At 38.8% G+C, this 72,089-nt stretch overlaps 3 protein-coding genes across 7 annotated transcripts; 2 read left to right on the forward strand and 1 right to left on the reverse strand.

The window, feature by feature from the left end:
* Positions 1–1,300: 1,300 nt before the first annotated feature.
* psmg4.S (proteasome (prosome, macropain) assembly chaperone 4 S homeolog) lies at positions 1,301–7,049 on the reverse strand. The gene is made up of 3 exons (XM_018269450.2): positions 6,795–7,049; positions 4,374–4,449; positions 1,301–1,715 (listed from the first exon to the last, which is right to left on the reverse strand). The coding sequence occupies exons 1-3, from the start codon at positions 6,954–6,956 to the stop codon at positions 1,594–1,596; spliced, it is 360 nt and encodes a 119-aa protein (XP_018124939.1). The 5' UTR covers positions 6,957–7,049; the 3' UTR covers positions 1,301–1,593.
* Positions 7,050–7,109: 60 nt separating this feature from the next.
* On the forward strand, positions 7,110–29,615 carry XB5835883.S (uncharacterized XB5835883 S homeolog). 5 transcript variants are annotated; one of them, XM_018269446.2, is made up of 14 exons: positions 7,110–7,266; positions 9,319–9,440; positions 10,367–10,491; positions 11,096–11,186; positions 11,359–11,438; positions 13,429–13,473; positions 17,537–17,592; positions 18,609–18,763; positions 19,311–19,407; positions 22,367–22,435; positions 24,435–24,560; positions 25,591–26,609; positions 27,527–27,606; positions 29,296–29,615. In XM_018269446.2, exons 2-14 carry the CDS (start codon positions 9,336–9,338, stop codon positions 29,360–29,362), a joined length of 2,115 nt encoding a protein of 704 aa, XP_018124935.1. In that variant the 5' UTR covers positions 7,110–7,266; positions 9,319–9,335; the 3' UTR covers positions 29,363–29,615. The 5 variants fall into 5 exon arrangements, with proteins under 5 accessions (XP_018124935.1, XP_018124937.1, XP_018124938.1 ...); XM_018269448.2 differs by having other exon boundaries at positions 7,114–7,346; XM_018269449.2 differs by having other exon boundaries at positions 7,114–7,342.
* Positions 29,616–54,955: 25,340 nt separating this feature from the next.
* Positions 54,956–60,668, forward strand: tubb2b.S (tubulin beta 2B class IIb S homeolog). The gene is given in 4 exon segments (NM_001086064.2): positions 54,956–55,124; positions 56,476–56,584; positions 57,223–57,333; positions 59,328–60,668. Coding segments are annotated over 4 exon segments (1,332 nt in total). The 5' UTR covers positions 54,956–55,067; the 3' UTR covers positions 60,383–60,668.
* Positions 60,669–72,089: the final 11,421 nt, after the last annotated feature.

Below are 72,089 nucleotides of genomic sequence, written 5' to 3' on the forward strand. Positions count from 1 at the left end.
ATAGGAGAGGCCTGAATAGAAGGATCAGTAATAAAAAGTAACAATACATTTGTAGCCTTACAGAGCATTTGTTTTTTAGAAGGGAGTCTGCGATGCCCATTTGAAAGCTGCAAAGAGTCAGAAGAAAAAGGCAAATAACTATAAAAAATAATGAAAACTAATTGAAAAGTTGCTTAGAATTGGTCGTTCTATAAGATAATAAAAGTTACCTTAAAGGTGAACCACCCTTTAATTGTTGTGTTATAGATTGAAATATTCAAATGACCTTTTCAATTGGTATTTTGTATGGTTTTCAATTATTGGCTTTCCTATGATTATTAGACTGCTAATGATCTTTTTGTTGGAGGTCACTTACCCCATCAACCAAATACATCAACTGTGAAGGTTCAATTTTATTGCTTGTCTTATTTTTAGATTTTTTTTTTTTCCATTTTAGCCCTCTCCTACTGATCCTTCTTTCTGATATCCAGACTGCAAACTGGTTGCTAGGGTAAAAAATCAAAGCCTTATAGTTGCAGAACAAAATGTGTAAAATATTAATTAATATTAAATTGTACAGTTGCCTACCTTGATAGAACTGGACTGCATAGCATGAACATGCTAGCCATTCAGACCACATCTAGGATACCGCTGCACTTGCCATGCAGTTACTATCTAGCCTGACATTCCCTGGTGATGTGAAAAACCTTCCCCAAATCGGTGCATGACCATCAGGTATCAGCACCTAGAGGTCACCACAATGAATAGGTGCTTTTTTAGGACAGGACATACCAAACTAAGTAGCATATGGTAAATGGCAAGTTTATAAATATATCTTTGGCATGCCATAAGCATGTGATCCAACTGCAACAGTCTGTTGCATGCAACATTTGTTCTGTGTAGTTTAACAGGACAGAAATCAGTCAAAGCAACAAATATTAAAGGGGAACTAACATGAAAATTTTGTATAGTATTTATCTCATGGAAATAAGAAACTTTCTAAAAAAAAGTACTGTTTCTGAAATAATCAAGTTACTCTTCATTATTCCAGTCTCCACAATCTGTCTCTCTACATGCAGCTTTGTATCAGTTGGTTATTTTAAGATAGCTCTTAAGAGAGCACATAGGGAATCAAAATCCAACTCCAACCCTTTAATAACTACAGACTACTGAGAGGGAGACACTACAGAGTATCCTCTTAACTTTTCTAGAAAGAGTATATCATTTTTAATTGATTTATACAAGGTTCCTTTTTCCATGAGATAACGCTTATATGAAATGTATTTTCACAATTGCTACCCTTTAAATATAGAAAGAAATAAACTGTCAGTTTTTTTTTAATAAAATAATTTTCTACAAACAATATTGAAAATGCAATTATTTTTCTGTTTAACCTTCTTGCCTATTAAATGGATCTGCTTAGCTGAACAGTCATGTACATCTTTGGAGGGAGTACCTTCCTCTGTACTGCTTTTAAGCTTACAGTATATATAGGACTGATAATCAGGTCTCCCATAATGGGCTTCACTTGGAACAGTCCACATATTTCTGTGTGTATTATTAAGTTCTTCCTAAAGAAAAGGAACAAACTTGGTTCCCCCCCAATTCACACCATCAGAACTTCTCAGGAAAGGTGTCCATCTCCTGCCTGATGCGTTTCTCAATCAGTAGCATTAGCTGGCTTTCATTAGTTGGGATGTTCACACTGGCAAACACTTGCTTTTTAGTCTTCTTTGCTGCAAGTTAAATACAAACATTTCCACTTTGACATTGTTTGATAAAAGCACCTCAAAAGGATCATACTGGCTTAAAGTATATGTAAAGTGCTTAAATAGTTTCTAATGTTTTAGCTCATGTGCTAACATGAGCTGGAAAGATTTATTAAAGGGGTTGTTGACCTTCCAAATACTTTTGCAGTTTTCAGATTGTTCAGAATAAACAAACTGTTTGCAATTGCGTTCCATCAATTTTACAATTTTCCCCAAATTTAAGTTTAATGTTCCTGTCTCTAGTGTTTCAGTCTGGCAGCTCAGTGATCCAGGAGCATCTGAACAATTTGCTACATTTAGTTGATACATTTCTCAGCAGTATCTGTGAGATATTAGCAATTATTGTATCAATTATAACGACTGCCTTCAATGAAACTCAGTGATTCTGCTCACTAGGGACAAATGTATCAACTAAATGTATCATTTAGAACAGTTTACAGGGTCGGCGACCCCCCCTCCCAGAGCTGCTTTAGAAGGTGAAAAATGAAACTTTACACTTCAATATTAGAAAAAGGGTCATAATTAGAAAATAGAAAGTAATTGGAAAAAGTCTTTATTTCTGGTGAACAATCGGAGACCAACTGAACTGGAAATTTTTTTGATTAATGTACTGATCAGTTAAATTAATGTACTGCCACTATGTAAATCAGCTTTACGAATATCAATACCATTTGGTGGCACATCATGTAAGCAGTAATACTGCAAAATGAGATGTTATCTTTAAGCTATGCCCTCATATGCATATTCCTTTACATATCAGACTTTTTTCTTCATACTTCATAATGCTTCTAGTGTCAATATATAGAAAACACCCCTACAACATGGACTTAAAGGAACAGTGACATTAAAATATGAAATTGTTTTAAGGTAATAACAATAATGTTGCTCTGCACTGTTGCAGCTGGTGTGTTTTCTTCAGAAACTTTACTATAGTTTATATAATTAAACTGCTGTGTAGTCATGGGACAACTGGAAAAGGAGAAAAAGCACATGATACACAGCAGATAATGGATAGGTTCTGTAGTATACAATAGGATTATTAAGTACTTATCTGTTATCTACTGTGTATCCTGTGCTTGAATGGCTGCCCCATGGTTGTTTATATAAAAGGTAAAAGTAAAGTTCATGCTGGAGAACCACATTCGATTCAGTGTATTTTATTTAAACACAAGATGTTTCGGACAGACATGTCCTTCATCAGGTGCTAGTGATGTTTCGGACAGACATGTCCTTCATCAGGTGCTAGTGATGTCACTAACACCTGATGAAGGACATGTCTGTCTGAAACATGTTGTGTTTAAATAAAATACACTGAATCTAATGTGGTTCTCCAGAGTGAACTTTACTTTTACCTTGGATATATTGTGGCTTGGACGGTGCCACTGACTCTGTTGTATAGAACCCTGATACATTTGGAGTGAGGGACCACCCGACAACCAAGAGAATTACCTGTTGTTTATATAAACTATCGTAGTCTAACTGAAGCAAAAACACAAATTTTACCAGTGTAGGGCAACAGTGCATTATATTTTCATTTCTTTAAAACACTTTCATTTTTATATGTTATTGTTCCTTTAAAGAACCAGTGACATCAAAATAATAAAGTTTGTGTATTTAAATCCACATCCTACAAATCTGTGTCTTATTTTATATGAGACAGTTTTTCAGTTTATAGTACTGTAGAAAGCCATAAATTACCTATGACCCATTTATCTTCCTGGTAAGAATTAAAACTATTGTATTCTATAGGCGTTATGTATTAACTGATGATGTTAATATTAGCCATTTCCCCCAATTCAGGTAAAATAACCGCCCCCATGGGTACATATAAATGGTACTAGTGTTACTAATTCCTGCTGCTACAGTACATGCTGCTCTCTGCTTCTCCCTCCTGGCTGCTTCTCTGCGTAACTTCTTTCAGCCCAGAAAAAAATTCTACATAATGTCTCTAGCTCTGACTGTATGAAAATATATACAGGCCAGCTATTAATTATAGTCAATCACCCGACTTGAATCCAATTAAAAATCTATGGAAAGATCAGAGTTCACAGAAGAGGCCCCCAGAACCTTCAAGATTTGAAGACAGTCTGTGTGGAAGAATGGGCCAAAATCACACTTGAGCAATCCATGCGACTAGTTACTCCATACAGGAGGCGTATTGAAGCTGTCATTACCAACAAAGGCTTTTCTATGAAGTATTACATTTCAGTAAGCATGTTCAATACTTATCCCTTGTGTCATTCCACTTTATTAGAACTCAAAACAAAGTCCATTAAGTTATGTCTATGTGAATTAGTTGGGCTGTTACTGACATCTGGTGTAAATTTCATGTCAATAGCCCTATTAGAAATATATTTTCTCAGAAAAACTAATACAGATGGAAAGGAGAGCAGTCAACCTGCTTGTTGGAGTGCTCTCCTTTCCACTTGTATTAGACGTACATTCAAGGTCGGGCAGTACGTCTTTAAAAAGGATTGATGCATTCAGTGTATGGACTGCTTTGGTAGTGCGCTGGGATATACAATACTTCTTCACTGAGAAAAACATTGATGTGTTCAATACTTATTTTCCCTGCTGTATATAGTATTTTATGCACACATTATTTACAGTACAGTTAATACATACCTAATCTTTGTGCAAAAGAAGTTGACATGATATCTGAGGTATCCCCAAAAACCAATGTAGACAAAGGGACAGAATCCTAAAAATAAATTACAAAAAAATAAATAAAATAAAAATCAGATTTGCACAGTATGCATATACATAAGCCTAAATAACAAACAAAACAAAAACACAGCCAGTACAATATGTCCACAGTCGTATAAACACATGATTAAGACTTTTAATCATTAAGATGGACCTGGTATTCTGCTAGCTCAGACCTGCTCTGACCCATCATGCAACTTCCTAAAGGAAGGCTTGTTTTAAGAGAAAGAGCCACACTCTTTAGTGGGACTGAACTGCACCTACATTTATCTACATTACCTGAATGTTCTGTGTACGCAACTAACTACAGGACTCTAATTGTAAGCATTGAAATAGCTAGGTTGTCCTGGGCTTGGGACAAAAGGTGCATCCAAGATGGCAATTGTAACTTTTAAATGCAGCAACTAAAAAAAACAAAATGTTATTAATTGAAACTTACATTTTTTTGGTTTTACATATTTTAAAAAGTACAGCCTAAGCATGTAACAAACTTTCTGTAGACAATTAATTTTGCAATATACAATAGTGTGCTGTGGGGTAGGTCAATAAAATTAAAAATAATTCAACAAGTTCACTTTCCCTCTCATTTGTTTGCTTGTATGGCAGCTCCACCAAACATCCAATAGCAATGCTGTAAGGCTGCAAGAGTTGCCAAGGTGCTGTGTGAACAGGTGATGTGGAAAGGGCTTGGTCAGATTTGGGGGGTAGCACCTAGGAAAGATGAGGGCATGTCTTGGGCGGATCATAAGCGTTCCTTTTGAGCAGTGGCAATGTTCTTTCATTGGGACACCATCGCTTTGCGTGGCAGTGCTCTTTAGGAAGAGCTCACTCCAGTAACCACAGGACTAACACATAGGCCCCCACATTGCCTTGTTTATAAGCAACAGGTTAATTTTGCCTAGTTCTGGTTTGCTAGTATGGCAGCTCCAGCAAAGAAAAACGAATTTCTATATTTCTAAAATTTAGAAAACAAAAACAAATGAGAGTTGCGTTATGGAAAAAGACTTCCCAAGATGTTAGTATTAAGATAAAGTGTGCGTTTAGAGAATCTAATACCTTTTTACCACCAAACTTTGGTTATGATGGTCCAGTTTTGTGCCAGCCTGCTAATTATGAAGATGTGTTTAGTCACAGTTACATGACAGAAGCAGAATGCTGTGAAAATGGCCGGTCAGACATTTGGAATAAGTGACAAGTGTCTCCCTCATTTAACCATAATACAGAGCTGTGAACCTTTCAAGCTCAAATTTAGGGGGAGGGCACTTCTGCTGATCCAAAAGCGACGTCAGTGGAAATGACATCGCACAAACGCACACAACATCCTCTGAAGCCACTGATTCTGAGCTGGCCATCCACATAATGTCTTCTGAAGCCACTGATTCTGTGATGGCCGTGCACATAACATCTTCTGAAGCCACTGATTCTGTCATGGCCGTGCACATAACATCTTCTGAAGCCACTGATTCTGTGCTGCTCTCCACTGAAATATTCTATGCAGGCGCAAATCTGATTTTTGCCGCAAATCATCAGAAATCGTGGAAAATCGTCAGAAATCAGGTGAATGCTTAGGAGTGCCATGAGACCGGGGGATGGATATCCTTATAAATGGCTCGTGATGATGTCATCAGTTATAAATGGAGTGAGGTAATTTTTGTCTCACGACTCATGAAAACTTGTGTATTATAATAATTCAAGTACCCCTTGTTGAAAAATATGAGGATATTAGAAGAAACCTCGGAGTTCCATGACCTGTATAAAAGCACTCGGCCTTTGACGTCGTTTTTTTATATGGTCATAGAACGCCTCAGTGACTTATAATACCCTTATATATTACAATAGGAGGTACTTTATTCACTATATAATGTAGTATTGCCCTCCACTGGTAAAAGCAGTGTTTGCTATAGAAACACAACTATAGTTTATATAAACAAGCTGCTGTGTAGCCAAGGAGGGCAGCCATTGAAGCAGAGGATAAACAGTAGATAACAGATAAGTTCTGAAGAATCCCATTGTATACTAGACAGGACGTATCTGTTATCGGCTGTGTATCGTGGCTGTCCCCATGCCTACACAGCAGCTTCTTTATATAAACTATAGTAGTTTCTGAAGCAAACACATCAGTTGTGCCAGGCCAGGGCAACAGTACATTAAATGTTAATTATTTTAAAACACATTTGTTTCTTTTAATGTTACTATTCCTTTAATGATGTACCAGTGGCTTGCTCAGTTTTGATGCGAAATGGTTCCCTGGCTGCTACAGGGATATCGTTAGGAATGCTAAATAATGCTAAACCAAATTAAGATCAATATATGCATAAGAAGACGTCATCTTTAACTCACAAATCTGCTGCACATAGCCATGGACAAATTAGCTAAGACAGGCGAGAGGCCGACCCACAGGAAGAAGCAATCCTCCATGCCCATAACGTGGAAATGCACGAGCTGTTCGCAGATCTTCTCCGAGAAGTTATACAGGGTAATGGCACGGGGCGACGATTCCATCCTTATACAGTACAGCGAATATCCGACAGTCTCGGTTTCAGCGCTACAACCTGTATTGTCGCGCTGAGACTAACGTCATAGTAAAACATATACGTCAATCTCGCTAAGGGGCCATTTTTAGTGTGGTCTAGTTCCCCTGTTTATTGGCATGGTTTTAGCGATACAGTATACACCCAAATCAAAGATGGCTGCCTACTGTGTGTGCACCTAGGAGTCAGAAGATCGGGAGGGCTGCATTTTGTGGACGTTAGTGATGGCTAGTGACATTGGAAACATATAGAAGTTGGCCTGTTACTGGAGGGGTTCAGAAGTGAGACATATTATTGTCTTTTCCTAGTTAATTCGTTCGTGTCGATATCTCCCGAGAACCTGGTGTTGCTCTTCTTGTAGGTTTGTGACAATAGCTGAGAGCTACACGAGGAGGCAGCTTTAGCTCCAGTCAGGCACATTGTCGTTTAGGCTCTATTGTGTATTATTGATATAGGTCTGTTTGAGTACACAGAGTGGAACGCTTGTGCAATGTAGATAAGGTTGCCACTTGTTTCGTTTTGACCTGAACAGTTCTGTTTTTGTAAGGCCTGTTTGGGTCTTTCTGTGCGGTTTTCAGCCTAATGAAACTCCAACAATAATCTGGCCGATACATGAAAAACATTTAAATACTCACCTCAACATGGCTTAGTTACTATCAAGTGCAGATCATTTCTTATTGTTACAGATACAAAAAAAAAAGCAAATCAATCAAAAATAAGATTTTTTTTTATTTCTAAATTAGCATTGCTGTATTTCAGAGCTTTCTGGATAACTAGGGTTGCCACCCGGCCGGTATTGTAATACCGGCCAATGTAGATGCCGGTAAATTTGTAATACTCCTAACAAAAGCCCTCAGCCAACCCAACCCGCTCAAAAGTTACCTTTTTTTGCTCTCTCCAGGCCCATTGCGTGTTTAGGCACCGCCCCTTTACATCATGACATGCCACTTTTACGTCAAGGCCCGCCCATTTGCTCCCGCCCCCACCACCAGCCGGTAATTACTGTATTAAAAGGTGGCAACCCTATGGATAACTGATTTCTATATAATAGATATCATAACAGCAATTAAAGGATTGGGCTTACTCATCAAGCAGAATATAGCTAGGATTGCCACCCGGCCGGTATTTTAGCAGCCTAGCCAGTATTAATTTTTAGCACCATGTATAAACAACACCATATATTACTTATAATTGCCTACAAAATAAGGTTTTTTTTCATTTATCCTATATGTCTCCTTTAATTGAACTGTAGAAGACATAAAAAACCATAATGCACAAATGTAATTTTATAATGAACTACAGTCTATGAATAATAAAATAGTGCCTTGTACTTGATAGTAACAGAGCTGCATACATCCATATTGGTGCAAAAATAAACCTTTTGAATTTATTTAACATTTAACTCATTTTTTAGTAGAGCTAACATATGGTGATCTAAGTTATAGAAAACCCCAGGTCCCAAACATTCTATACAATAGAAACTATACAATCCCTGTTAAAAACTATACTATACTATCCCTGTAAAAAATTAAATTCCGCTTATAATTTCCTATGATACTTTCCTATTTTTTAAAAAAATAAAATTGGTATCAATTCAGCCTTCATCCTGTACCTTCTACACTATAGAACTGGCCACTGCTCCTCTGGCCTGGTCCAAGACTGAATAATGCTAGGTTGGCATGGGCAGCTAAGGCTCTGACAGGCTAGACTACAAATGTACTGAGTGCCTTTCTTTTAGGAAGTCCACATTTCCAACTGGTTTAGTATGTAGGCTAGCACAGTCTTGGGAGGGGCAGTGGGTTACTTTAAAGGAATTGTTCAGTGTAAAAATAAAAACTGGGTAAATAGATAGACTGTGCAAAATAGAAAATGTTTCTAATATAGTTAGTTAGCTAAAAATGTAATGTATAAAGGCTGGAGTGACTGGATGTCTAACATAATAGCCAGAACACTACTGCCTGCTTTTCAGATATGTCCCATGTGGCCCCCCTTCAAGTCGCTGACTAGCTCAGAGTTATAGAGCTGAAAAGCAGGAAGTAGTGTTCTGGCTATTATGTTACACATCCAGTCACTCCAGCCTTTTTACATTACATTTTTGCCTAACTAACTATATTAGAAACATTTTTTATTTTGCACAGCCTATCTACACAGTTTTTATTTTCACACTGAACTGTTCCTTTAAGGTAAACATAGGCTGGATTTCACAAAAGCAATAAATGCAGTAGGCACCTTTTGTTTTGTTTTTTTAAACCACACTGAAGCGATTATTAGAATATACAGAAAACTGAATGTTAGATTGTCTTTATCTATATATGTCTCTTTTGTGGTTCTAGGATACTAAAGAACAGACATGCCTGCCCATAAGTGTTCCATTGGCCATCCTTGGATAATAGATCTTCTTGCCAAATATAAGGAAAATGCTAAATACAAGCCTGTTACTGCCCAGGTGGTTGAGGTAATTATCAAGATTTTTGGGTAATTTGCAAGAAATATATGCTAGTACAGGTATAGGATCCGTTATCCAGAAAGCTCTGAAATACAGAAAGGCTGTCTCCCATAGACTCCTTTTTATCCAAATAATCCATATTTTTAAAACTGATTTCCTTTTTCTCTGTAATAATAAAACATTAGCTTGTACTTGATCCAAACTAAGATGCAATTAATCCTTATTGGGAGCAAAACCCGCCTATTGGCTTTATTTAATGTTTACATGATTTTCTAGTAGACAATGTATGAAGATCCAAATTACAGAAAGATCCCTTATCCAGAAAACCCTAGGTCCCGAGCTTTCTGGATAACGGGTCCCATACCTGTATTGTCTTTTCCAGTAATTATTTTGTGGCACGTTATGAAACTGTCATGGAAACCACCACTGGTCATAGATGCTCGTTCCAGCTTTCAACTGGGGTCACTGACCCCGGTAGTATTGCTCAATGTTATGGTTATTGTTATTTTTTTGTTACTTATCTTTCTATTTTGGATATCTTCTATTTATAGTCCAGTTTTTGGTTGGTAGGGTAATTTGGACCCTAGACACCAGATAGCTACTGAAATTCCAAGCTGAAGAGCAGCAGAACAAACAGCTAATAATTGCTAAATAATAATAAAATCTTAAAAAACTAGAAATCATAAAAAATGAAGACCAATTGAAAATTGTCTCAGAATATCACTCTCATACTAAAATTTAATTTGAAGGAGATGAATACCTTTAAATGTATTGCTGTCCTCAAAGCCTGCAAAATATATGTGAAGTGCCAGATCTGTTTATTTCATATACATCATGAAGTTTTCTGGACTGGACAGTCAAACGGAATTATTTTTATACATTTTATCTGTCATTTTGCACATACGCACTCACACAATTGTTTGTATCCTTCTCAGTTTGTAAAGATGTCGGCTGTGTCCTCAGATGACTCCCAAGGGGTAGCAGCAGTTGTACATATATCTGATAGAAAGTACTATATACGAGGCATCATCACAAGGGAAGCTCAAGTAACATTGGAAAGGTATGTGCACTTACATCCTAAAACTATACCCCACCAGTTCTGTGTAACACCAGGGAAATTTGCAAAAAGAGGCAGTGTGCGTGATTTACCTGTCTTTTATATGATTAAGTTGTTTCTTTTTTTCAGCAGGCTGGGGGGATAGTTTCTTTTCCAGTTTATATAAGCTAAGTTAAGCAATTTCAGTGAGACAGATCACTTCAGTATCCACCATTTTAGTACTGGGTAGATTCTGCTGCTTTAGCTGTGTTTCTGTCTGGATTACAATCCCAGAGATTATTGACTCTATCTCACTTCCTCATTTTTCTGAATTACATAGACGAGGATTATTGAAATTATAACTTGCATCACTGTATTCCATCAGTATAAAATAATGTGCCTGTTCCAGATTAGGTAGTTTTGCCTGTATGTAATATATACTAGAAAAAGCCTCAATGTAATCTTAGCAGTCTTGCAGTTCATACATTCCCTTTAAATAAGCAACATTCTGCTAATCTCTGTTCTACTTGTGGTGCAGGATAATATCAGGTGTAGTCCCTGACCCATAACATCATTCCTCATTACAATTTTTTTGAGCTCAGACCAAACCTGTTTCTTCTATCTTTAGAGAAGATGAGCACTTCACATTGGGCGACATCAAGAACAAAATTATCATCCTAAAGAATTATAATGTTGTGTTTACAGCAGTGGAAGACCTAGTAAGTGCCTTTATTATAACTGTTAACATAATTATTTAACACAGATTTTTGTATACATTTCTTTCTATACATCTACATAAGTTTTTCTATGCTATTAACAGCAGAATTTAGTTGTTACACCTACAGCATATCCATGAATATAACGTATTAAAAAACCTTTTTTTTGTTTCAGAATAGTTGTGAATTCTCCATAACTGTTCACCATTTCAGTATATTGCCGATGGAAACAAACAGCGTGGACCTGTTGAACTGGTAAGTTTTGTTTGTTTATTGTAAATTGTCTTATTTTCTTTATACTGTATAAGAAATAAATGTATTTAAACATGTTTTTGATAATTAATCGAGTTAAAGATTCTACACTCAACTGTAACCAAGTCTGCTGTGCATTTACTCTGTATTCGACATGGAACATAAGAAGCAACATGAACATTTCATTTTTTATTTAACATGATTTATTTCTATATGCAAGTAGGACAAAAGTTCATAAATATACTTAAAACTTTAAATTGCATGCAAGGGGCAAAGTACAAGTCTTACAGGTGCAAGGGACCCTAAGGGGGAAAGTCACTAAAGGGCGAAGTGACTAACGTTAGCGAAAATTCGCCAGCGTGAGGCATTTCGCTAGCAAAGGAGATAGACTGTAGTGCTACTTCGCACTCTAACTCCAGGCGAATTTTCACTCTGGCGAATGGACATAAGTCCCAAAAAACGCTGGTGACTTTTCCGTTTTTCAGGGTGATATGCTGCAAAAGATCGGTAGGGTACCCAGCTTCCTCCCTACATTTCCTAACATATGGCACATAAACTATACAGTGGGCACATGTGTAGGTCATTAATTAAGGTTTCCCGGGCTTGTGTAGTGTAATGTATTTGCTGTAACATATAGGTCCATTGAACTTTAACTTCCTGCCATATGCAAATTAGCCAACGATAGCGTAACTTCGCTTTGCTTGCCAAATTAACGCTAGCAAAACTTCACCATTGTTTGGTGCCCTGGACGCAACTTTGCATTTTAGTGAATTAGCGTTGTCCTGGAGAATATACGCCTGGCAATGTGAGTGAAGCTGTCGCTGACGAATTTCTGCAGGTTAGTGAATTTGCCCCAAAGTGTGTTGTGCTTACACTGCAACTGACTATTACTTAGTCAACAGAATAATATCAACACATTGGATGATATGCCAGTTGCTCACACATTGGCTAATAAAAATAATTTGTAACTTGTTTCTGATTTATTAACAAACATAAGCAATTTGATGGTAAGGGGTTTACTGTATTTATTGTGCTTGTAAAGTTGTTTGCTATATGTAATTTATTGCATTTTGTAGAATTTCCTCCCTTGGCCTTCAGCTATCATCAAGGCTCCACAGACTCCTATGCACAAAAAAATAGATCTTGTTTGCTATATCTAATAACTGGGAACAGAACTGACAGAAAATATACAGAGATCATGTGCCTGTGATAGTAGTCGTTTTTTGATAAATACAATATGACATTTTTAGTATTATCGTTATGGTGCAGGCATCCAATTAAAGCATTCTAAAGCTGATAATCTAAAAACAAACATATTTCTTCTTTATTGCACACAACATGTTTCGGGCCCAGAGCCCTTTATCAAGTTGATAAAGGGCTCTGGGCCCGAAACATGTTGTGTGCAATAAAGAGCACTTAGCAGCAAGTTCTGCCGCTTCGTTTGCTTCTCTCAGCTCTCGTGTTAATTGCCTTCATTTCCTACACCTGGAGCGGGGGTGCCCTGCTGAGATTGCAAGCACAGCTGCCAGTCCCCCAGTCACTCTGATACATTGTCTAGAAACATATTTCTTCCATTTGCAAACACCAAATTTTTTTGCTTTTTAATAAGATACTCAGGTATAGACATTAAGGGGGTTATTTATTAAAGTCCGAATGCCAAAAACCCCAAAAAATCATGTTTTTTTTACTATAAAATCCGAATTTTTTATTTAATTATACCCCGAGGATGGAAAACATCTGAAAATCCGGCATCTCAGAACTGCGAGGTTGCATATAAGTCAGTTGGAGAAGTCCTGAAAATATCTGAAGATTTTGTGGTTTTCGGCAAAAATCTGAAAAAGTCAGAGTTTCTTTGTATTCTTTGTGGCCATTGATTGATGTCAGTGACAGAATCACAAGACAATAATATTGTTGTTATGAGGAATCACAAGTTTATAATCTCCATTTAAAAATTGTGTAAAATAAGGAAGCATTTTGTATCTTCCCATTTCAGCAATATGAACCCTGCAGTGAGAAGAAAGATCAAGGAGCTATGGCAGTAAGTTGAAACCTTGTTTCTATGTACAGTGTTGTATAGAGACTTCTCTTTCCATTATAAATATGTCAGACGACATTCGGTATGTTTCCATTAGTTCAGCTTCCAGCTTTAATCTTGCATTAGTTGCTGTTGACATTCAGATAAGCTAGCTAGAAGCATTATCACCTCATAGACTTCCTAACATGAAATAATTACCTGACATGCAGCCAGAGGGGCATTTAGTCTGACATCATTGGGGCATCTCAAAGTGAAAGGAAACATTGATGACACTAGCCAGTACAGCTATGCCATAGAATTATGCCATCATATAGAATACTTTCTATCCTTTAACATTTCACATTTGGATATTTTCCCTCCTTTGGTGGATTCGCAGCAAATCAGAATTTCAAAAAGTTTTTCTCTTCCACACATACATGTATACATAGGTCCACCAGCAGAAATAATGGGGCTCAATATGACAAAAATTTTCAGGACCTCTAGGCCATGCCCAACACCACAGGCCCCGTCCTAGACCCCCCCACACACACACCACAGTAAAAAAGCCACACAAACATGGGCGCTGATCATATTGGTTAATGACTCATTGGTCGTCAGGGACCAGGCCCACCTTACAGGTTAAAAATACAATTGGTGGTTAGGGGCCCAATAGAAAATTTAAAAAAAACGTTGGTGGCCAGAAATCCCCACACATACAAGTTAAAAAAACATTGCTGGTCAGTGCGCCCATAGAATATTTTTTTTTAAAAATTAGTTACCAGGGCCTATAGAGGATTAAAATAATACATTGGTGGCCAGGGGCTTAATACATAGTAACATAGTAAGTAAGGTTGAAAAAAGACACATGTCCATCGAGTTCAACCTATCTGCCAGTTGATCCAGAGGAAGGCAAAAAACCCAGCTGAAGCCTCTCCAATTTGCCTTAGAGGGGGAAAAATTCCTTCCTGACTCCAAAATGGCAATCGGACTAGTCCCTGGATCAACTTGGACTATGAGCTATTTCCCATAACCCTGTATTCCCTTACTTGCTAAAAAGCTATCCAACCCCTTCTTAAAGCTATCTAATGTATCAGCCTGTACAACTGATTCAGGGAGAGAATTCCACATTTTCACAGCTCTCACTGTAAAAAACCCCTTCCGAATATTTAGGCGGAACCTCTTTTCTTCTAATCGGAATGGGTGACCTCGTGTCAGCTGGAAAGACCTACTGGTAAATAAAGCATTAGAGAGATTATTATATGATCCCCTTATATATTTATACATAGTCATCTTATCACCCCTTAAGCGCCTCTTCTCCAGCGTGAACATCCCCAATTTGGCCAGTCTTTCCTCATAGCTAAGATTTTCAATACCTTTTACCAGCTTAGTTACCCTTCTCTGTATCCTCTCTAATACAATAATGTCCTGTTTGAGTGATGGAGACCAAAACTGTACAGCATATTCTAGATGGGGCCTTACCAGTGCTCTATACAGTGGAAGAATGACCCCCTCCTCCCTTGACTCTATGCCCCTTTTAATACAGCTCAAGACCTTATTTGCCCTTGATGCTGCCGACTGGCATTGCTTGCTACAGCCAAGTTTATCATCTACAAGGACTCCAAGGTCCTTTTCCATAATGGATTTGCCTAGTGCAGTCCCATTAAGGGTATAAGTGGCTTGGATATTTTTACATCCCAGGTGCATGACTTTACATTTATCAACATTGAATCTCATTTGCCACTTAGCTGCCCAGATTGCCAGTTTGTCAAGATCATGTTGCAAGGATGCCACATCCTGGATGGAATTAATTGGGATAGTTTTGTGTCATCTGCAAACACTGATACATTACTTACAATACCCTCCCCTAAGTCATTAATGAACAAGTTAAATAAAAGTGGACCCAATACTGAGCCCTGAGGGACCCCACTAAGAACCTTACTCCAAGTAGAGAATGTACCATTAACAACCACCCTCTGTACCCGATCCTGTAGCCAGTTTCCTATCCACGTGCAAACGCCTTCATTAAGCCCAACAGACCTTAGTTTAGAAAGCAGTCGTTTGTGGGGCACAGTATCAAACGCTTTGGCAAAATCCAAATAGATCACATCTACTGCCCCCCCACTGTCCAGAATCTTACTTACCACATCATAAAATGTGGTAAGTAAGATTCTGGACAGTGGGGGGGCAGTAGATGTGATCTATTTGGATTTTGCCAAAGCGTTTGATAATAAAAAAAAACAAAAAAAAACACATTGGTGTTCAGTCGATCTTACCTTAGGTGGTTCTTCCTTGGCAATAGCAGTTTCTTTGGTTTTCTTAGCTTCTTTTGTGATTGACTTCGGGTCTTTTTGCGGCTTCAGGGCTTTAGCCTGGCTCCTTCTGTGGCTTCAGAACTTTTTGCGGCTTTGAGTTTTCGACATTTCAGGTCTTCGGTAGCTCGGGCCTTTGGCATTCAGTGCTTTGGGTTCAGCTTGCATTCTGGTAAGGGGGGCCTAAAGGGGCGAAGTGACTAACGCTAGCGAAAATTTGCCAGCATGACGTCATTCAGGCGTCTTTCCGGGCGCAGGTGTAACTTCGCTAGCGAAAGAGACAGACGCCAGTGATCATTTACACTCTATCGCCAGACGAATTTTCGCTCTGGCAAATGGACGTAACTCCGCAAATTCACTAAGATGCGGATTTTACTGAACGTTAACTCTTTCACCAGACTTTCCTTCACCAGCTCAGACCAGGCGAAGTTCAATGGAGTGCATAGGACTTTTTACATTTTTAGTGCAACATTTGTCCCAAAAAACACTGGTGTATTTTCCTTTTTTTCAGAGTTATAGCCTGCAAAGGTCCGTAAAAAATTTTTTGGGCAACCGGGTTCCCCCTCCATTTTCTAACATATGGCACTTAAACTATACAATGGGCTCATGTGTAGGGCATTATAACTCTATTTTATTTATTAAGGTTCCCTGGCCTTGTGTAATGTAATGTATTTGCTGCAACATATACGTCCATGTAACTTTATCATTTTCCGCCGAATGCAAATTAGGCAACGATAGAGCATCTTCGCTTTGATTGCCGAATTAACGCTATCGAAGTAACGCCCTGGACGTAACTTTGCACTTTAGTGAATTGGCGTTCTCCTAACGAATTTCCACCGGTTAGGGAATTTGCACCAGAGAGTGCATCACAGCCTTTAGGCCCTGCCCTCTACTCCCTGTACCCCCCTGATGGCGTCCCTGCTTTAGCACTGTAGAGTGGCAGCCAATCACAAGCTAGGCGACCTGACAGGGAACCTCATCTTATCTTTCAGTGTGGGAAAACAGGGATTATTTTAAAAATGGAATATGACCTCTAACTACAGGACTGTGTAGAGCTAAGCTCTTTGGTACCCTTCATGTGTTATTTTCTCAAAGGAGGGCTTCACCATGGACCAAAAGCATTTATCAAAGCAGTATTATTGCTGGGTATTACAAACTTCTGATTGTAGTTGGTGCATTTTAGCTATTTGAAAATAATCTGGAGGAACCTAGAAAGAAAAATTTAGCAATTGAATCCACTGGGGGCGGGGGGGGGGGTTGCCTAACACATTAGCACCCCCCCCCCCCAGTGAATAAAAGTTTCATTGTCTTACGAAATTAACTTTTTGAACTGGTTTATGAAAGAGATACTTATTTGGTTCTGGAGATTTTTTTAAAGATATGTGTAAATGGCATTGCCATCTAATACAGTATCTGTCTGATCTTAGATGTACAGGTATCGGATCTGTTATCCAGAATTCTCGGGACCTGGGGCTTTCCGTAATTTGGATCTTTATACCTTTATCTACTAGAAAATCATGTACATATTAAATATACCCAATAGGCTGGTTGTGCTTCCAATAAGGATTAATTATATCTTCGTTTGGATCAAGTACAATATACTGTTTTATTATTAAAGAGAAAAAGGAAATCCTTTTTAAAAAATTTGATTATTTTATTATAATGGAGTCTATGGAAGATGTTCATTCCGTAATTCGTAACTTTCTGAATAACGGGTTTCCGGATAATGGATCCCATACCTGTTCTACAATTATTATATAAGACAACTTACATTTCAGGAATTACATGGAAGAACAGGCTATGAATGCATCATCAGCTGAGATGAGTTTATCAGGTATGGTGCTTGCTCACAGGCATGCATTTTTTTCTCTCGCTACTTTTGTTGTGTTTTTTTACCAAAAAAAACACCTAAGGGCTGTAGGCTGCACTGCTTTCATTCTGCATATTTTTGCAGGCTGAGAAAAACTAATCTAATCCATGCCCCTGTTCCATTGATTTGATTTAGATAAGTCCACAAGCATTCACATGCAGCAGAGTGGTCAGCCCAAATACGCAAAAGGAGGCATCATCAGGCCAACCTATGCTCTTTCACAAAGCATACTGCTGCATATCTATCTTTTAATTGAGATTTTGGACCTATTGTTTTCAGTTTACAAAACTGAGGAACCAGTTAGTTAAGTTTTCATTTTAAATAGACCCAATTCTAATAATATAACTATTGATGGCTGGTGAGGAGGAAGTTCAAAAGAGGCTACAACATACAAAAGTAAACAGCGGTCCAGAACCATTCACTCTAGGGTATAAATGAACTTAGCTCTGTGACTACTAAACATCTTTAGTGAATTTTCTAGCATTCCTTCATGTCTGACAGTGCTGGGATATTGACAATTGACATCATTGGTTGTTGGAAAGCTTTTGGAAGGGGTAATAAGAGATAAGACACTGGTTTAAAATTGAATTGCCATAATTATTGGTATAGTTGTTTCAGCTTTGTTTTCAAAGCGATTGTACTAATTCATGTAAAAATCTTTGCAGAAAATCTTCACTTTATTTTCTCAAATATGAGTCTTGTTATACATAATTGCATTTATAAGGCTTCATGTTTAATATAGAGATCCATTAAAATTACAATGTAAGGGACAGGCAACACGGTAGCTCCCGCTAATTCCAGATAATGAAAAATAGGGATGTCGTGTTTAATAAGTATGCCCTAATACTGCCAGTTTAAATGAAGGGGAACTAAAATAACTAATCGTGTAATTACTATGGTATACGGGTAGTTTACTACAAGCATTTCCTTAACCATTATTATTTTCTACTTATTTCTTTTCTCTGTGTTTACCTAAATAGACATATCTCTTACTCAGTTACTGAATATTGCATGTGAAGAAAAGCTCACTGCTTTAAAGTCACTTGCAGAACAGTGTCTTGATATTGAGCAACCTTCTAACCAGGATACCCCACAAGCCATGACAAAGTGGGGAAAGGAAAGAAATAAAAACAAGGTAAGGGCCCATTTTATTGGGCATAAATCAAATAATAAATAGATGGGAAATTATATAACTTGTTGCTAATGCTGAAGAAATCCTTCTCCAAATTGATTGCATGGTGGTGTACACCTCTCTGTTAGCTGACCCTGCCATTGGCATTTGATACACTCACATTAACTCCATATGTACTGGGTTTATGCATATATCTTACATTCTGAGAGTTAAGGCAGTGTATTGAACTCCATTACACCACTGTGGAGTAGGTTCTCATCAGTGCTTGACTTCTATTCTCCATTATTAGTCAGCTCTATGATTAACATATTATGGTTTATCTTTGAGGCCAGGAGACTAAAGTGTTACGTACACTGGTTTTAATTCATTTGTGTTTTCCTCACATTCATGTCCTATGTGAAACCATCCGGCATTGTAATTTCTATTGATGTATAAACTTAAGCTGGAGCAATTGTATCTATAGTTGTACTAAATTTGCATTTATGGTTATTTAAATAATGAATATAAAAACAGATACAGTGTATTAATAGATGATGCCATTTTTGTACAGGATGCTGATCAGTATAATATCCCTTTGGATTTGCTCCTTATTCCACCAGAGGAGGAAGCAGCTTTGCAGCAGATTACAACGGCAACAGTACAAGATTGTGAGTGTGTAAATTTGCTAACAATTTGTGTTGTTTGAAATTCTTACATGGATTTAACAGTATTGTGTATTTTCAGATTCAGTCTACACATAGATCACTTTTTTGCTAAAATACATAGCGATTAATTTGTTCAGGAGGACACAATAAAATAAAGGTCGACATACACAGGTCGGGTTTCCTTCCAGCTTGAGTCAGCAGTTTATAGGCCCAGGCCCAGCAGTTTGATCACATGAGCTTCATATGGCCCTGTCTGTGGATGGCCAATTCAGGGCCAGATCCACTCATTTGGCTATTTTGCTATAATGAGCAGTTTTGGCAGTATATGGCCAGCTTAGTCCCTGGTTCCAATTAAGATGCAAGCCTAGGCCTACCCTGGCTCTCTAGGAATGGGGCATGATAAAGTTTAAGGGGCAAATTCACTAAGCGACGAAAATGCGCTAGCAACGCCTTCGCCGCACTTCGCCAGGTGCCGCTAATTCGCCAAAATCCGAAGTTGCGCTCAGGGAGGTGAAAGGTAGCGAAGTTGCGCTAGCGTTACTTCGTCAAGCAAAGCGAAGTTACGCTAGCGATGCCTAATTTGCATACAGCGCCAAGTTAAAGTATAATGGACGTATATGTAGCAGCAAATACATTACACTACACAAGGCTGGGAAAGCTTCATAAAATAAGAGTTGTTATTTTGCCCTATACATGTGCCCACTGTATAGTTTAGGTGCCATATTTTAGGAAAAGTAGGGGGGAAGGAGGGTACCCCCAAAAAAATTAAAGATCTTTTTCAGCCCATCACCCTTAAAAAGGTAAAAGACACCACTGTTTTTTGTGACTTTGAAAAAATGTCAACTGTTTTTTGAACCAAGTCTTAGCTACTCTATTGCACTTTGCCTGGTCTAAGGTGGTGAAGGCAAGTCTGGCGCAAGAGGTAACGTTCAGTAAAATCCGCAAGTTAGTGAATTAGCGTAGTTACATCCCTACGCCATATCACAACTTCGTCTGGCGTAAGGGTGCGAAGTAGTGCTATAGTAGGTCCACTTTTCTAGTGAATTTATGCCAGCACCCGTTAGTAAATTGGGGAAGTAACGAAATGACGTCACGCTGGCGAATTTCCGCTAGCGTTAGCCACTTTGCCCTTTAGTAAATTTGCCCCTAAGTTTCTTGATTCCAAAATATGGATACACACTGTGTAAATGAATAATAATTATTAATAGTAATTTATTTACTTTGGAAATCACCACCCCCCTTGAATTTTTAATTATATTTATACCTTCTGTCACTGCAAATATACTTACCTCAAAACTGCTCTTTTTATATTGAACATAATTCTGGTATAAGTTGGGCAAATGTATCCATCAACAACTGATCTTTTTTAATTGTCTCCCTTTGCTCACCTATTCGAATCATTAAATGTCAGATGGTCTTCACAATATATTTCAGCTGACAACATTTGGTTAAATAGACTATGTCTGCTGTAACATGTTATCTACAAAACCTTTTTCCACATTGACCTGTCTAATTCTCCTTGCATATTACTCTGCGTGTAAGGAGGGCCATTGCTTCCATGCTACAAATATCAAACTTTTAGGTCTATAATTTCAACGCTGAGACAGTATAGCCTTTATGAAGACTGTTATTGTGTAGGTTTTCTTCCATCCATCAGCATCATACCCCACAATGATTTCCCTGAGGAAATTAGCTAAAAGTTTTCTAAGCTCTAGTCTATAGAGACCTTTGGGTGTATTACTCCAGACCTTTTTAGCATTTTAACATATATTTTGCATTAAACCTTCAGCCGTTGACTATTTGTGCCCTCTGTACAAGGATTGATCGTTCCTCTTTTAGCAGGATAGCAACCTATGAAAAAATAAAGTTCATGCAGAAATGTGTTTGCAGAGGTGGTAGAGGAAGAACTTAACTGGTCTATACAGAGCCCTGAAGTCAACTGAATTGATTGACTGTGGGATGAATTAGAACAGGCCAACATCAATAGGTAAGAGGCCAGCATATCTAGGGGCAAATTTACTTAAGGTCGAATATCGAGGGTTAATTAACCCTCGATATTCGACTGTCAAAGTTAAATCCTTCTACTTCGAATATCAAAGTCGAAGGATTTAGCGCTATTCGTTCGATTGGAAGGATTTTAATCCATCGATTGAACGATTTTTATTCGACCAAAAAATACTTAGGAAGCCTATGGGGACCTTCCCATAGGCTAACATTGACTTCGGTAGCTTTTAGGTGGCGAACTAGGGGGTCGAAGTTTTTTCTTAAAGAGACAGTACTTCGACTATCGAATAGTCGAATGATTTTTAGTTAGAATCGTTCGATTCAAAGTCGTAGTCGATGGTGGAAGTAGCCAAAAAGAACATTCGAAATTCGAAGTTTTTTTTTCTTCTATTCCTTCACTCAAACTAAGTAAATGGGCCCCCTAGTGTTAAGCCTGCCCAAGAGAAAAGGGCCAACTTAATGCTAATACTCTTGATTTTGGAATGAGATGTTGAAAAGGAAGGAGTCCATGTGCCTTTGGCAATATAGCAGAATTAGTACAGTTGTCCCCTGAAAGCAAAGAATTTGTGTTTATACTAGATCTTCTCAACCTTTAGGTCTGTAATCAGTTCTGTCTGTTTATTTTGTCCCTTTGTGTTCTTTTTTTTCTCCTAGCACTACTAATATATTTATGTATACTTTTCTTATTCATGTGAACAGGCTTTGCAAACAGATTATTATTTAACAGCACATGTACCATTCATAGTTAAGTATTCATTTTCAACTGAAAAGATAAAAAAATTGCTTCAATGATGTAACAATTCACCACTTTAAAAAAAGAATCCCTGTGCTTCATTAAAATAGTGGATTAAAGCTAATATTAAAAAAAACAAAACAAGCAGAATTATTTATATTTGTATAATGTTGTAAGTGTAAATACTGGGCAAGCATGATGACAAATATGTGATTTATTTTTCAGCATGCAGTAATGATGTGCCCAGTGACATGGATACCATTGCTGACCATCATAGTGAAAAAGAACCTTCCTGTAAGTATTGGTATGGTATGTAAGAGAGCATTCTCATCTTTTTGTCATTTATTACATTTATTACATTTAGAGTGTAAAAATGATTATTTTGGTAAGTGCTCTCAAAAAGATGGTGCTTCAGAGACTTTTATTTTTTTATAGTGACCAGCCCAGAGCTATATACATGTTTTTTGTGTAACCTTTATATGGGGCTCAGTCCATAGAGCCAACTGGTTTGATGTATGAATATCTAGAAATGTGTTATTCCATTCCCAATAGCGTGGCTGTTTCTTCATTGTTTATTAATTTTCTTTTTTAAATATTAAGAAATACCTCTTGATATTGGCTAAATCCATGTTGATGGTAAAACAATTCTAGGGTTGAGATCTTCTGTCTGCTCCGCCCACGACCTTACACTGTCGACTTCTGGCTTTATTGGCGCATGCCTCCCTGCCCCTTTTGTGGTGTCACCAGTGGGGCAAGTCTATAAAAGGAAGGCGGAAGTTTCGGTCAGGCAGGCACGGATCCATTTCCATTCTATATTACAAATTCCTAACATGATACAGATATGGGATCCGTTATACAAAAAATCTGTTACCCAGAAAGGTCCGAATTACGCAAAGGTTATAGACTCCATTATAATCAAATAATCAAACTTTTTAAAAATTATTTATTTTTTCTCTGTAATAATGAAACCGTACCTTGTACTTGATTCATACTAAGATATAATAAATCCTTATTGGAAGCAAAACCAGCCTATTGGGTTTATTTAATGTTTATATGATTTTGTAGTAGACTCAAGGTCCTGGTCCGGAAAACCCCAGGTCTCAAGCATTTTGGATAACAGTTCCCATAGCTGTATAAAAAAAACGAAGAAAATCAGTGTGTAGAAGATAGTGTTTATTTATTTCTCTATTATTTATGACCTCTGCTGACTGTGCTTTGTTTGGTATCACATTATAGAAAAACAGAACAGCTCAGGGGATATCATTTTCCCTTGTGGGTAATACATTTGTATTCTAATTATTATTATATGTACATAGCTACATGGAGCCTAAAAATACACTCTCACTGACTGAATTGTTATTAAGCTTTAATTTTTTTTAAAATTTCCTGTTGACAGAAATTTATCATAGGTTACATAAGGTGATAGCATCTCCTTTGGCTGTTTCCAATGAGGAGCTAGTGAAAGTGATACTTCTGGAGTATGAGACAGGTCAGGGTTTCAGTGATCAGTGACAAGCTTTTTGAAAGAGGCAGGTAGAGTTACCTTTCCCCATAGAGGTCACATTTTGAGTGATTTGAGGGATTAATTGTATTAAAGTGATTTGCAAACAATATTCATTATTAGTAATTATTTATGTGTAATGATGCTTGGAATTCTAATTCAGAAAAGCAAGTTCAACTTTCAGATAGGTTTTCAATTCAGTTGTTAAGCAACTTGTTAACCCTAGGGCATGTTTTTCTTTTTTTTTTTCTTTCTGATGCCTATGATTAAGGGATTAATTCCCAAAATGCATCAGGCATACTACACCCGCAGGACAGTGCAATAAACCTGCTTTTTACCAGAGTTCCGTCCATTCCCTTGATTTATGATTTTCTTTCTGGCTCCATTACAAATTGCTCATTTCTTGCTAAGGCAAGTTTTCCATATCATGTGAAAGACTATGAATGAATTCATCCCAATAACTTGCATTGAAAAATGCCTGGTAACCTAGTAACGTAAGGATGTTCTGAACTGTAATTCAGCAGAACATTAGGGGTAGTTCAACACTTTTCAGTTTTCAGAAAGATTTCACTTAATAAGTCCCCCTCACCCAGTCACCTGGAGTAACAGACCTGTCACCCACTGTCAGTAATTAGCAACCAAATGCATTGCACTGCATAGAAACATGACCCAAAGTCTTTTGATAACTGTCTGAAGCAGTGGAGCAGGGTGTAATTGGGATAGGCATGGCTAAGATGCATCTCTAGATTTATGTTTTCTATCATATTGTTTGATGAAACATTTTTGTTCCAGCCCCCTCTTATAGCACTGCATTGTCTAATCAAAGTGAGGACTACTTCGATGATGTTCCTGCAACTCAGTCTGTGAATCCTTGGAACAAATTGCAGCCACTTAGCCTCACTTTGACATCGAGCTCTGGCGAGTAAAATCATAGTTTACATCATTGTATGCAAAATGGGATATTAAAGTTAAGGCTTAGTAAGGTTCATTTATTATGACTAGTTTTTGCCAAGTGGGTTGTGCTGCAAGGTGCAGGTATTTGTAAAAATCCTAGAATAGTGTAAGGAGCCATAAATGTAATTGGATCCCTGTTTCTTACCGGTTAAATACAAGTAATCTAGGCTATCCTTGGGATCACCTCCTTTTCTGGTTCTGAACAAACTGCCATCATCATGCCATAAAGCATTTGCATTAAGCTATAGTTCAGAAGTATCATATCTATATTATTTATTCAAATATGACGTGGAAATATGTAGATACTGGAGATAGACATCACAGGCAAACTATATTATACAAACATGATGGAACAGACATTGTGAGTGGACATTTAAAAGGTGACTTTGGTTTGTCAAATGCATTTCTCAGACACTTTTAAAGGAGAATTCAACCCGTAGTTTAAAAAAACCCTCCCCCCTACCCTGGGTAGGCCCCCCTCCCCCCGGGCAAATGCCCCTAATTTTTTACTCAACCCTCCGTGCAGATTCTGGCCTCTGAGTTCACGGCAGTCATCTTCTTCTCCGGTAATCTTCGTGTATTGACTGCATTTTCGGCGCATGCGCATGTTGGAGTAAATTTCCGGTCCCGAACAACTGCATATGTGCCGAAAGTCATGAAAATTTCCACATTTTTTTTCGTTACTTTCTGTGCATTTGCAGTGGTTCGGGACTGGAAATTTACTCCAACTACGCATGCGCCGAAACTTCAGAAGAAAGGAGATGGCAGCCGTGTACTCAGAGGCCAGAATCTACATGGAGGGGTGAGTAAAAAATTAGGGGCATTTGCCTGGTAGGCTGGGGGGAGGAGGGAAGGGGTCTACCCAGGGTAGGGGGGAGGTTTGTTTGTTTTTATTGCAGGTTGAATTCTCCTTTAAGTGGTAGGTCATTCATGTTTTAGAATTTATGAACATTCATTTTGTCCTTTGAGACCATAGCTTTCTTTATAACCTTAGCTTCCCAGGCAAAAGCCTCCTTCTCCGAAGCCCAACAAAATACAGATGAAGATACACTTGAGGATGCAGAGAGTGAAGAGTCTCCATCATTTGCACAACATTTAGTAGGGCCTTCAGTTCAAGGATCATCTGAAAGCCAGCAGGAGAGCTCTCCTCTCATTTTTTCAGAAAGGATGTGCAGTCGAGAAGCAATCGAAGAATCCAGTGATGGACTTGAAATGGTCACAACTCAAAGGCAGAATGTTAGTAGCAACTCTGGCTTGACCAGTGGCCAAAGAAAAACACATTCAGATAGGACCACAAGCCCACCTCTATTGTTACCTCTTAACAGAACTTCCCTAAGAAGTATCACCATTAGTCCAATAAATCGACAGACTTCCCCTAAGAGTAGGTCTTGTCTGAGTAGCCATGGCAGGTTATGTCCAGTTGTGTTATCTGATTCTGAAAGGGAGTCAAGCCCCAGTAACATCAAACATCTGGCCTATCCTTCTGATGAAAGAGCAAAAAAACATGAAGACAAAAGTCAATGTTACCGTCTGAGAGTAAGGAAAGCCAAGAGGAAGACGTTATTTGCAGATTCTGACACATCACTTTCTGATGCAGAATCTCCAGATTTGGAATATTTGCAAAAAATGGAGCAGAAAAAGTTTCATAGCATTGCGTCTTTAGAATTTGAGGACTTGAATGTTCCAAAGTTAGTAGGAGAGGACTTGAATGAATCAGAAAAGGCTAGCAGTCAGATGTTAGGGGGGAGAGACAGAGATAATTTGTTTATTGAGAAAAATGAGCGCAAAGAAGAAAGGGCCATCAATTGTGTCTTAAATCCTAAATTATGCACAAAGAGCCTCATCAAAATGAAGCACAGGCTGCAAAGTATAGAGAGCACCAGATCAAAAGGGGAAACTGCAAAAAGAGAAAGTGCTAAAGCAAGCACTTCTAAGCACTTAAATGGATCTACAAACAATCAAGCAAGGAGGAAAAACATTCAACTTACCCTTGACTTCAGCAACACCCAACTGGTAAGAAGTTCTCTACACTCTCCATGTTCAGAATACTGGATTTATATGCTTTGTTTTTGTGAATGCATAAAAATGTGCTATGAATTAAATCTTTGTATGAATTATTCATACAAATGCATTATCATTATATCACATGGGCCTGGGAAGTTAGTAATATGTTTATTCTTAGAATTAGTTCAGCACAGCACCACGTGGTTAAAAATATGCCTTTATTCAAATTCTCATGGCAGACCCGTTTAGCAACGTTTCAGGCCTATATGTGGCCTTTTGTCAAACTTTTGGAGCTTGATAAAAGGCCACATATAGGCCTGAAACGTTGCTAAACGGGTCTGCCATGAGAATTTGAATAAAGGCATATTTTTAACCACATGGTGCTGTGCTGAACTAATTCTACTAATTGGAGTGGAGGATGGACCACTGATGGTACATGAACCTTTTTGCTTGTGAAGCTGGGGCATTTGAGCTGACTCGAAATTCCTGCAATATGTATATTCTTTACTAGCCGTATATTAACTGCAGGTAACTACAGTGTGTTGCCTCATAAAGATGCACATACCTAACTGTATTGTTACATCTACTGGATATTTAGTATTGTTTACAATGTTTACATTAAGGAGCAGATTTATTAAAGGTCGAATAGTACATTTTAATTTTAAATTTTTTTCTGGTGTCAAAATTCACACATTCGAATTTTAATCCTCCAATTCCAATGTAAATTAGAATGTGAGATTTATCACAGTTCGACCACGGAATCAGTTCTAATTCGAAGAGGTCCGTTGACCCATTTCAAGATATTAATAGGCTTCCTGACATGTCAAAATATGTAGGGGTAAGAATCAAATCAGTGAAACAATTGCTGTACTATAATTCTATAGTTGTTACTGATGTATAAGCTGACCTTTTTTATGTTTTTCCAGGAGCATTATGATGGAACCCCTTTCCAATATAAATATACCACTCCTTCAGCAGAACTCGGTGCCCATGTAGAAACCATAAGGTCTGTTTTAAGGATATTTTTCTTTGCTGAGATGCGCGTTTGGTGTGACATTTTATATCAGAGTATATTCAGGCACAAGTCTCTTGGAACACATTATGCAGCAATAGACAAAAAGCAAATAAATGAAAGTGTGTATAGACACTACAGAGAATTAAGTATACAGTGCTGTCAGTTAATATTGCACAATATAACCACCAAAAACCTGTGAAAATTATATTTTAAAGATGTTTCGAGACAGGAAGGAGAAAAATAAACAACAAGCAAAGCAGTAGGGGTAGGTATGTCACTACCCGTCAATTAACCCCTAGTTTACACTGGGTTGGATGCTGCAAAATATTCTCTGGCATACTTGGGGGTTTGTATATTTTGCAAAAAAAAAAGAGAGTTTATTCATTGGTTCGGTACTAAACCTTCGTCAGGAACAGCAAACAAAAAAAACAAATATATATCCATGTGTACATCATTATTAATAATGACAGTAATACAGTAGGACACTGCTTTTATGTACCCAGATTGAATGTATTTCTGGAAATGATGCGGAGGCCACATTCTTTCCTTACCACATTCTTTCCTTACCTGGGTTTTATGTAGATATTTTTAGGTCCCGGAAACTTTTAAAAGTGGGATCCCTACTGTAATAATATATATTATATTAATAAAGCACCAACATATTCCATAGTGCAGTACAATAAAAGGGTGTAAATATAAAACAATTACATACAAATACCAACTGATACAAGAAGTATAGATCGCCCTGCTCAGTAATTTTTTTTTAAAAAGAGGGGGGTACACATTGTACAGAGTGGAATGTCATTCTGAGTATATATATATATATATATATATATATATATATATATATATATATATATATACACATACATATATATATATATATATATACACATACATATATATATATATATATATAATATTGCTGCCAATTATTCACTGGGGTCCTCTATGCTCTTTCATAAAATGACATAGAGCATGGGGATACTTGATGTGGTTGGCTAGCATTTATTCCTATCATTAATATTATGGAACCACGACCCGATTACTTGTTTATTATGAATTATTTTCCATTATTCACTCATGAAGATATAGGGGCACATTTACTATTGGTCCAATATCGAGGGTTAATTAAGCCTCGATATTCGACCCTCAAAGTAAAAACGATTCGAAGGATTTTAATCCATCGATCGAAGGATTTCTCTTTGATCAAAAAAAACTTAGAAAGTTTATGGGGAAGGTCCCCATAGGCTAACATTGGTGCTCGGTAGGTTTTAGGTGGCGTAGTAGGTAGTCAAATTTTTTTTTAAAGAGACAGTACTTTCGACTATGAAATGGTCGAATAGTCGAACGATTTTTATTTCTAATCGTTCGATTCGAAGGTTGAAGTAGCCAATTCGATGGTCGAAGTAGCCAAAAATCTTCGAAATTCAAAGTATTTTTCATTCTAATCTTTCCCTCGAGCTTAGTAAATGTGCCCCTTAATGTTGTAATTCATTGTGCTGCATCTAATACAGTATAAAAGAAACACTCTGTTGTTATACTTGAATTGATATATCCTGTTACATTATAAGCTTATTTTGCATTAAAATGCTTGTTTTGTGACCAATGTAGAGTGTTGAATAAGATAATGTGTTTGTGATATACTGATAGTAGTTTTTTGGATTTTCTGACTTTCAGGCTGCCAGCAGACCTTTGTGAATGGGCACGAAAGATTCTTTTGGAACCTGAGAACCAGGTCTCGTGAACAGAATTTTTTTCTGCAGTTAAACAGCATACTCAGAGCAGATACTCAGAGAAGCTATTCAATCTGACAATCTGATTGATCTTTACTTAGACTACATTAGACTATGTAGAAGCGCCAGTGTAATGCTAATGACATGCCAGACCACAAACCACTGTAAACATTTTTTTCTAATGCTGGTTGAATGTTATTGTTATTTTGTTTTTTTATATACATCTAAAGAGATGAAAATTTATAAATTTTGTTATAAATCTCATTGATTTGAATGTGTCTTTTTTTGTATAGGCTGTAACCAACTGCAATTACACTAAGTTATAAATATCTATTTGTTATACTTTCAAACCATCACATAAAGCTAAGCCTAAAGGTGGCCAACAGATCTAGTTGGCAGTTTATTGGCCTGTGTATGGGGCCCTCCATTGGCCTGGCCTGGCCGATATCTTATCAAAAGTAAGCCAGATATTGATTGCACAGGTTTTAAAATCCTGCAGGAGCAAGGACCGCATCAGCAAGTTGATGTGGCCCTTGCTCTGATGGTATGTATCTATGCTGTTGTGCTCCAATTGTTAAAGAATAAGTAAACCTTTTTTTTTCTAACTCGAAAATGACTCTAAACAGCCCCCCAGAGCAACATACCTTAGTCCCTGTGTTCAGTTTAATGTTGTTTCTGAATAATATGAGGAACTCCCCTGCTCATTTCACCTACTCCCTGCTCTAGCGTGAAGCTCCGCCCCTTTCCTCTCTGAGATATCCTTATCTCTTCGACAGTGAGAGTAGTCGGAGAGGAGCCAGCTGCACGTGCATGTGAGACCAAAAGAGAAGCAGGAGCCAGTGTGCACGAGCAGATTTTTTTTTATAGCCGTTCCTACCTTTCTGCCTGACTCACTGCTACTCCCTGTTCATTCTAGTTCTGAGCACATGCTGGCAGTATGAACATGAAGATCTCAGCTACTGCACTGTAATGTACCAGCCCCTTACGTATTTCTCCGAATATTTTGATTTTATGAATTAAGCTTTTTCATCACTGTTCATTATGTATTTTGCCCACTATTCCGATCATATCCCACCTTGCATAAAGAGCTAACCCTAACCCTGAAGTGTACTTCATTTTGCCTCCACGACCCCACCTACTGAAGTGGCAAAACTCTTAAGGCAGCTCCCACAAGTTTAGGCTGTGCCTGTATTTGAACGGTAAGATGACAGTTTCTACTGCTGCATTTCAGAACCCAGAAATCATGAGCAGAAATTTCACTGCACAGGAAAGCAGCTCGGCTCCGTATAGTTGAAGTTCCTTACAGTACAGAGCCAGGCACATTCCTGACCACCCGCAGAACTTGTGTGGATTTTATCAGCAGCCCTAAAGCAACGGCCAAGTTATTGGAGACAGGAGCTATAACATGGGGGAGGGAGAATCCTGCCTGTCAACCGCTTGTTTAATTCTGTGCTGGAGGAAGAGGTGCACGTGATTTCAGAGCCGCATATCTACACAGTGTGCTGCCACAATACAGCATCTGCTCGCACCCAAACTGAAAGGAGACGCGCGCCTTGCTTCTTAGACTAGACTATGACGTATAGCAGCAGGTGGAGACTCCTGGTGCTGTAGGGAATGATTTCAATATGGCGCCTATGATAGGAACACAGTGCAGAAGCGCGGAATATAAATTAACATACAAGGCAGTGACTTTGTTTGTTTTACCTCATTGTGTACTGTACTATAGGTGGCTATAATAATGAGGGTACATGTTTCTATTTAAAGGTTTACTTCTCCTTTAACCCCCTAGGATCCAACTATTGGATGCCAACATAAAGATGGGCATATCAGTGAAAGATCTGCTCATTTGTCAACCTCTTCAAACAAGAAAATCTTTTAAAGTGGACCTGTCACCCAGACACACAAATCTGTAAGATAAAAGTCCTTTTCAAATTAAACATAAAATCCTATTTCTATTTTTTATTAAAGCACTGTTGTAAGCTCATTTAAAAATCTCAGCTACCAATCAAATATTGTCTGCCCCTCCTCTATGCCTTAGGCATAGAGTTGGGGCAGACAATTACTTTCACTTTCCATTCAGCACTTCCTAGATGTCACTGCTCTTCACACATTCCCCCGTTCTCTTTACCATTTAATTGTGTAGCCAGTGCATGGGGATTGACATCAGGTTCCCATTCTGTACAAACAAGATTCTGAGATGATGCAAGGCTTGCCTTAATAACAGTGTCCACAAAATGGCTCCTGCCTGCTTGCTATAATTATGAATTCCCAGACTGAAGGAAACAAGATTCAAATAATTTATATAGTGTAATTAAAGTTTATTTTGCTTGACTAATGTTATAAAATATGATTTTTTTTAAAAAATGTGGGTGACATGTCCCCTTTAATGTATGTCCAGCTTAATTATGATTTTGGATAGTTTCCAACTATATTCTGCTTAGTGATGTGTGACTGGAAAACTAAAAATATATTTAAACTTAATAAAAATTATTTAGTCTAAAGTAAAATTGTCATTAATAGGATTAGATGAAGCTGAGATTCCATGAGTGCTTTTTTTTGTGTGTGGAATAAAAAGCAATGCAGCACCTAACTCTATAATAACATTTTAGCATACAGTTCTGCACTGAGCAATATGACAAATGCAAATGGGGTCAGTGTCTGCGCATTAACCAATCAGAGTGCCTGAAGCCTGACATACAGTTGTGTTCAGAATAATAGCAGTGTTTAAAAAAAAAAGTGAATAAAGCTCAAAATCCTTGTACTAGCTTTTATTTCCACACATGCAAATGCATTGGGAACACTACACATTCTATTCCAAATCAAAACATGAAGAAAAATCTAATTTGTGTTATTCCTTTAAAGAAAGTAAAGAAAAGGGAGTATTAGACTCTTGAAAATAAAGAGCAGTGTCTGCATTCTTCTTTACAAACTCAAACATTAAGGTCCAGTGATTGGGCTAGCCACTCCAAAACTTCAATCTTGTTGGTCTGGAACCAAGAAGGTGGCGCCCATGAGCTCTGCTGCCCTTAAGCTGGCCATAGACGCAAAGATCTCATCATACGAATCGAGGATTCGTACGATTTTCGGAACGTGTGTGGAGAGTCCCGACATTTTTCGTCCGGCAGAGATAGGTCGTTTGGTCGATCGGACAGGTTAGAAAATTTCTGTCGGCTGTGGGTAATATCTCTGGGTAATGTCACCAGCTTTGTCTATCGTACGATTGCTGTCAGGGGCAGAACATCGGCTGATCTGTTCTTTAACTACTTTATTTGATCTGACTGGTAAGACTTTGATCTGAATGGTTAGTGGCAGGTCGGGAGATGGGAAAGTCATATCGTACATTGATTCGTACGATCGGATCTTTGCGTCTGTGGACAGCTTTACTCTGCACCAATATGTGAGCAAACTCTTAGGGGCAATTTCAGGGGTAATTGTGGGGGGGGGAGCAGGGTTGGGGGACTCCCTAGGGTAGTAGGCAAAGGATTTTCTTATTGGGGGGTTTAGTTCTCCATTAAGTCGGGCTCATTTATAAAGGTGCATAAACACTATCTTAGATTTGCATAGTAACAGTATATGATTTTAGGATATTACTCATGCATTAGTCTAGGGCTTGCTAGGAAAGACAGGTAAGGTGGCTATGGCTAGGTTACTATAAAAAGACCCTGGGTCTGGCACAGCCAGAGGAAAACCGAGCAGAACATATGAGAACTTGCATGTGGACAGAGACCATGTACAGGAATGAAAAGATATTTATAAAGATGTAGATCTTTACAATCATTTATAGGCATACAGTAAAGGATGCATTGTATGTTGCACACAGTTTAGTTAACCAGAAAGTATTGCGGCTGAGATCTCTTCAGAAGGGGGATGCTTACATTTCAGAAATATCCAAGAGATGTGCACTAAAGTGCTTTGTGAAATGTTTTAGCCACCTCAATAAAGCCAATCGCAATGGATTTTGCCCCTCAGGATAAGAGGCTTTAGGTTCATGAACTAACAAAACAATGGTCTAGTGTCATGTTGTTGCTAATAAATGATATAAGTATGTATTTATGCATGCATTAGTCATATATATTAAGCACACATTACCCGCTCGGGCCTTTCTATTGCTATACATTAGCCAAACATTACAAAATCCCGTTGATTGCATAAAGCTTCCATTCCGTGTTGAACTACATGAATCTCTTTAGATTAACCCATCGCCACAGCTGCTATTTATTAAAGGATATGTTGGCAGTGTCTTAATTACTTTGCCTCTAGCCCACAGCACCCATCTGCTACACTTCTATTCAGCATCTCAAGGGAAACTAGAAAACAGTTCATTTGAAAAGCATTATACTTCACGCCTCCTACCGTTGCTTCATTACTTTGCACTCATTTTGTAAATAAAATGGTAATCGGATGAAGGACCATTTACATAAATAAGATTTTAGAGCAAAACAAATCAGAAACATTTTCTGGGTCTTTAAAGAGGTGGTTCAGCTAACTTTTAGTATGTTATAAAATGGGTAATTCTGAGCAACTTTTTAATTGGTTTTTATTTTTTTTTAATGAGTTTGCCTTTGCTCCTGAATTTTTACCAGCTTTCAAGTGTGGGTCACGGACCCGTCTAAATAACAAATGCTCTGTAGGGCTACTAATGTATTTGTTATGGCTACTTTTTATTACTCATCTTTCTATTCAGGCCTCTTCTATTCATAGTCGCACAGTTTCTTATTAAAATCAATGTATGGTTGCTAGGGTAATTTGGACCCTAGCTAACCAGGTGGTTGCTAACCAGGTGCAAATTTGCCTAATCTTGATCAAATAGTTAGATGACGGCAAAAATAAAAGTGAACAGGTTCCAATCATCAGAAATATTTAGGGAACATTTACAACTGCGTATATATTCTATATATAAATTTGTGTACTCCACCATTCATATTAATTAAGTCAGTTTTCTAGAGAGTCTTTAATCTTATCCGAATATTGACAATATAACGGCTCCTAGATATCCAAATATAGTGCAAAATGGCTCACCCTTGGATTCTGATCATTTACAACTGCAGCCACACAAAAAGGGACACATCCATTTTGCACATTGATGCCATTTTTTAAAGGAACTTTCATCCAAAGATGATCCTTGTACTCAACACCACTGCATCCATCCAACCTCCACGGATGAATTGCTCTCAACTGACACTTTGGAATCTTGAATCTACAGCCATAGCCAAGTTGGTGGTTATTCTAGGGCTCCCTCTGCAGATTTGCACACACGTAATATTAATAGTGACCACCATAAATGAAAATTCCCACTCTGGCCAGTCCAAACTTTGGGCGCAATTTCGTATGATTAGCTAAAACGTGCGCCTGAATTTACATTTGATTTGATACATGGGGTGCAAAGGTAGCAGGCGCAACAGGGAATTGTCAGAATAAATGTAAAATTGTGGGTAAAAAATATTTTGACTTGTGAGAAAAATTTAATTTAGCACACTACACTTGCATTTCTATATTAGCCCAATTTTATAGTTTTTTGATGAAAAATGACACTATCTAGTGTCTCTTCCCTATTAATAAGAAAAGAAACTGTAAATTTGGATTGTTGCCATAAAACCCTGACAACCAACAGATGGTTAGCTAAGTCCAACCCTGAGTTCATCAAGAGTAAAAACATGGAACAAGTGAGAAGTAAAAGATATTTAGAAAAAACTCACATTGTAAATGCTATCATTAGACATTGTACTCAGTGATGTCACTTGTGTTAATTCATTAACATGTGTAAGGAATAAAACCTTGCCCAAAGTGCAAAAATGGGGCTATGCAATAAAAGACAGTTTGCCCAGGAGCAGTAAACCATAGCAGTAGAAAGCATGTACTGGTTGCTCTGGGTTACTGCTCCTCGGCAAACTGTATCTTATAAACTCACCTTAACTACTTTGTGACAATAGGTGGGCATTTTTTTAAAAATTGTTCTTAGGCATTAACAACATTTTTTAAAAAATGCACACCAAGGGGCCCATTCACTAAGTTCGAGTGAAGGAATAGAGGAAAAATAGTTTGAATGTTTTTTTTGGCTACTTCAATCATCGAATTGGCTACTTTGACCTTTGACTATGACCTTTGACTTCGAATCGAACGATTCGAACTAAAAATCGTTCGACTATTCGATAGTCTAAGTACTGTCTCTTTAAAAATTTCTTCAACCCCCTAGTTCGCCACCTAAAACCTACCGAGGCCAATGTTAGCCTATGCGGAAGGTCCCCATAGGCTTGCTAACAATTTTCTGATCGAAGGATAATCCTTCGATCGATGGATTAAAATCCTTCAAATCGTTCGTTTCGAAGGATTTAATCATTCGATCTAACGATTATTCCTTTGATCGTTCGAAGTCGAAGGATTTTAATTCGGCAGTCGAATATCGAGGGTTAATTAACCCTCGATATTCGACCCTTGATACATCTGCCCCCTATTGTCATAAAGTAGTTAAGGTGAGTTTATAAGATACAGTTTAAAGGCTTCGTTCCACTTCAGTTTTGCCATTGTAGTGTCTTCCTTAACATAACATTGCTTCCTTTAAAAAAAATCAATAGGGCTAAATCAGTATTGTGAATGCAAAATTTCCTTAAAAGCCTTCTGGGGTTAAAAGTTGCTGTGCTTCAGTATGTAAATGCTCCTACTGTAAAAGCAGATTTTAACAGCTGTTCCTTCCTTGAAGTGTCTAAAAGGTCTAGCATTCTAGATGTATGGCTTGTCACTATCGCCTTCGTCAAAGAAATTACATTTTGTGAAGTCCAGATTTTAATGTAAAATGTATCAAACATTTTTAAAAACATTCCCAAATGAATATATTATATTGATGTTGCATCAGTGAATGCTATGTATATTCAGGGCTTACTACATATCACTGGGGCAGATTTACTAACCGGCGAAAATTCACCAGCGTCCGCTTCGCACCCATCACAACACTTCAACAGGTGCAAATTCACTCAGACAACGCTAATTCACTAACATGCGGACTCTCGTCCTGGAAGACGAACGCTGGCGACTTTTCACTAGCGTTACTTTGTCAATTCAAAGCAAACTCTAGCGTTCATTTCTGCCTAGCGCAAATTTGCTAGAAGTCTTGCATTCAGTTTAATTTTTTTTAGGACTTTTGCAGGCTATCATGAAAAGATGCCAGCGTTATTTGGACTTTGATGCATTTTCCGCTCAAGGAATATAATGTAAGTGACAGAAGATTAAGGAAGATCTAGCTACTTTAATGCACTTCGCCTGGTCTGAGGTGGAGAAGGCAACTCTGGCGAAAGAGGTAACGTTCAGTAAAATCTGCATTTCAGTGAATTTGCAGAGTAGCGTCCGTTCACCAGAGCGAAAAATCGTCTGGCGATAGAGTGCAAATGACCGCCAGCGCCAGTCTCTTTCACTTGGTGCCTGCGCCCGTTAGTAAACCGGCAATGTCCCTGCAGGTGGCAACTCTGGTGAAAAGTCACTAGCGTTAGCCACTTCGCCCTTTAGTAAATCTGCACCTTAGGGTTATATACTACCCACTCAACCCACAGCACTTGGGCTCATTGTCAAGTGTGTGTTAGGCATGGGTACATTTGGACATCACTAGCCAAGTAGAATTGCCTGGTGTTTTGTTCTTGTTCAACTCCAGGGAAAGTTGTCTCATTGTGAAAGCTAAACATACACTATTTACTGCTGATACATTGCTGACCAGGCAGCTTTCTTAAACCATTTCCAATTCATGTTTCACTCACATAATGCTGTTAAATTATTCATTGGCTACCCACCCCTTTTTTCTAAAGACCTGGTCTATTACTGTAGCTTGAACATGTGCTGCTTGTGTAATATAACACTCATAATTAGCAATCACAGACTCTCAAGCTGTTCTCTTAGCTGGAGGCTCAAATACAATGCAGATACCAGGAAACTTTGCTTTCATATCCCAAAGAAGATTTAATCTCACATGCAATATACTGTACAAGATTTTACAAAGCAAAAAAAGTCAATAAAAATGAATAATGCTATGAACCAATTACAGGAAGGCTATCTGCTATTAAGTCAATGTTTAGCACATAACTCAATTTTTTTTTTTTTTTTTTTTTTAAAAATAGTTCCTGTAATATATTTATTATTTTAATATATGGAAAATTTCTTTGTAACAATAAAACAATACCCTGTACTTAATGGTGACTAAGCAGCATGAATCCATATTGTTGGCAAAACAATCCTACTGGATTTTTTAATGTTTAAATTAACAGACATGACTGTCATGATTTTTATGGTTTACTTTTTATTTCTAAATTGCACATTGCAAGTAATTTATTCTACCATTTAACATTTTATTCTTGAACCAATAAATGTATTTTTTTAGTTGTAATATTGGTGTGGAGGCAGCCATCTCAGTGCATTGTGCCTGATTCTGAGCTTTGAGAAGGAGCCAGCACTTCAGGATAGAACTGTTTTGAGAGGGCTATTGTTTCTCCCCTTCCCATTGTATTTACCACAACCCTACCTCTTTCTGTTGGGGTTCCTCAAGGCTCTGTCCTGGGACCATTACTATTCTCCCTCTATACCTCCTCCCTCTGCAAATTAATCAACTCGTATGGTTTCCACTACCACCTCTATGCTGAAGATACTCAGATCTATCTCTCATCTCCTGATCTCAACCCAGAACTCCTAACTCGCGTCTCCTCCTGCCTGTCCGCTATCTCTACCTGGATGTCGCAACGCTACCTTAAATTAAACCTCTCTAAAACTGAAATGGTTCTCTTTCCTCCAACTAACACCAGTAACATCCCGGAAGTATCTATCATAGTTAACAATTCCACTATCACCCCCTCTCCCCAGGCCCGGTGCCTTGGGGTAATCCTAGATTCTGCCCTGTCATTCACTCCTCATATCCAGTCACTTATTAAATCATGTCACTTCCACCTAAGGAACATATCCAAAATTCGATCATTTATCACCCAAGATGCTGCCAAAATTCTTATTCACTCTCTCATCATATCACGTCTAGACTACTGTAACTCTCTTTTACTTGGCCTTCCCCTCCAGAGACTGTCACCTCTCCAGTCCATAATGAACACTACTGCGAGGCTCATACACCTCAGCAACCACTCCTCCTCTGCCTCGCCATTCTGTCAATCCCTGCACTGGCTTCCGTTACCAATCAGAATCAAATTCAAATTAATGACACTGACTTCCAAAGCACTTCACAACTCTGCTCCACCCTATATCTCTGAACTCATCTCCAAATACTCACCCAACCGCTTACTACGCTCCTCTACTGACCTGCTACTCAACTCTTCTCTCATTACCTCCTCACATGCTCGCATTCAAGACTTTGCAAGGGCTGCACCCCTCCTCTGGAACTCTTTCCCACGGTCTGTCTGACTTTCTCCCAACCTTCCTGCTTTCAAGAAATCTCTTAAAACGCACTTCTTTCGAGAAGCCTACCCTCACTCTGCTTAACTACCAAACGCAACACCACATACAATACCACATTTCTCACCCACTTAATTCGATCTTGCCCAGTCCCACACCTTGTGTATTACTCCCTTCCCTTTAGAGTGTATGCCTATGCATAGGGCCTTCCTCACCTTTTTGTACCTGTATTAATTGTGATGTATGTAACTCCATATGTTCTAAGTATATAATTCATGTGATTTAGTTGTATAATCACATTTACTTTACAGTGCTACGCAATATGTTGGCGCTATATAAATACATGTTATTAATAATAATAATAACCTAGGTTGTGGTAAATACAATGTTTTTTTCCTGCTTGTGTGCTATTCTCATGTGTACCACTAGGTGTGGCTAGGGAGCACCTTTAGCAATGCAAACAAATCCTTCAGCAGAGGTGTCAGGTAGCTGCTATATGGTTAGCTGCCCATTGTTCTGTTGATAGGCTACTGATGGGCTGCTAGGGAACGAAGGGAGGGGGATAATATTACTCCAACTTGCAGTGTAGCAGTAAAGATTGACCTTAAGTTTATCAGAGCACAAGTCACATGACTTGAGGGCACCTGGAAAACTGACAATATGTCTAGCCACATGTCAAATTTCAAAATTAAATATAAAAAAATAAGTTTGCTATTTTAAAAATGGATTTAAGTGCAGAAGTCTGCTAGAGCAAGACTATTAACTGATGCGTTTGGGAAAAAAAACATGTTTTCTTGTGACAGTATCCCTTGGTAAGGTATGGAGATTCCAAAAACACTTTTTGGAATACCCCAGGTCACATTCCAGATAATAGATCCAACTCTTGGTCTCAAAACATCCAGATATTATAGGTTGCCTTAGTTTCCATGGCCTTACCAATTTAGCTTTTGTTGAGATATCCCCACTAACTGCAGTATCTCTACTAGTACTTGAATTGGGGAGGGATGCAGCGGGATGACCTCCCACCACTTCTTTTTTTTATTACTAAATTGTATCCCCTTGGGCAGGATGCTAGGGTTCAGAACACCGGAGTCTTTTTTTTTCCCCCGGAGCTTTAGCCTTGCGCTGGTAACAAAAATCTTTTTCACAACAGCCAGCAACAAAAGAATTCTTCTCTCCTGTCTTGTCCCCTGTAACGCTTAACTTTAAAAAGCTGCAGGAGCCCATTTGCTCAGGGCCCAGTTAACCTACCAAAAGATTCTGGACTTACGATCAGCGCAGCTTCCACTGACTTCTATAGGAACTCGACAACTTTTACCTGGCAAAGTTTTGTATTAGAGTTTTTTGGTGATTTTTGCGCTTAATAAATTTCACCTTTTTAGAGTTTTACAGAAATATAGAAAAAAGCTAATTTTTGTAGAGATTTGTGAAAAAAAAATAAAAATGTGATTGCTAGTAAATAGGCCCCTTACTGTATTGTGTGGTTAGAGATAATTCAACTACTTCATATGTTACTGCAGAGATCAATTAAAGTTTCAAAATTAAACTTTCAAATATCTCAATAAAAATGTTGATGAAAAATGTATTTATTTTACATTATGAAATACAGTAATCATAGGCCTACAAGCCTATGATTTACCATCCCTAATACTTTCAAATTCTATTAAAATATTATATTTTGGGTCCTGCTTTCAATGACTTGGTCTGAATTGGTGCCAGCTTATTACAAAGTATTCCTAAGGCACAGAGGATGTCTGGGAAGATAGTGGCCCTGTATGAAATTCCCTTTGTTACTCATTGGGGTATATTTATCAAAGAGTGAAGTTAGAGATGGCTACATTCAGTTTGAGTAAAATTCCGCCACTTTCCATTCATTTCTATGGGATTTTTAAAAGAGTATTTATAAATGGGTGAAAGTGAAAGTTCATCTTTTGATAAATATGCCTTTCAAAATCCCATAGAAATGAATGAAGAGTGACAGAATTTCACTATATAGAACTGTGGTGATCTCTAACTTCACTCTTTGTAAAATATACCCTATAGTGTTTGGATCAAAGGTTTTAAGACTTTTTAATTTTTTAAATTTAGCGGCGATAATCACCAGCGACGGCTTTGCAGCCATTGTAACAGACAATGCTAATTTACTAAATTGCGAAGTTGCGTCCAGGGTGCTGAACGCTGGCAATGCAAGCAAATCAAAGTGAAGAAGCGTTAGCATTCAATTCTGCCTAGCACAACTTCGTTAGAGGTCTTCACTCAGACTAATTTGCATACAGTGGGAAATTATAAAGTTGAATGGATGTATATGTTGCAGCAAATACATTGTTGTGCTAGGCAGATTTTATGGACGCCGCTGACTTTTCGCTGCAGTTTTGCAAATTTATTCGTCAACAGCAAAACGAGTAAATTCGCCGCAAATTCGTGCCTGACGGATTTATTCGCCCATCACTACTTACCATAACTGGATGTCAGACTGTGTTCTCACAATTGCTCTTTGTCATTTCACAACCACTGATTTAGATTAATCCCCTCCACTAATAACAAACTGATGTCAGTAACAAAATATATTATCCATATACAGTATATACTAATATTGAGTGTCTGTGCCTGTATTCACAGCAATTTGTTATGGAGGGTGGAAATGCATGAGCGGATGGAGCAACAGGGCTTTATATCCTTTCAGGTGCCAGGCTTGTTGCCGTTTCATGACCCAGCTGATTTGTCAGTTACCATAACAACCATTCGAGCAGTCAGGGCTTTAATGCACCAACCTAATTGTCCCTTCTAACCCAGTGTCTTATTCTGCAGAGGTTCTTATCCTGCCACTATGCCCAGCACTACACAGAGAATATCACACAGTCAGTTCCAAGTATTATTCATTTTGGTGTTGCCACAGTAAACTGTAATGATTGCTTTCCAGCCTCCAGGAACTGGTTGGTTATAAAAACACTTTTTATTGTAGATAATCCAGAGTGTGTGCTGTGCTGACTGTTTGGTGACTGCAGCAGAATGGCGGGGAGGTTAAAGAGAACAGTCCTACAATGAAAAGATTTCTATTACTCATCAGTCTGGGGAAAGAAGGAAAAGAATCATTACAGCTTTCGCTGCTTCGCTAACACCAACACGAATAATCTGATCATGAGCCACCTCCCTAAACCGGCACATAACTTAAAAAAGTCTTAGTGGCAATTACTTGATACTGTGATCTTCTCAGTGTATAGTGCTGGGCAGGATTCCAAACTCTTTGTCAAAAGATGAGAGGTCAGAAAGATAAATGGATAAATGAAATGGGTGTTACAGAGGAGAGAAAAGTGGAATGGCAGGAGAGGACAATAGTGAAAAAAAAAGAGAAAGAGTAAAGCAGGTGGAAAAGGGGATTGAAATTATAGTATACATGCCACCCAATCACCAACATGCAGAAAAAGCAAAGCAGACACCTTAGTAACAAAGAAAAAATCCCAACATTATGGAGCCAAGTCCTTTCTTATCCTTTGCTTTATGTTTTGTGCATTTCGGTAAATAATTGTATTGTTATTGATGATGTGCCCAGTTCTAGGGCATGAAACGCGTTAGTATTGCACACCCTCCGATGTAATCTTCATATGCATCTGAATAAAGCCGAAAACTGATGTTACAAATTGCAGACTCCTGAGCAATGTTTGATCATGGCTCTGTAGTGTATTAGTTGAATAGTAAATTGACCGGTAAGGAGTGACCGGCGTATCGCGAGAGCTGCAATAGAGCAGGAGGATCAGCGGCACCGGGTGAGCTCCACCATTACCGTATCGGCAGTAGCTGTTTATTGATAAAAAGCATTGCTTTTTGATATATCATTTGGTCTGCTCATTGTTGTTTATAGGTGTGCATTGGTTTTAAACCTTTGTGGTATAAAATAGTTTTAATCATTGACCCTCCTAGCATTGGCTTATTTAACAATGTATCTTCAAGAGTGCCCTCCAATCTGGCATTATTTTAATCAGAATATCAGAATCAGAATGTACACACCATATGTAAACCCTAAGACTGAGGGAGGTTAATGCTAAATAAAACTGCAACAAAATTTATTACAAAACTCTCTGCATAAAAAGGGAAGAAAACAGTTCTTTGACACTTTAGTGAATAATATCCCACTGTCACTACTTAGCAGAATATGGTCTCACTATTAAATGCATGCTATTTTAAATAATGAGCTTGTGTCCTTTGCACCAGGATACCCCTTACAGCATGGCAGATTACCTGCATATACCTGCAGCAAGGCTTCGACAATACCATGAAGTCTTTAATTTAAAATGATTGGGCATTTCCCAACTAGCTAAGTCTCAGGCCCCCCCCAGCATTTTTGGATTGGTGAGTAACAGGCCACTCACAAGTTAATTCTTTAAAGGCATACTGTCATGGGGAAAAAAAAAATTCAAAATGCATTAGAAGTTCTGCTCCAGCAGAGTTCTGTACTGAAATCCGTTTCTCAAAAGAGCACACAGATTTTTTTTATATTTAATTTTAATATCTGACATGTATATTTCCCAGCTGCCCCCAGTCATGTGACTTGTGCTCTGATAAACTCCATTCAGTTTTTAATGCTGTACTGTAAGTTGGAGTGATATCACCCCTTCCCTCCCCCAAGCAACCTAACAACAGAACAATGGGAAGGTAACTGTGGTGTTTATACAAATGGCCTACGGGTGTCACTGTGCACAGGACTTGTTCATCTTGAAAGTGAAAGCTTACTGTTGTGCAATGCCTGCATGACTCTGCTAATAAAGCACTGTTATACCCTACTCATCCTCGGCTACCCAAAACGTAACAGTAACCAGATAACAGCTCTCTAACTCAAGATAACAACTGCATGGTGTATCTAAGAACAGCACTCAATAGTAAAATCCAGGTCCCACTGGGACACATTCAGTTACATTGAGCAGGAGAAACAACAGCCTGCTAGAAAGCAGTTCCAAACACACTTGCTGGTTCAGGAATTCAATTTTATATTTTAGAGTGAATTATTTGCAGTGTAAACAGTGCAATTTAGAAATAAAAACTTCACCATAAAAATCATGACAGAAGCAGCACCAGGCCAGACTGGGCAGACGCCCTAGGCGCAAGCGCACATGAGTGAATAGGTGCAATCGCACAGTCCCTCACGGCCAGCCAGAGAAGAGAGAGGGGACAAGACTAGAGGGTAGAAAACAGAGAAGGTACATGTCTGGCGCCCCCCAACTTTGTGCCCAAGGCACATGCCTACTCTGCCTACCCCTAGTTCTGGTCCTTTCTTCAATTTCCTTAAACTGAAGCTGTGTACACATGTGAATTATATACAGTGAATATTCACTTTAATACAACTGTATAGGACTCAGATTTCTTGTAACTTGGGGTAGAATCTCTGCAATACACATAAGATACATGCTGTGTTGTTGTTTTGCAATAGTACCCGGTTACTATTGTTTCATTGTTATTTTCCCATGAATATACATGTGTACTTATTATTAGTAAACAATGCGTAATAAGGGGATTCCTTGCCATAAAATATTTGGGGGGGGTTGTATTATTATAGCAAATAAGACATTTCAGTCGTTTAATATACAGTAGGACTAATATTTGTATTATGTTGGTGGGTTGTAGTGCTTCTATATAAATCCGATTCATAAAAACCTTGAGGGTCACGTAGGTGATTGAGATGTACATGGTGACCCCATATGGTCTTAGGAGAAACTCTCAGTGCTAGTGCAGACAATAATAGACAGCAGCAGCACCTCAGCATTTCTTTACCAACAAGCATTAGTTGCAGAAGAAATGCTGCCTGTAGAATTCAACTATTACAGACCCTATTAAATAGGGAAAGCTGCTCTTTCAGTTATTCTTACCCATTATGTGCCCTTTACTTATAATAATAATAATTACTGACCATGAAATTCTCTCTATTGGCTCCAGTCACAGACTGGAAAAGGAAATAGGATGTTTTTGCTATTAGCAGGAAAATGAATGAGTAATATTGATGTCAGGCATTAGTCATGCCATATAACTGGATAAAGACCATTATAAAATCAGGAAATGACAAGAAATTGTATTTACGTGAATACAAAATCTATGTATTGAGAGAGTGCAGGTATGGTGATACCATTTAACCAAAAGCAAAATGCATATTCATTGTGGGTAACTATTACTAGGAACCTAGGGTTGCCACCTTTGACTTCCACAAAAAACAAACAAGGGAGCGGGATGATGGTATCAAGGGCAGAGCAGTGACATTTGGGGGTGTGTTTGTGCTTAGCGGGGGCAGAGTTTTGACATCAGAGGTGGTTATTGGTCAGATTATAGTTTGGATTTCACAAGGCTCAAACTTGAACAGACAGTTGTGACCCAAACACCCCAGACCCAAACCAATCAGGTGGCAACCATTTTGGAACCTCATAGTCCCTGAATAAACTAATAGTTTCAAATATGGCCACGTATAGAGCCTTCCCGATGGCCAGCCCAACTAAAATCTGACTAAATATTGGACAGACATATACTAGCACCAACATATTCCGCAGCGCAGCACAATAGGCAGTATTCTTGCTGTCAGACAAGACTTCTCCTCTGCAAATTTCCATAAGACATTCTCATTTTTTCTTGGGTCCCTGTGAGACTAGGAGGCTGTAAAAATAATAATCATCCAGTATTGGGGATTTTAAGGTTTTGCTTATAAATAATAAATGTTATGAATAAATGTTATTAGCAGCAGATCAGAACAAAATAAATACAATTTAGCGCTTATTGGGTACAAAACAAAACACAGGAATATTTATGTGTTTTATCCATTATTATTCTCTGGATATCTGAATGCCAAGTGAGTTGTACTTTACAAAGGATGTGCAGTATGGAGAAAATATGCTTCTGTTGTCAGGCACAAATCCTGATATGGCTGCCCTGTGCCAGACACACAATGACAACAGCAGCCAAAAGCCCATGGCAAGGATTCAGTAGTGTAACAGACAATTAGGAGAGAGTCTGACGGACTGGCTGGCTACTTAATTCTCATCCCTTAACCCGTTCAGTAAGCAGAATGTATAACAATGCAAGTCTGCCTACATCATGGTTAAAGATACACATATACAAATATATACAAACTAGACATTAAGCCCGTTAAATTAACGGGCGCTAGAACATATGTAGTCAAACATTTATAAAAACAGAATTGTTCTAGTCTAAAAAAAATTCACCAGACAGGGACTGGACGCAAAGACACTTCAACTTTTATTATATAGGATAGGATCTAAAAATAATTCGCCAGAGACGGTCCGTGGGGCACATGCGCAGTAGCGCAATCCCACGGACACAGGGACTGGACGCAGAGACACTTCAACTTTATTATATAGGATAGTTTCCATATAACAGAATGCTAACAATGCTTTCATGGATGTTAATTCCTAATGGGCCAATATCACTAAAGTCCTTGCACCCCTGAATTAGGGTCACACTCTGCAACTAATCTGGAAAAGAATCTTGTTTTGTATTGTCTCATTTCTCTCATTAGTTGTTCCCACGCCAACATTCTTGCTGCACCCCTTTCCACGTCCTACTTAGCCCCGCCCTCCCAAGTCACTGAGCATCTCTTCTCCATAGGGGACCAACCACTTCCGGGAACGTGTACGTTCCCGGAAAAAGTCCCTTCTGGCACAGGAAGTTATCTTTTTTTACGTGTGTCACGTTGCATGTGATACTGCTGGTGCTGACATGGCGGCCTTGGGGAAGGCGGAGGAATCTCCAGGCTGCTGCGGTCTTTTCCTCCTCCTTCCCGGACCCCCCATGCAGCCCAGGTGGGTTCTCTTGGTGGCCCTGTCTGTGCTCTTCCTAAGTGGTCGTGCAGGAGCGCTGACAGAGGGCTTCAACTTTTATTATATAGGATAGGATCTAAAAAAAATTCGCCAGAGACGGTTCGTGGGGCACATGCGCAGTAGCGCAATCCCACGGACACAGGGACTGGACGCAGAGACACTTCAACTTTATTATATAGGATTCACTTACATACATACTGTTTACTGTACATGCACTTTAATCTTGAGGGGGGGAGTCTTAAAGGAACATTTTAGTATAGAAATAAAAACTGGGTAAATAGATAGGCAAAAATATGCAACTCCTGCAAGACAGGACAGCACAGTGCAGGGACAGGACAAGTAAATAATGCTAAATATCAGGCATGATGGGTGTATCATTGTGATATGATAGTAGTAAGAACATGATAAAAAATATGATTAAGTACAGATGTGCTCATAGAGAACAATTGTATCCAAAAGCTGTTTATTTATACAATGGCGTACAGTGGCTGTGTAACGTTGTAATATATAGTAAGGTCAGATGGAGTGTGAGTGTGAGAGAGATCTGTCTGGTCCCTGAGTATTCAGGAGCCTTATGGCTTGGGGGAAGAAACTGTTACACAATCTGGCAGTGAGGGCCCTAATGCTTTGGTACCTTTTTCCAGATGGCAGGAGTGTGAACAGTGAGTGTGAGGGGTGTGTTGGATCAGCCACAATGCTGGTGGCTTTATGGATGCAGTGAGTGGTGTAAATTTCCATGGTGGAAGGAAGAGAGACACCTATAATCTTCTCTGCTGTCTTCACTATCCTCTGTAGGGTCTTGCTCTCCATGACAGTGCAGTTCCCAGCCCAGACAGTGATACGGCTGCTCAGGATACTCTTGATAGTCCCTCTGTAGAAGGTTTTGAGTATGGATGGTGGGAGATGGGATTTCCTCAGCTTGCGCAGGAAGTAAAGGCGATGTTGGGCTTTCTTGGCTAACTAGCTGGTGTTGTGGGACCAGGTGAGGTTCTCCGCCAGGTGGACACCAAGGAATTTGGTGCTTTTGACGATCTCCACATTAGAGCCGTTGATGTACAGTGGCAGGTGGTCACTCCTAGTCTTCCTAAAGTCAACTACCATCTCCTTTGTTTTGTCTACATTGAGAGACAGGTTGTTGGCTCTGCACCAGTCTGTTAACTGCTGCACCTCCTCTCTGTATGGTGACTCGTCATTATTGCTGATGAGACCCACCATCAGCGAACTTTATGATGTGATTTGTGCGGTGCGTGGCTGCACAGTGAACAGTAGAGGACTAAGCACACTGCCTTGAGGGGCTCCGGTGCTCAGTGTGGTGGTGCTGGAGATGATGTTTCCAATCCTGACTGATTGAGGTCTGTCGGACAGGAAGTCCACCACCCAACTGCAGAGGGGGGTGTTCAGTCCAAGCAGGCTCAGCTTTTCTATCAGATGCTAAGGAATGATAGTGTTGAATGCTGAACTGAAGTCTATGCACAGCATTCAAACATAGGTGTCTTTTTTGTCCAGATGAGAGAGGGCCAGATGGAGGGTGGTGGCTATTGCATCGTCTGTTGAGCGATTTTAATGATATGCGAACTGTAGGGGGTCCAGTGCTGGTGGCAGCAGGGTTTTGATGTGTTTCTTGATAAACTTCTCAAAACACTTCATGACGATGGGGGTGAGTGCCACAGGATGGTAGTCATTAAGGCAGGACACTGATGACTTCTTTGGCACAGGGACAATGGGGGTAGTTTTGAAGCAGTTCAGGACAGTGGAGGTGATCAGGGAGATGTTAAAGATGTCAGTGAAAACATCTGCCAGCTGATCTGCACATTCTCTTAGCACTCTGCCAGGGATATTGTCTGGTCCTGCAGCCTTTTGTGGGTTTACTCTTTCCAGAGTCATCCTCATGTCAGCCACCATCAGACGCAGTGCCTGGTCACTAGGCAGAGTGATGTTCTTCTCCTTGGGCCTCTCACGTTAAGACCTAGCAGCATCAGAGTAGTGGATGGCTAGTTTGGCATTTGGCCATCCAGATAGATAGGAGGCACAGGGAGAGACATCTAGAGCTTTCTGCCACAGCAACCTCTTCTAATTCATCTCTAGATTCAGCTCCTAAACCTCCTTTCCATGTCCCTCTGAAGAGCCCATGCAACTGGATTCAACTCATTTATTGCCAGAGGAGATGGGTCGTAGAAGGACCAATTGTTTATGCCTGTATTGTGGGGCATTTCCGCAACACCTGTCCCAAGAGACCAGGAAATGGCAGAACCTGAGCAGGTCTGAGCAGGTCTGGGGATTCCTGCTTGGGTTATGCCATTTCTACTCCCCAACAAGTTTCTTCCTTTCAAATGCTTCTCCCGGTCTTCTTAAATTGGGACAAGGGTTGCACTCACTGTTCTGCCTTCCTAGATTCTGGGATGGCTGGTAACTTTTTAGATATTAATTTTGCAGCTAGATGTGGGCTACCCACTAGACCTCTTGTGTCCTCTTTCAGATAAGTGCCTATTGATAGGAGTTCCCTGGAAAGTGGGTTAGTGTCTTCCAGTCAGAGACCCTCACCGTGTGTCTGAATGATCATTCTGAACAATTTACCTTTTTTATTATCTGTTGCCCTCAAACTCCAGTAATCCTAGGTCTCCCCTGGTTGCAAAAACAAAACCCCCAGGTAGACTGGCTCTTTAACAAGATTTTACGATGGGGTACTGTCATGCCCAGTAGCCCAAACCCCACACTGGAATGACCAGCAGAGACACTGGGTCAATATTTAAAGTATAAACTAAGAGGGAGTAGATTGGCAAGGAGACTAGAAAGATGCTTGCAGTAAGAGAGTTTATTTAGCCAAAATAAAGTAAACGAGTTCCATAGTACGGAAACAGGCAGGATAAGGAAATATACATCTTACTGGCTCAGCAGCTCAAGGTAAACAAAAGTCCAGGGACAGGCATACACTAGCCCGAAAGTGAAACAAGAACAGTGAGCATTGGGAATCAGGAACAAGAACCAGGTAATACCAGCATGGGAGAGAGTCCAGAAACAGGGTCAGACTGGAACTTGGAAAGCAGAAATGTAGACCCGGTGTCCAGCAGGTCAGCAGACCTATGAACTGGCAAGGAGGGAAGCCAGTTCATGGTTTAAATAAGGGCCCTCTGCTGGGAGCTAATTAGGAATAGTTTGCACCTGCCAGTTAATGCAGAAGAGCATCATAATGTATAATTAACAGCACCAGGGCTAACCATAGAAACCTCAGAACAGGGTAAGCCTATACCTCTAATCTGCCTGAATTGTGATGAGGCTAAGCAACAGGCTGCAATACATAAGGTCCCTGGATCAAACTCAGCAGAGGGATGATTCCTTATAGGTAGACCTTGTTAGTCTACATGCCTAAAAACCTCTTGTCTGTTAGCTGCAACTTCCTTGGAGGGGTTACCTTCTTTGTATGCATCCTTTTCTGACGTCTTCTCTAAAAATGCTGCCAAAACCCTTCCTCCTAATAGGCCCTATGATTGTGCCATTGATTTAATACCTGGTTCCTCCCCTCCTAAGGGAATAACTTATCCTCTCTCTCTTCCTGAGACACAAGCCATGGAGGAATACATTAATGAAAATTTAGAGAGTGGCTTAATAAGACCTTCCTCCTGCAGGTGCCAGCTTCTTTTTTGTAGAGAAGAAATGAGGTCTTAAGCACTGTATCGATTATAGGGGTCTTAACAAGATCACGATTAAGAATCGTTACCCCCTTTCCTTTATCTCTGAGTTAAAGGTGCTACTGTTTTTTCTAAGCTAGACCTCCAGGGGAGCCTATAACTTAATTTGTATAAGGTAGGGGGACGAGTGGAAGACAAATATTTAGTAATGTTATTAGGCTTATGCAATGCCCCCACCATCTTCCTGAAACTTGTAAACAATATCTTTCATGATCTTCTGGGTCGGTATGTTGTCATATACCCTGATGTTACCCTGGTTTTCTCTGCTAATCTTTCTGATCACCTTGCCCATGTCCTCAAGGTGTTACGTAGGCTAAGGCAGAACCAACTTTATGCTAAACTTGAAAAATGTGTGTTTGAAGTTCCCTCTGTACATTTTTTTTAGGTTACATTTTGTCTGAAAAGGGGCTAGATATGGAGCCAGCCATCTTGGATTGGGCACAACCTTTGTCCTTACATGCCATTTAAAGGTTTTTGGGTTTTACCAAGTATTACAGGCAATTTCTTAAAAATTTCTCATCGCTAGTAGCTCCGATCACTGCTTAGCCGATTACAAAAAAGGGGGCTGATCCTAGTATGTGGGTTGGTGAGGCACTGATGGCCTTTGAAATGTTAAAATAATCATTCATTTCGGCCCCAGTACTCCAAAATCCAGATTCTAAGGTACCTTTCTTGGTGGAGGTGGATACTTCTGAGATTGGTGCAGAGGCGGTTTTGTCCCAGCGACATCCTGTTTCCAATAAGGTTCATCCCTGTGCTTTCTTTTAAAAAAAATTCTCTTCTGCAGAGATCAATTACAATATTAGGAATAGGGAGTTACTGGTCATTTCAGGAATGGAGGCAGCTTCTAGAAGGTGCTAAGCAAGTGGTTACAGTTTTTGTGGATCATAAACATCTGTTATACAGTATATTGAATCTGATAAGCGCTTAGACCCCAGACAGGCCAGGTGGACATTGTTTTTTTACCCATTTTAATTTCATTATAACATATAGGCCTGGGAAAAAAACTTTAAAACAGATGCCCTTTCTAGAAGCTTTGTCTCCAGTCCAAAAGAAGAATCTGAACCTGATTCTATTGTGTCTAGGGAGGTGATTGTGGTAGCCCTGAGTCCAGATCTGTCTTCTTTCTTGTCTAAAGCTTAGTTCCTTCTGCCAAGTTAGGGATAGCTGCACCACTCGCTTCCGGGTTTGAAGCAATAGGTGCATATGACATCATCTCGAGTTTCAAATTTTTAAAAGGCACAGGCGCCTTTTTACTCATTGCCCAATGTTAGGTCTATTTTCTAGTTCCTGGGTGCATTTTCTCTGTGTTCTTGATCTGATCTAGACCCTGTCTGTTCCTGATTACATCTAGTTTGCTGCCTGTCCAGATTATTGCCTGTTTTTTGACTACTCTCTTGTATCCTGTGGTGTACTTTCTATTTTGGTGTGTTTGACTCGGCCTGTGACCCCAACCATTTATTTGTCTCCTGTAACTGTACCGCATTGACTGATTGTTACTGACCCGGCCTGGCTTTTAACTACAATTCTTGTTTCCAATTCTACAACCCCACACTTGGTTCCCTTGCTTGGTCAGAACTCTCTCCTTGGGCCTCTCACGTTAAGACCTGGCGTCATCTGAGTAGCAGAGGGCTAGTCCCGATGCCAAAGGCGGCTGTTATAGGCAGAAGGGTGAGCCGCGACTGGGTCCTTGGTGTCTGTTCTGATTTTGGGACACCCTGCCTTACAGCCCCCCTCAAGTCTCTGATTATTGCCTTGTAACCTTGTAACCAATCAGTGGAAATCAAGAGACCTGCAAAGCAGGAAGTAGTGTTCTACTTATGTCACTCCAGTCTTTGTACATTACATTTTTGGCTAACTAACTATATTAGAAACATTTTTTATTTTGCATAGCCAATCTACAGTATTTACCCAGTTTTTATTTTTAAACTGAATAATTCTTTTAAGGATAATATCTGCCTGCAGAATAAATAATTCGATATATGCCATGGATAAGCAATATGGTGTCTTGACAAGACAGAATATAATTTGATATTTTAGAAGCATGGCTTTTATGGACTTATACACATGTAGGTATGATGTGAGAACCTGGTTAATGGTGTCCATTTGCTGTCATGAGTTTGCTTGGTTACTGAGCACAGACTATTTTATGAGCTTTGCCAGGTCCTGCTTTTCTCATCCTTTCAAAGCAATGTGTTCCCTTCACTCCACACAGAGTAATGTCCATGTTCCTGGTGTGTGAGTCTCCTCTTCCAAATGCAGCATCTTCTCCCCCCCCATGCCATGTGACACTTTCATTAGCATCTCCTCATGCTTTGTGTGAATTCTGCTCTGCCCTACCCCTCCCCTTATGCAGCACAAGGAAGAAGGGAGAAAGCTGTGTCTGCATATCTGCAAAAGGCTGCCTGACTGACAGTAAGAATGTCTGTCTCGTGGACCTCTTCCTACACAGCTGTACTGCTGAAATCCATATTTATTGGTAGTACATCTGTTACTAACATTTTAACATTAACAACAGTGATTACATTACCTTCAGAACATTGCAGTAACGAACAGAATCCTGTATGCTCATAGTGTAATACCAGGAGAATATATTGTAAATCTTGGGTGTTGCCCACTTTCAGTGATATCAGCTTTGCTTTCTGTATTTTTTAATCATTTAATGCTCCTTCATAGTAATCTTGAAATGCAAACATTTTCCTTAAGGTGGGCATAGCCAAACAATATTCAACATCAACACACTGGGCCAAATCAGGATGATCTGATCAACAGGCTAACAATCAGATCATATTTGGGAGCCATTTGCCAATGTGGTCCTCTTCCAACATGATTATCCAAACTGTCTGATAGATATATCTGCTTGATATCAAATATAAATAAATAAATAATAAATAAAATATATGATTGTCAAATATTGGTCAGGCAGGCCATTGAGAAGGCCTCATGCATGGGCCAATAAGCTGCTGATTGGGTTGCCTACTTGTGGATATTTTACTAGCCTGGCCAGAAAAAATGTTGCTTGATGCCAATGTCAATAATTGGAAAAAAACATTAAAATATAAGAAGGCTGTTACTTTTTTCCCAGAAAAGGTGGTAACCATAACTGCCAACTAATTCTGGAAGAGCTGAGTTGGCAGCTTATACTTGGCCATTTATCAATCACCACCTATAAGGATGTACCGAGTCTGCGTGCTTATTAGGTATATGTGAGTATGACACATTTTTAAACACTATTATGTCTGCAAGAGCTGAGTCAGCAGTTATACTTGGCCATGTATTGCCACCCATAAGGATGTACTGATTCAATCATTTTTCTCCAAACCCCTAAATTCATATGATGTCTGCCAGCTTATTAGGTACAGTATATGTGAGTATGATAAAAATATTTGTAATATTTAATATTGGTTGTGTTTTCTCTCTATAGAAATAATACACAATCCAAACAAAAGTGGCATAAATGTGATATATTGTAATGACATGATAAGGAAATTACACTGATTTATTGGCTATTAATATTTCTCATTTGCAATCACTATGCTGCTCTGGCAGCTTTTATCAGCACATCAGTGCTACAGAAAGAATGGAACCCTGGCTGTCATGCTGATTCTAATGTTCAGCAGCATTTTACACATTTTGCTGCATTTTCTAGCTATCAGCTGATTACTCCCAGGATCCCCTTGTGTTCCACTGCAGATGTATTTACTGATGCTTAGCTTCTACCAACGGGCACTTACAAGTATTTCTATGTGGGTGTAACTAGAAAGAAGATGGACTATGTAAAGCATATGGGCCTCTAGTTTGGGCATAACCTTAATGTACATTTGGAAGGGAGGTTCCAGGGTAAAGGTTAATCCAATAGCACTGGTTTCCCATAGCTTTGCCACTTTTAATAGGCAAGGTTTCAGCCCTGTCTACTCATATGTAAATTGTGATTGTGATTTTATTTCACATTTTTGTTCTGTATGTTTGGACAGATGTCAGTAAAACCATTTAACTGCCCCCATTTGTTCAACCTCCTCGTTCTTCTGCTACATCCACTGGTCTTTACGGAAGCAATTAAATAAATTAAGGGCCATATGATTTCCTGCCCTGTAAAACTGGTGTGTGTTTGCGGTCTGAGGCAGATGTGCTGCTTCCAGTTGAATAGAGGGGGGATATTGAAACACTGACTCGGGAATCCCCTGGAGAGTGATTTGAGGCAGAAATGGATATGGAGCAGTATCATGTGATAAAATGAAATTGTGAGGCAGCTGCATAGGGTGGCACCCATCCCCACTGCACCTTCCTTCCCCCTACAGCTCCCAGTGATGGACGAGTTGTGTGGGGGATGGTACCTGCCACTAATACCTTTGGAGTCATCATTAGGCTAATATTATCAATAACAAGGTTAATGTTTCTATAGGCTTAATCAGCTTCTCATTCGTGTTTTAATTAGAATTTTTTTTCATTATTTCAGTATAATATTCCTCTGTAATAAGCAATAAGCACATTCCCAGCATCTTTTTCACCTTCTTGGTGGTATCTGCCTGATGGTGAGACAATGCAGCATCCATTTCCATTCCCTCCCTTGTCATTTGATTGGTTCCCATCCCTACAATGCTCAGGGCCAGTGGCTCCACCCACCATTACATCATCTGAGCCCAGGACCACAGCAAGTGAATAGGAGAGAGCAGCACCCTCCCCAAGGCGTCACAAGTGTATAAAAGGCAGCAGAAGGAGCCTCTGACAGCCCAGATTCTTAGCCGGCTGGAAACCATCGGGGTGTTGCACAAAGGGCAAGTAAAGCAACAAGAAAGGGCCACACCATCCACTGATTACACCACTGTAAGACTCAACCCATCGGAAACATGCGTGAAATCGTGCACCTCCAAGCTGGCCAGTGCGGTAACCAAATTGGAGCTAAAGTAAGTAGAAAATGCATTAATGTGCTACTCCAGATAGCAGGGGATGCTGGGGGTTGTAGTCCATTATTCAGCGAGCCCCGTTTTCCGAATGATAGTAGGCAAAATCATGTAATAGGCAGGTATATAGCTCACTATAGAGGGAGGTGGCAGCCTATGAATAATTCATCCCCACGCTCAGTGCAGAGCAGAGTGCGATGATTTCTGCTTGAGGAATCACTTTCCATTCAGCTGCCCTTTATTCTGTGTGCGCCAACAATGGCTTTATCAGTCTGGTGTGACACATCCCTGTAGTATCCAGTCCTGTCTGGCAAATAACTGACAGTCACTCGCTAACTGCCAACCACACATTTGGCTTTATCTTGTCAGGAAATGTTACTCATGAATATGTCATAGCATTTCCCTGTAATACCAACACATCATGTAAATATTGCATTAGGCTTCTTTTCACTTGTTCCTAGACAACAAAGCATGGGGAGGGAGGGGGGCTTTTCTCTTGCAGGGGCTCTGCCTTTGTTAAAGATCAGGTCCCTGCACATCAGTCTGTGGGTGGGGTCCCTCTGACAGGCGCTTGCATGGGTGGGGGTTGCTGGGCAGCCTAGGCTTCTGCTTTGCCTTTTGTCTCTTATTAACCTTATTATTATTACACTAATGTACATTTTACCACAAAATAGACAGAACAGAGAAAACACTATTGATAGAGCTATATATATCATCTATGTATCCGTCTATCATCTATCTATCCACATCCCTGGAATTGTCTCAATACAGTAATAATTTTTCTGTATATCACTATTGCATTTTATTGCATTATTTTTAACTGAAATGTTTTATTGATTTTCCAATAAAAAAAAATCAACACGTTATTGCATGAGTACAGCACAGAAAATCGTAAGATATCATATGTAAGTTCAATCATGAATAAGAGAGCAATAAGATAACATGGAGTAAAATGGATTATTGCATTATTTTTAATGAATATCATGATAGTTTCCATTTATTTCAAAACTGGCCCCTGCTCAGTGAAATGTCACATTTTTTAAACTAGTCTTCAGACTGGTCAGATAGATCACTAAGGCACTAAATTTGTCTGTGTATGTAATACTAGATTTTATTTAATATCACATGTTAAACACTTAATATGCCCAGGAGGAGATGTCTGCGCATTAGTCTATCGCACTGGGTGTGGTGCTCAGCTTTGTAGCAGCAAACATATCTGTTGGAGAAACCCACTGCCCCTTTGTGCTTTAAAAAAGAGGAGCATTTATTTAGTATGCACTATATATTCATATCTATATAGGCTTGCAAGAAAAGTGAAATTTTATTCATTTTTATTATTTTTTTTTTCTTTCAGTTTTGGGAAGTCATCAGTGATGAACACGGCATTGATCCTACCGGCAGTTACCATGGAGACAGTGATTTGCAACTAGAAAGGATTAACGTATACTACAATGAAGCCACAGGTCATTAACATTTAAAGGAACCTCATACATTTTTTTATTTCTTTCAATAAAGGAAAAACATAGACGTTTTCATTTTTTCTATTTAAAATCATTTATTACAGTAGAACCTTGTTGATTTGTGGTTCCCCATATATATTATCATAATACATTTCCCTGATTTTAAATTTTTCTGGAATTTTCACCATTTTTTTTAGGGATGCACCAAATTCACTATTTTGGATTCGGCCGAACCCCCGGAATCCTTTGCGAAAGATTCAGCTAAATACCGAACCGAATCCTAATTTGCATATGCAAACTAGGGTTGGGAAGGGAAAACACTCTTTACTTCCTTGTTTTGTGACTAAAAGTCATGCAATTTCCCTCCCCGCCCCTAATTTGCATATGCAAATTAGGATTTGGTTCGGCCAGGCAGAAGGATTCGGCTGAATCCGAATCCTGCTGAAAAAGGCCGAATCCCGAACCGAATCCTGGATTCGGTGCATCCCTAATTTTTTTTCTGGTTCCCTTGAAATATGTAAAATGGGGGTTCTACTGTAATTCAGTGTTATTGTTTTATCATGTGGGAATAAGTGGCACATCCCAGAATAAACCGATTTTTGATCCAGATGAGATTTTTTTTTTTTTTTTTCTTCTAACAGGTAACAAATTTGTACCCCGTGCCATCCTTGTGGATTTGGAACCAGGCACAATGGACTCTGTCAGATCTGGACCATTCGGGCAGATTTTCAGACCAGACAACTTTGTGTTTGGTATGTACCTGATTATTTAATAATAGTGAGCCAAACTGTAACCCAATAAAAAAAATCCTTTATTTAGTGATACACTTCTCAATCCAAAGACTCCCATGAAAGTTGAGGCCGAAAGGATCACAGGGTTTTTAGCAATGCCTCAAAAGTTTGCTTTTTACACCCACAGGGGGGATTCTGTTTCATTAGATTCTCAGGATGAGATTTCATTTAATCTCAATAAGTGAAACATAATGGCAGCTCTACTACTAAACCATTTAAAAAAAGGCTCTGGCCTTAAAATAGCAAGCAATTAACAAACAATGCAAATGAAATCATGAGTAGCTAATTCTGGCCTGCATGTGAGTAACTTACTTTCCTCTTATTACTTTTATAATTTCCTCATTATAATATTTCATGATATAATTGCATATTTAAAGGCATCCCTCCTGTCACCTATAACAAAACAGTTACTAAACTGCATAAAATATGAAACAAAGGGATTATGGATGGTAGTTATAATACATTTTCAGTCTGTTTAGTCTGTGTTTTGTCTTAGAATTCCCTTGGTGTATTATCTACTGACTCATTGTGCTTTTCTGCAAACTGCTGATTCTTGGAGGATCAGGTTGCCAGAAGATCCGACAAATTCCCCTTGTTCACATTGAGCTGACATTGCCCATAAGGCAGATTTGAAACCTTCCTCACCTATTATATGGCTGTTGCCATGGATACCAAAATCCATGATTTCGACTGGGAAGCTATTAATATGCATTCATGCCTGCAGATACCAGCTCTTGGTGTACTCATTGCACTTGCCTGCTTGCCAGCCAGACTCTGTACTAAACCCAAGGGAATAAACAGATTCATAGGGAAACAGAGGAAAAAATAAAATATATAAAAGGCTGGGGGGCAGTTATGGCAAAACTTACATAGTACTGACATATATGGCTAAAAAAACAGCCATATTTTTTAGTTTAAAAGCACAGTGTAGTGTAAGACATTGGTTTATATAGAACTTAAAGGGATACTGTCATGGGAAAAAAAATTTTTTTCAAAATGAATCAGTTAATAGTGTTGCTCCAGCAGAATTCTGCACTGAAATCCATTTCTCAAAAGAGCTAACAGATTTTTTTATATTTAATTTTGAAATCTGACATGGGGCTAGACATATTGTCAATTTCCCAGCTGCCCCAAGTCATGTGACTTGTGCTCTGATAAACTTCAATCACTCTTTACTGCTGTACTGCAAGTTGGAGTGATATCACCCCCTCCCTTTTCCCCCCCAGCAGCCAAACAAAAGAACAATGGGAAGGTAACCAGATAACAGCTCCCTAACACAAGATAACAGCTGCCTGGTAGATCTAAGAACAGCACTCAATAGTAAAAACCCATGTCCCACTGAGACACATTCAGTTACATTGAGAAGGAAAAACAGCAGCCTGCCAAAAAGCATTTCTCTCCTAATGTGCAGGCACAAGTCACATGATCAGGGGCAGCTGGGAAATTGACAAAATGTCTAGCCCCATGTCAGATTTCAAAATTGAAAATAAAAAAAATCTGTTTGCTCTTTTGAGAAATAGATTTCAGTGCAGAATTCTGCTGGAGCAGCACTATTAACTCATTCATTTTGAAAAAAAATTTTTTCCCCATGACAGTATCCCTTTAACTTAGTTTTTGCAGCTTCTAGCCGAATGTCATCTGACTTCCAGCCATGACAGCTGGGCCTCTCTACTTATATCCATTACCACCCTCTTGTTATCTTCATCCAAGAAAAATATTAAACTAAGGTTAAGTTTGTTGTCTGTTGGGCCATAAAGAAGGAACAAGCTTCAATGCCCACAAGACTTAATAGATCATGGACATAAGACTAAATAGATTATGGACTAAGCATTTTTTAGGTATTAGACACTTTTTATACAGCATGAAAAAATGATACTAAATATGTTAGCAACTCTTATCCCATAAGCTTAGCACCTTTTAATGTTTATAATTGTAAGTATATGATTGTGTTTTAGGTCAAAGTGGTGCTGGCAATAACTGGGCCAAAGGTCATTACACCGAAGGAGCTGAGCTGGTGGACTCTGTTCTAGATGTGGTGAGAAAAGAATCTGAGAGCTGTGACTGCCTACAAGGTTTTCAACTGACCCATTCTCTGGGTGGTGGCACAGGCTCTGGTATGGGTACCCTGCTCATCAGTAAGATAAGGGAAGAGTACCCAGACCGAATCATGAATACATTCAGTGTGATGCCATCACCCAAAGTCTCAGACACTGTGGTTGAACCATATAATGCAACCCTCTCTGTTCATCAGTTGGTGGAAAATACAGATGAAACCTACTGCATAGACAATGAGGCCCTCTATGATATCTGCTTCCGCACTTTAAAGTTAACAACACCAACATATGGTGATCTGAATCACCTTGTATCCGCTACAATGAGCGGGGTAACAACCTGCCTTCGTTTCCCAGGGCAGCTTAATGCTGATCTACGCAAACTGGCTGTCAACATGGTGCCTTTCCCTCGATTGCACTTTTTTATGCCAGGCTTTGCCCCATTAACAAGTCGTGGCAGCCAACAATACCGAGCCCTGACAGTGCCAGAACTAACACAGCAAATGTTTGATTCCAAGAACATGATGGCAGCGTGCGATCCCCGTCATGGACGCTACCTCACAGTAGCTGCTATCTTCCGTGGAAGAATGTCTATGAAGGAGGTAGATGAACAGATGCTCAATGTCCAGAACAAGAGCAGCAGCTACTTTGTTGAATGGATTCCCAACAATGTGAAGACCGCAGTTTGTGACATTCCACCAAGAGGCCTCAAAATGTCTGCAACCTTTATTGGTAACAGCACTGCTATTCAAGAGCTTTTCAAAAGAATCTCTGAGCAGTTCACTGCCATGTTCCGTCGCAAAGCTTTCTTGCACTGGTACACTGGTGAGGGCATGGATGAGATGGAGTTCACAGAAGCTGAGAGCAACATGAACGACTTGGTGTCAGAGTATCAGCAGTACCAAGATGCAACAGCTGATGAGCAAGGCGAGTTTGAGGAAGAGGAAGATGAAGCTTGATGACAAAGGCTCCTAGCATTTTTAGAAATAAAAAGGCACAGTTTTTAAATAGCTAGAGCATTTGCTCAGAATTTTGTTTCAGCATGCTTCTTCATTTTCTATTGTCAATGAAACCACAATCAGTTTTTTGTAACCTTTACAATGTCAAAGTAACAGTTGTTTTTAGCATCTCTTCTAACGTTTACAAAATGCCCAAACATGATTAGGATGATGGTAGAAGTGATTTCGACCACTCATAGATGTTTTCCCCCACACTGGATAAGATCATAAAAGTATTTGTGCTCATTCTCGTCTCTTTGTATTTTCTAATGTACCTTTCTAACATGAAATCATAGTCATTTTCTCTATGTGCTGCACAGAATAGAGGAATCACATTTGAATTACATTTTATTTTTTGCCATAAAACACGTTTTAATTGATAAGGAAGGGATTTCTTTTTTTTTTTTCTCCAATCAATAACTACGAATACTCTGACGCAAGTCTGATCCCTTTTTTAATTGTTTAATCAACATACCAGTTATAAGATCTGTTTCTCACTTAACACAATTTTTTCGCCATGCTTCTCTGAGAGACACATTCGTACAATCCTAAAATGGAGGCACAGAGACCAACCTAGTAATACCATCATTCTCCTTCAGTGCACGCACGCAGATATCTTGGCATGGCTGAACAGGTATTATATTATATATGACTATACAGCATAAAGACAACTAGAAACAGGAGTTCATATAACACAACTGTCATTTTACACATTACAAGATTGTATTTTGGCTTGCAGTTTTGGTCCCTCTTCAATGACTTCCACTTATCTATCCATGAATTACTTTATCCACTGGTATATCACGGTTGTTACTGTTCATTAAAAAGAATTTAAGCAGAAGTAGAGGGAACATGAGGTTTTAGGCAACTTTCACAAACAATTACAGTCAATTAACAAAATGCAATAGCAGCTAAACTGGTGACCAGCACTATATAAGGATGGTATAAGGTGAATGGTAAGATATGTAGGGGTATACTGGATGGCAGTTGTAAAAAAAAATTTAATCTGTTGTACAGTTATGGGACCTGTTATACAGAATGCTTGAAACCTGGGGTTTTCTGGATAAGTAATCTTAATTCCGTATTTTGGATCTCCATATCTTAAAAGGATACTGTCATGGGAATTTTTTTTTTCAAAACACATCAGTTAATAGTGCTGCTCCAGCAGAATTCTGCACTGAAATACTTTCTCAAAAGATCACACAGATTTTTTTATATTTAATTGTGAAATCTGACATGGGGCTAGACATATTGTCAGTTCGCCAGCTGCCCCCAGTCATGTGACTTGTGCTTCCCCCCCCAGCAACCTAACAACAGAACAATGGGAAGGTAACCAGATAGCAGCTCCCTGACACAAGATAACAGCTGCCTGGTTGATCTAAGAACAGCACTCAATAGAAAAATCCAGGTCCCACTGGGACACATTCGGTTACATTGAGCAGGAGAAACAACAGCCTGCCAGAAAGCAGTTCTATCCTAAAGTGCTGGCTCTTTCTGAAAGTACATGACCAGGCAAAATTACCTGAGATGGCTCCCTATGCACCAATATTACAACTTACAAAAATACACTTGCTGGTTCCGGAATTAAATTATACATGGTAGAGTTAATGATCAAGAACAAGGTACAGTTATATTATAACAGAGAAAAATCAAGTAATTTGAAAAAAAAAAATGTTAATTATTTGATTAAAATGGACTCTACAGGAAATGGCTTACCTGTAATTAGAAGCTTTCTGAATAATGGGGTTTCTGGATAACAGATCCCATACAAGCAAACATGTAGCTAGTTTAGAGTATATATTACAGGAATTAAATTCCTTTGTAATATTTAAAATGTTTGATTGGTGTCTTGGCATTCCACCTCTGGTGTATTATCTATAAATCTCTTTCACCATATTAGTGTAGCACAGTGGTCAGAAAGGCCATGTGTGCCACTGATCCTGGGACGTTTCTGCCATGAGGCCCTTGCCTCAGACAACAGTAACCCAATTATTGCCAGGGCTGGTAAAAAGACACACTTTTCCTGTTATTAAACCTACTAGTGCAGATAGCGCAAACTGTCTTCTCTGCACTAGCGATGCAACCCCGGACCCCTCCGGCGATGTAAAGGTAAGCATTAGGGCGGCATCAAGAAAGCTACATCGGGCAGTTTTGGGGCTAAAATTTCCCTTGTATAGATCTTAGCTCTGCATTAATAAGAAGGCACTAGAAGGCTATCCAGAGACATATTACTTGAAGGACTTCCAGTCAATGAAGAAATAACAAAAACAATGGGGAAAATGGTCAAGAGAGCAAGAGACAAGTCCAATAGAGAGAGAACCAACAGAAAGTTGGAAGAAAAAGAACAATATAAGTAGTTCCCAGTACTGCAGACAGAGCTCATAGAAAGTAATCATAGAAAGGTTAAAGACTCTCTTTTTATGAATGAGCATAACATTTTACAACATATCACTGCCACTACATATACAAAACAATCTCATGTTTGGCCATCACTAATAATACCTCTTTTCTGTGTTCTTGGGAAGTAATAGTGTCCTGTGCTGTGCCATAGTTAAAGGTCATTTTCTTATCCTCAAAGGCTTTCTAGCGAAATGCCGCATTAGGGCAGCATCAAGAAAGCTGCATCAGGCAGTTTTGGGGGTAAAATCTCCCCTGTATAGATCATAGCTGTGCATCAATAAGAAGGCACCAGAAGGCTATCCAGAGATATAAAATGAAGAACTTCCAGTCAACATTTTGACAGTACCCTAAAGCTTTTTATGTAGCCTCTGCATGCATGTGGATCATTATCACATTCAGGTGGAATCAATAACAAGTAGAATTTAAAAACACGTATATTTTGTTAAATCTGAAATAGTTTATTGCATTAAAGTTCAATATAGGTGATAGGAAAAAACAATTGATAGGAAAAAAAGACTATGTTCCACAAAGAAAATCTGGTAAGTAGTTAAGGGGTGAATCTGTCCCGTTTTGCTTCACCAAAAAAAAAGCAAAACATTGTAAAATTTGCGAAATGGGCATCAAAATAATTTTGACACACAACAATTTTTTTGCGCTCCACAATTTTTACATGCGCGACTTTTTCATCCAAATTCATTAAAGGAAAACTATACCCCCCAAACAATGTAGGTCTCTATTAAAAGATACTGAGTAAAACCGCTCATGTGTAAAACCCTGCTTCATGTAAATGAACCATTATCATAATAATATACTTTTTTAGTAGTATATGCCATTGGGTAATGATAAATAGAAAATTGCCATTTTAAAAAATAAGGGCCGCCCCCTGAGATCGTAAGATTCACTGTGCACACATACAAACCACATGTAAGGTCACATGAGCCAATTAACAGACAGAGTTCTGCCTTTTGCTTCCTCACTTCTTCCTGTTACAGTTAGTGTTGTAGTATTTCTGGTCAGGTGATCTCTGAGGCAGCACAGATAGAGTCACGAAATGGTGGTTCAAGGCAAGAGATGTAAAAGGGCAATATTTATGTAAATATATATTCCAGTTTGGTAAGATTCTTTAATATGTCATTCAATTTGATATAAACTATCTGTTGCTTAAGTATTCATTTTGGGGGTATAGTTTTCCTTTAAAGTCACTAGGCGTCTAAATTATTTTGAAGTGCAACAATTTTTACACTAATGACTCTTTTGTCACAGAGAATTTTCGCATAAGTTTCTGGAAACAATTCACAGGTGGCGGAATGCATAAATTTGCCGCAAATCCATGCCTGCCGTATAAATTTGCTATCACTAATCGTAAGTATATATTGTACTTCCCAGCTGGCATTAGATGAAGTCTACAAAATATTAAATATGTATTAAATGATAAAGCCCTGTCGACTAAGGTGAATCAGTACTTATACCGGCTGCATGAACCAAAGGTCCTGTTATTGGTTCTACAGTCTCCCTCTGCTAGCTGATGTTGATGGGAATGTTTGAGGCTATCATTTCACAACAGCTTAAAGGGAATGTCAACCCAAAATATAATGGTTTTCCTAATAAAAGAAAACATAACTAAGCAACTTTGCAATATACATTGATTAAAAATTGTATATGGGTTTTAAGTTATTTGCATATATATTGCTATTGAAAGCAGTGTTTGTCCCTTTCTGTTCTCTGTCCTAATGGCTCAGACTGTTGATACAATGTAAGACAAGGCAGCTGATTAGTAGACCTGTTTTTGTTGGGGAACTAAGACTTTTCCAACATTGTTTAAAAAGTAACAACCAGGAGCTAAGCAAATGCTGCTTTCAATAGCAATTGTTTTACAAATAACTTTAAAAGCACTACCATTTTTAAATAAATGTATATTGGAATGTTGTTTGGAATTATGTTTTCTTTAATTAAGCAAATTTTTTTTGGGGGGTTGCAGGGTCGGACTGGCGCAGTCGGGGCCCACCGGGTTGTGAACCTCGGGGGCCCCGTGCGCATGCGCAAAAACTAGTGCGCATGCGCGAACGTCAGCCCCAATGCGCATGCGCGAACGTCAGCCCCAACGCGTGCATGCGCAACAGCGCCGAAATTTTTTTACTGCCGTTCGGGGGTCAATCTAGGACCGGGACTGGGCCGGCGGGGGCCCAAGTGGGCCGGGGCCCACCGGGTTTTTTCCCGGTTTCCCGCCGGCCCAGTCCGACACTGGGGGGTTGACTTGTCCTTTAAATATATCCATGCGTATGAAAAATTGTTGTACACCTTCTGACTGTGCTCATTCATCTGGCTGTCTACTATGAATGAATCAGTTATGGATGTCACACAGTTGCCAGCACTTATAGCTTAACTTTTAAATGGAATCCGTTTGCTGAGAGATTGATGAGTGAACATTTCCTATTGATTATATTTAGAAAGTTTCTTATTTCAAGCAGATGTAGCTTATAATACATTTTCATGACAGGTCCACTTTAAGGGGCCGATGCATCAAGGGTCGAATATAGAGGGTTAATTAACCCTCGATATTCGACTGGGGAATGAAAATCCTTCGATTTTGAATATCGAAGTCGAAGGATTTTGCGCAAAAAGTTAGATCGAAGGAATAATCCATTGATTGAGCGGTTAGTTCGATTCGAAGGATTTTAATCCAACGATCGAAGGATTATCCTTCAACCAAAAAAACTTAGCCAAGCCTATGGGGACCTTCCCCATAGGCTAAAATTGGGTTCGGTAGCTTTTAATTGGCGAACTAGGGGGTCGAAGTTTTTTCTTAAAGAGACAGTAGTTCGTCTATCGAATGGTCAAATAGTCGAACGATTTTTAGTTCGAATCCTTCGATTCGAAGTCGTAGTCGAAGGTCGAAGTAGCCCATTCGATGGTCGAAGTAGCCCAAAAAACACTTTGAAATTCGAATCCTTCACTTGAGCTTGGTGAATTGGCCCCTAAGTGTTAGGGTTGTTGTCAGCCTTGTTTGTAAACTTGTATGTAAACTTGTTATTGTTTGGGCTCTGTACTACAGCTGGAAATGCAGATTTCTGAAGTGACGGCATATGGTTACAGGGGAAACAATTTACTAAAATATATGTATTGTTAGCCTGCAGTTTGTAGTAAGTTAAGCTGTTTGTGGGTTAAATTAAAGGTAGATGTGGTTGACAGCCTTTAAAGTACAAATGTACATACTTTCTCTTTTACAAGGTATCTAAACACTACTGCTCAACAGCACTTTATCCATTGGTTTCTGGACTACAAATCACAGCATAGAACTGTAGTCAAGCAACATCAGGGTCATTTTCTACCTGCAATATAGCTTAATATAATTTTTCACAAGCTTAGTGGAGTTAGCAAATGCAAGCTTCTCCTTTCTGATGTTTAATGGCAATATCCTGCCAATAAAAACCCACAATAATCTCTAAATGTAAAATGACAGCAAGACGACTGACAGTCTCAATAAGAAGTACTTTCAATAGTGTATTCTCTATCATCTGTCCCCTCCAGTCCATCTAGCCAAGAAGTAACCCCCCTCTGCCCCCCCCCCCCGTGCCTACCTTCCTCTTCTTGCAGGCGCCAGGGAGGGAGGTCGGAAGCTGCGAAAAAAAGCTTCAGACAGGGAGCAGTTGGGGGCCGGGACCTACCAGGTTTTTTCCCGTAGTCCCGTCAGCCCAGTCTGACCCTGAACATATTTATCTAAAAAAGCTGCTGTTTAGCAATGGGGGCAGCCATTGAAACTCAATTGGAGAAAGAAGCACAGGTTTATATTGCATCAGTGACAATTCTTACCTGGAACCTTTGATCTGTTGGTGAATATATTGTGGATGAAAGGATGAGACCATTTTTCTCCCCGTGTATAATCAATGTTCGGCAATTAATTAAATGAAGAAATGTCGGCAAATATTACCTGTAAATATGCCATACAATTTGTTTTAGTAATATAAATGAAAGCCTCCCAAGTTTTATCTGCAAATTGCATATCATAATTTTCCAGTTGTTTGTGAAGCTGAAGTGACAAAATATATTATCTGTTAAAACAGCAAAGTAAAAATAAATTATACAATTATATATTGAAACACTACACTGTTCTAAAAATCCCATAGGAATGAATAGGAAGTGGGTGGGTTTTATATGTTAAACTCTTATCTCACATTTTCATAAATCTGCCCCTAAGAAACCCACTATCCAGAAAGCTCTGAATTACAGGAAAGCCATCCCCCATAGAGTCAATTTTAATCAAATAATTCTAATTTTTTTTAAAACTGATTTTCATTTTCTTTATAATAAGACATACTAATGTATACAGTAGTTAGTCTTTATTGGAGGCAACAATCCGACTAAGTTAAATTAATGTTTAAATGATGTTGCAGATCCAAATTACAGACATAACCCCTTATCTGGGGGGTTTATTCAGGCAAACTTTGCCCAACATAAAGTCACACAGCTCATTACCGTTTTAACAGCATGCATTCAAGACTTTTCTCCACTCTCGGGTTCTGAACATACAGGGTGGCTTCCACACTCTGGAATGTTCTGGGCTTGTCTCTAAGCCCTGCTGACTTTCCCCTCTTGGCATATCAGCTCACCAGCCTCTGTCTGTCTCACCTTTTGGCTTTCCTCAATCACTTTTGACTCTCAATCACCTGGTCGTGTCTCCGTCTCCTCCTTGCAGTGGCAGGCAGCACCCCAGCCCAAGAAATGCAGAAGAAATGTGGAATGTAACAGGTGCCAGAAGTTGCTTGACTCCATGTAACACAGATGTGGAGCAGTTTTTAGAAACACTGGTTATACAACTAAATATTAGTTCAGTGATTCAATAAAAAGCACATTTGATACATTTTTCTCCATGTTTTGATTTGGAATAGAATGTGCAGTGTTCCTGAAGCATTTGTGTGTATGGAAATAAAAGCTATTATAAGGATTGGGAAATATGGGAAAAGAGGTTTTGTGTTTTAAATCATGTGGATTATAGTGACATCTTGTGGTGTTCTTACACAAGTCCCTGTGCATCCAGTACCACTGGTTTTATAGCACAGACACATGGACATAAAGGAGTGATTTGCATGTCTCTGCCCATAATGCCTTATGTGGTAGCTAAATCTAATTTTGGGTATTAAGGTAGTGCTTTATATATGGCACGAGGCACGTAAATACCTTCTGTTTTCACGAATGGCTTTACACTGCGTGTTTTTAAAGGCTTCTAGTTCTATGTTATTTGATAATATGCTTTTACACAAATCTCACACTCTTGAAAATAACAGTTTTATTCGAAACTGCCTGTATCTTTAGCAGGAATCTGTTATGGCATTTATAATTGCACACAAGTGCCTATGAATCTCTTCATCTTGTACAGTGAGAATGCCAATCCTGTAGAAAAAAAAAACTGTCCTAATGACAATGCGATCCTGAAAAACCACATAGAATGTTACAATATATAATTTAAATTTGTTATTCAAACTTCGTTTTATGAGGTACAGTATGGGGCGGATTTATTAAGCTCGAGTGAAGAATTCGAATGAAAAAAAATTCAAATTTCAAAGTATTTTTTTGGGTACTTCGACCATCAAATGGGTCAAATTTAATCGAATCGAATGATTCGAATGATTCGAAGTAAAAATCGTTAGACTATTCGACCATTCGATAGTCGAAGTACTGTCTCTTTAAAAAATACTTGGACTTCATACTTCGCCACTTTAAACCTACCGAGCTGCAATGTTAGTCCATGGGGACCTTCCCCAGCACTTTTCTAAGCTTTTTTTGATCTAATAAAAATCCTTCAATCGATCGCTTAAAAATCCTTCGATCGACAATTTTTATACGATCGTTCAATTGAAGCATTTGCGCTAAATCCTTTAAATTCGATATTCTAATTAGAAGGATTTTACTTCGAGGGTCGAATTCGAGGGTTTATTAACCCTCGAAATTCGACCCTTGATAAATCTGCCCTGTATGTTGACTTGTTCCAATGTTCTGGCTAAAAATTTTTGCTCGTTAAAATAGCACATAAAGATTTGACAATTACAGATTTTTTCAATAGAATATCTTTTTAGGTCATTATATTCTTTCTTTTTTGTCTTTTACTAAAATTATTATTATTATTATTATTATTATTATCGTATTTAATTGTTTAAAGACTGATTGAAAAGTAATATGTTTAATTTGTGTGGTCCAATTTTATTAGTTGTATGTTTTGTGTTGTTTTTGAGAACTACAAATGGAAAAAACATTTTTTTCTCTCTGATTGTTGGTTAATTTTTTCATCTATGCACAGTGGAACTCCCTGAGACGATAGTGTAACACCTGGATAGATACACCCTCAGGATCTCAGCACCGTGACCTGGGGACAAAGGGAATCAGGGAACTCACCCTCCCTTAGTCTTGCCTGAGGGGAGAGCTACCCCCCCCTTGCTATACCTCCTAATTGGAACCAGCTGCTCTTGCTACTTAACCTACCTATCTTACTATCCTAGAGTACTATTACTGGTAGTATCATATCTTCTAGCTGGTCTCATTCACGGGGTCTCTGCTCCCCTACTTTACTCTCTAGAGGTACTGGTCTTTCTAGGACACATGTCTTTACTGGGTCCAGGCTCCCTGGAACATCCAGCTGAATCAGCAACCAGAAGCCAATAAGGAAGCTCCACCCCTTCTCACTTATCATTCCAAAGTGTGACAGGAAGTGGTCACAACACCTCTTGGCCAATAATTGGGATATGTAATTACAATTAGCTACATGGGCACCTGCCCAGCAACTAGAGAGATCAGGAAGTATAGGGATTTAAAGCCATAGGGGCACATTAACCCTATGGGTCCCTCCACACCTTCAAAAATTTGATCAGGCCATTGTGTTCCTTACATCTTTTTTTGGTTCTTTATAATATCTCTAGTTATGCTTTCTGTGCATCTCATAACTGACAATGTATACAAAACACGCAAGTTATGTGTATCTTGATGTAATTATACTTACTCTGTCAAAAACAAATAACTTTTAATTAAAGTATTGATATTTTTCATGTTTTTTTATAAGTAACAATACTTAACCAACATTGACAAAATGATTAATTCATGTTATTATACAAACAAAGCAGGATAGCTGTTTTTTTTACTGGAATTTTTCAGCTGACAGAGAAAATACATTATGGGGTCACATTTACTTAGCTCGAGTGAAGGATTCGAAGTAAAAAAACTTCGAATTTCAAAGTATTTTTTTGGTTACTTCAACTACTTTGAAGACCTTCGACTCGAACAATTCGAACTAAAAATCATTCGACTATTCGAACGTTTGATAGTCGAAGTACTGTCTCTTTAAAAAAAACTTTGACTACATCCTTTGGCGGTTTAAACCTACCGAGGTAGAATGTCAGCCTATGGGGACCTTCCCCATCAGTTTTGTAAGGTTTTTTTCATCTAAGAAAAATCCTTCGATCGATTAAAATCCTTTGAATAGTACGATTTTTCCTTCGATCGTAGGATTTGCGGTAAATCCTTTGAATTCAATATTCGAATTCGTAGGATTTTATTTTGAGGGTCGAATTCGAGGGTTTATTAACCCTCCATATTCGACCCTTAGTAAATGTGCCCCTTAGTGTTAATGTAACCTCTTGTATTATTAACAGCAAATGAAAGCATTACTTTTAGAAATAACAATGAAATCTATGTTAGATGCGCGTGACTATTTTGTCTAAATGCATTTAAGTCCGAAGAATTTAAATGCAAAAATTTTAGTTGCAGACAATTTTCGCCACACTTTCGCAAAAACATTTGCGGTCGGCGAAATGTGGAAATTTCCCAGAAATCCATGCCTAGCGAATAAATTCGCCCTTCACTAGGTAGTGTGTAGGTAGCACCCAGAGAACAGGGTTTATTTTTTGATTTTTGTTATCATGCTGAAATATATACTGTATCTATCTATCATCTATTTATCTAGCTAACCTATCATCTATCTATTTATATATAAAATCTCAAACACTTTTTACAGTGGTGCAGATTCAATGAAGGTTATATAATCAAAAATATACACAATTTTGTTTAAAGTGGTTTATTTTCATAGTACAGGACGTTCAGTCTTCCATTCATTGATGCCTCATACACTGAACCACATATAAGAAAGACTTGAATAGAAATAATTGAAAGTATTCAACAACAGCTGTGTTTCCATAAAGGGAAATATCGAGAAAATATTCTTCTAATTTCTAAGTATGTGTTTTCTTTTAAACATATAGTACAGCTTATAAAAAAATTTTTTAATTGAAAATGTTTATTTTACTTTCATTTCAATAAATAAATCAGGTACTTATAGGTGTTTAGTTACCACTGAAAATGTCTACCATATAACTGTTTCAATAGCTGCAGCTGGTTTTGTGAAGTTATTAGTTAATGATCACATATTTCTCATTGGTACCTTTAAAGAAGAACTAAACCCTAAAAATGATTATGGCTAAAAATACCATATTTTATATGCTGAACTTATTGCACCAGTCTAAATTTCAGCTTCTCAATAGCAGCAATGATCCAGGACTTCAAACTTGTCACAGGGGGTCACCATCTTGGAAAGTATCTGTGACACTCACATGTTCAGTGGGCTCTGAGCAGCTGTTGAGAAGCTAAGCTTAGGGGTTGTCGCAAATTATTAAGCAGAAAATGAGGTTGGCTTGTAATATAAGCTGATGCTACAGGTCTGATTATTAAATTATGTAGAAATCATCTTTATTAATTACTAATCAGCCTTATATTGTGACATTTATATTGTATGTGTACTTTATATTGGGAGTCCCTGGGTCCCTAAGCTCAGTAAGTGACAGCAGCACAGAGCATGGGCAGTGAATCAGCAGAAAAGAAGATGGGGAGCTACTGGGGCATCTTTACTGTTAAAGGGCTGTGGTTGCCTTGGGCTGGAACAGAAGCCCAAAACATCATGTACAACATATCTAGCTACTTCTTTAGATAAGCTTTAGTTACTAGTACTTCACAGGGGTGATGCCAAATTGTCAGCCTGTAAAGTCAGTTCAAATTGGGGGAAAAAAATAGAAAACCCCCTAACTGTATATTTTAAAATGGGATATTGTGGGTATCATTTTGGTACATTCTCAATTCAATGGTAGGCTGGCACAGAAACTGGACTTCACTCCAAAATATGATGCAAATAAAAAAAAAATTATTACACAAAAAGGAACATCTCAGAGGGTGGCTTTACATGTTTCGTGCCTTGTGGTACTTAGTCCTAGGCTGGGGATATTCTGTACAACCA

Source organism: Xenopus laevis, chromosome 6S (assembly GCF_017654675.1).
Source record: "Xenopus laevis strain J_2021 chromosome 6S, Xenopus_laevis_v10.1, whole genome shotgun sequence".
Lineage (NCBI taxonomy): Eukaryota > Metazoa > Chordata > Amphibia > Anura > Pipidae > Xenopus > Xenopus laevis.

Coding starts and splice junctions, on each gene's coding strand:
- psmg4.S (XM_018269450.2), bottom strand. CDS start 6,956: ATGGAATCGTCGCCCCGTGCCATTACCCTGTATAACTTCTCGGAGAAG. Junction 4,450..6,794: donor TGGCTATGTGCAGCAGATTT/GTGAGTTAAAGA, acceptor ATTTATTTTTAG/GATTCTGTCCCTTTGTCTAC. Junction 1,716..4,373: donor TTCTTTTGCACAAAGATTAG/GTATGTATTAAC, acceptor TTTAACTTGCAG/CAAAGAAGACTAAAAAGCAA.
- XB5835883.S (XM_018269446.2), top strand. CDS start 9,336: ATGCCTGCCCATAAGTGTTCCATTGGCCATCCTTGGATAATAGATCTT. Junction 11,439..13,428: donor AGCGTGGACCTGTTGAACTG/GTAAGTTTTGTT, acceptor TTCCCATTTCAG/CAATATGAACCCTGCAGTGA. Junction 19,408..22,366: donor AACGGCAACAGTACAAGATT/GTGAGTGTGTAA, acceptor TTTATTTTTCAG/CATGCAGTAATGATGTGCCC.